This window comes from Sinohyriopsis cumingii, chromosome 16, assembly GCF_028554795.1.
Source record: "Sinohyriopsis cumingii isolate HCF-2022 chromosome 16, ASM2855479v2, whole genome shotgun sequence".
Taxonomy (NCBI): domain Eukaryota; kingdom Metazoa; phylum Mollusca; class Bivalvia; order Unionida; family Unionidae; genus Sinohyriopsis; species Sinohyriopsis cumingii.
Genome location: NC_142976.1, coordinates 59,892,792 through 59,964,880, shown reverse-complemented (window position 1 = coordinate 59,964,880; position 72,089 = coordinate 59,892,792). Strand labels below are relative to the sequence as shown.

Here is a 72,089-nt window from a genome sequence, read left to right as displayed (position 1 = left end):
ATTAGAAGGTCCGAGAAAATTTAAAAGTATAAAAGACTTATTATTAAAATATAGGGATAGGAAAGAACTGTGGGAAATGGATGGAAAATTAACATACCAATGGATTAGGGATGATATAACTGGAAAATTACCTTGTAAAATAGAGAGGGAAAATATGTATGTAAATTGGAAGAGAGCATGGGGACATTGGTCCAAACTAGGCTCCCTCAAAATTCAAAGCCTCTCCTTCAAATACATGCATGATGCATGGTTGACGGGAGAGGCGGCAGCGAGAAGGTATATGGTCAGAGCACCGCCTAAATGCCCACTGCAAAATAGGCCCTTTTTCAAAAAAACATACAATAATACAACGTATAAAAAACAGAGGACAGTAGAAAAGAGTTAATAACAGAAATACAAAAAAACATACATATAAACCACAGAATCTACTGTATTTAGATGGGAACTTTAGTAAACAAACACTTTACAAGATAACAAGCTATATAGTTAATACAATGAAAGAATGTGGCCAAGTCATAATCATAGATAAATAGGAGCCCTCATGAGGAAAGTACGGATAAGGACGTTATGGGGCTATGTCACATGGCACTACGCGAAGTGAACAGGCCCATAAGAGTCTGGAAAAGAAACCCTTATGAGATAGACTAAACAAACAAAATAACCCTTGATTACCCATCTAAAACACTTAATATAATCTGTTTACTACTAACAACAGCGCAGCTCTTTACTGTGCTACAATCCCGAAGGATATATATTGACAAAATATTTCGGTCTTTTCCATAAGTATAAATAGACCTGCTCCATGGGGGAGACATACAAAAAATAAAAAAGTGTGAACCCCTCTTGGAGCACAGTCTCATCATCATAGCTGAGAGGTTGATTTTAATACACACACATAAACCCATAAGGTTTAAAAAACTTAGATTAAAACATCACCGCTCGCCAAAATTCCAAATTCTTAATATATACTCCCGTTGTAATTATAAACACGGGAATTGTTAAGACAACTGGGCTCATGATATAGATTTGACAAAGAATGCTGTCGCTACAAGAACACGAATATAGCAATCATAACATATAGCGCAAACACGGGACATAGGGGACCCTAGCAAGGTCACCAAATTACTGGGGGAGGAAATCCGAGAGGGTAATAGAAATCACTCTCGGAGGAACAACCCTATAGGCACACTAGGGAATGGTACAAATACCCTAATCCTAGTTCTTCTTTTCAAAAGAACTCTAAAATAATACATAGCAACACATCTGGGAGGAAAACAAAAATGCATAAAAAATGTAGGCTTCTACTGGGGGGGGGGGGGATCTGGCTGGTGCCCCCCCCCCCCCAAAAAAAAAGTTTAAATATGGCACTAGGGACCCTATCCTTATTCTGTCATTCTTACGGGAAACAAATGAAAGAAAGAAAAAAGAAAACGCAAAGCAAAGCAAACAAAAGAATGAAAAGATCAATTGAACGTTTAGAAGTTTTACTTTTCTTTGTATGGTACCAAGGGTGGAGGGCGATATGTGCTATTATTTCGTAAACGCAACGCAGTTAAGCGAATATAATAATGAAGGCATTGACGTTACCGGACGATCCAAATCACAAATTTAGCCCGTGAAAATATAAAATAAAAGCCATTTAATAGTATTATATATTATCACACTTAGTAAATTATTGCAATGTGAAAACAACAACCAATAATTCATTTTGTTTACTTTCACAGCGTAGTTCCTACAAGTGCTGTAGCTAGTGCGTGCAGTGGCATCACTAGGATTGTGCGGGAGGTGCAGACCGCACCGGGTGAGACTATCAAAAGAGGCGACACCAAAATGACTGTCCATACAATTTTTGAATTTTGTGCATGAGGGAGGTCCGAAGGGATGACACCATGATGTACCGCACCGGGTGACACCAACCCTAGCGACGCCACTGAGTGCGTGGACATTATAAGCTGTCTAAGTGTTTGTGTGATTTGGATTTTTAGCGTGTCTTTAACAATTGTTAAGTCATGTCGCTACGATGTCTGCAGCGTAGCAGTTTACAGTGATGCCTAGCACTTGGGCATCATGTCGCGGACATGTAGCATGATGTCCCACCCAGTCACATTATCCTGACATCAGGCTGACCAGTCCTAATACTAACCTCTTAATACTGAGCGCCAAGCGAGGCAGCTGTTAGGACCTTTTTTGTAAGTCTTTGGTATGACTTTTATTGAATGTAATGACGTGAGTGTCAGAACGTGTAATACTGCAAAATTTCAGGAACGTCAGTATAGCAGTAATTGTCAATGGTACGGTTGCAAATTAAAGAAGGCACTAAAAGTCATATATTTAAGACCATACCACTTACATACGGAAATATTCCACCGATAGTATACTAGTATAAAAACTTCAAGAGAAATATAATCGTTACCTCGAACTATTTAGGCTACTATACCAAGACAGATTTAGACCAATAATAAGTTAATAAAACACAATTATAAAGATCTGTATATATCTGAGCTAACGTGACTTCGATTAGATCTGTACATAATCTATAATATTTAAGGAAAATATATGATACATTAATGATGACTTTTGTTATACATCACATACAAACTAGTGTGGCTTACTATCGACTACGTAAATTTTCGAGACATCAAAACGACTTGGTTCTTGTTTTTTAAACCGATGTCCCGCTTGAATCAGCCAAGACAGCACCTGTTTTTTTATATACCTGTGTATATAGATATGCTCATGGACCAGTCAACTTCTATGATTTTTCTTTCTCATTTTGCGCCGATTTAATTAAATTGATTACGTCTCACATTTAGATAAACAACTGCAAAGATTATCATACGTCTTCCATCTTTGCAAATTGTGACAATTGCAGGGATAATTCAGTGATCCCATCGCATTACTATGGACGTATTACTTCCTTACCAGTGTCAATTAACTAAATTAATTAATCAATTAATTAAACAATATGATAGAGATAGATGATGTACTTTGTTTAATCAAACATAAACTGAAATAAGACTACATGGGGCAAGGTAGAATTTCCATGCTCATTTTGTCATGTTGTACTCTACGAATGAGCCTAATATAGTATTCATCCCATATGATTCAGTGTGGATAATGACTGTTGCACATATATACAGAAGATAGTAGAATACCTGGGTCCAATCTACTGTGTTTGTCCAAACTGGTTTTAAGGTTCAAGAACTAAATTTGCAACTTTCAATTCCAGCCGGGGTTTATATGTGTAAGAACACGCTTCTTTTCGAATCGCTAAATCAACTGGGGATGTTTTATTTCTATGACAAAGGCGTTTGTTTCGTCAAAAGAATTTATCAGCCTCAAACCATGTTTTTTTTTTTTTTTTTTTTCAGCAAGGTAAGATCAAAGATGGCGATTTCCTGTCCGCCATATTGCTTCTGCCATGACCGAGAAAACGACTGACAAGAGACCAAGGTGAAATGTGTTCCAGGTTCTGATGCCTACACACAGCTCATGCGGCGGAAGTTCAAACACAGTAGGATTTTTAAGCTTACATTTACTTGTATGTATGTATGTATGTGTATATATATATATATATATATATATATATATATATATATATATATATATATATATATATATATATATATATATATATATATCATCTTCCTCTATACTGTAACTCTATTAGCTCGATATCTGAATGCAAAAAACACAAAATTCCACTTTGACGGTATCTAATGTTTTTGGCTGGACCTACATAACATGTCTTACAAGGAAATTCTTACAAGGGAAATATCTTCTGGAAGACAACTATGGAGCACGTTGAGGCTAATCAAAAGAGAGAGAGAGAGATTTACCCGCTCTTCTGCAGTCTGTAGATTTGCAACCATTGTTGTGAAAAAGCTACAATATCATGAAGACTTGAGCTGACATAAAACTGGATTCGAATCTTTATAAACGTCAAGACTGCTGACTGGTCAAATGTATAAGGAACAAGAACCAACATTATATTAAGATACACGCTGATACAGAAAGTAAATAACACTCATTACCATATTTGTACGAAGCTCCAGAACTCTAACCTTGAAAGACAACAAGGTGTGGATACTTGAAATTTCGCTGCTTTAAACTCGGGGAAGATAAGAAGCAAAAATAGATGTATTTTCCATAAAGACTATTATAATTTCAGCCAGGAAAGATAACAATTTAGATATTTGTTTTCTTATAAATAGTTGATAAACTTTGCCAGGACAGAGCTAACAAAACGTTCAAAAGAACGACCACAAATGTGTCTGCTAAATGTTCTCATAGCACATATTTCGTTTAAACAGTTTTCCTTCAGAGGTTATTTCCCTTACAATTATGTCAGTTAGGCGTAAGATCGTAGGATATCGTCAGTTTGAAATTCAAAAGAAAGATCTTAAGTTTTCTAAACAAATCAAAGGTTTCATCTAAAAATACAAACCTAAAGAGCTAGCCCTCTTTTTATGGTATATGACACATGTTTTTGCTACTTTTATCTATAACATATGTATGTGTGTATGTATGTGTGTATGTATGTGTGTATGTGTGTATGTATGTACGTAAGTATGTGTTTATCTATAGCATGCATATGTATGTATGTATGTACGTAGGTAGGTAGGGAGGTCGGTAGGTAAGTAGATCGGTAGGTAGGTAGGTTGTTGATGTTGCGATGGGTTTCAGTGCATGATAGGCTATCCATGGCGGTCAGAATAACTGATGGAGGAAAAACCTGGTAAGATCACCGACCTATGGAAGACTTGAGCCCAAGCAGACCCAAGTGAGATGGCAGTGATTAGAAAGGGCCAACGCCTTAGACGACTTGGTCACCAAGGGCCCCCTTGTAGGTAGGTAGGTAGGTAGGTAGGTGTGCTCTTAAGGTTGCATGTTATCTTGTCTGGAAAGGTTTACCAATTTATCAGGGGAGCAGTTTGCAAGGTTATTCGTGATAGAAACCAGTTAGAAGTCATAATTCTATCATTCAAAAGTGAGATTTGCTCTGTATTTACCGTTATAGATCATGTAATATCAGTAATGATTGTTGCTATGTCTCTGGATTAATGGGTCAAATCATTATAATATTTTGTCAGAATGTATGTGCTGAAAACGTCGTCTGACGTTAATACTTTACAAACATATTAAGGATAAGGTCCGAGTAAATTGAATATCTCCACAGTAGTTCCCTTTCAGGAAACCGCTCTTTAACATTTATTGTAAAATTACTGATATGAAGTCGTGTTTAATGAAATGTTTCTGCCAGTTGGCCTGTAGCCAGTGTTTGTACGATTTAATAGTAATTTAAAACAACATTCCCAATCAGACCTTTATTATATGCATTCCATATTTATAGGTTACCGCACTTGAATAGAAAATATGAACGAGATTTTTTTGGATTAACAGTGCACGACCTTTGAGGGTCGAATATTTATCCGAGAAAACGAGCTCATATTTTGCCATATAAATGCAGTAACCTTTTTATTATATTTTTTTTTCTTTTTCTACCTAAGTCTTAATTATAAACAATACACTACAAGAAACAAAAGTCGCTGAATCTATGCTGTATTAAAAAATAAACACACAACCGTATTCATCTATACACAATAACAAGATTAATGCGCACATAGCACCGCCCAGCGGCCTTTGAACTTCGTCGCGCCCTCGACAGTAGTTTCAATAAGAATTGTAGTTTTGGTCTACTTAAAATTAAAATTGAGAGTCATATTGTGAATGAATGCTCATGGATTTTGTTTCTCTGTTGATTCAACTCAATTTTGCTATTCTGATTATGATGGACTCGATTGTTGGGTCAATTCAGTGCAGGAAGGACGTTAGGCAATACATTCAATAATTTTGGGTAAGTATTTCCAAAATATAGCTTTCATGGTTATATTAAACCTTTTTTTTAAAAAAAACTTTATCGTCAGAATAAGTGGAAAAATACTCCATATTTTCTTACTCCGATGATGCATTAACTGTGCTGTTTTACAAATATTTCCCTTAATAGACCCCAACTTTTCAGGTTTTTGCATTTTATAGATTTCTGTAAATGCATCATATATATCGTGCTTTTTTATAAACTTCACTTTCTTAAACCATGTATATTTGGAAAAAGTAATCGATCATGGTCAAAATGTATTTCTTTCCGTTAATAACCTTCTCATATGATTATATATCAACATATAAAGAAATATTTTCTCGCTTGCTTGTGTAATTTTTAGGCAGATAGTACGATTATACTTTCTATCAGTTAAGCATATTTTATTAACTTTTATTCGTTTTAGAACGTTCAGAACAGTTATTTATACTTGCATAGGTCATGGGACTTTGTGGTCATAGTAGAGACACCTCCAACAATCTTCTTCATCAATCGTTTTTATTGTAAATTATTTTTCACATAATAATAAACTCTTTTTCATTCAATTAATAACGGTTTGAAGAATAAATACATGTACTGACTTTTATCATTATAAAACTATGTCGGTATCAATATGTAATGTTTTGTTTATCTTCAGTTTGTGGGCTGTTATATTCATCTAGGAAAAACAGAACAAAAGCAATAATCTGCCTATCTATTGCACCATGACAGAAGTGTTTCATATTTTACAAGAACACAGTGATGGCATATAATTTTTAATGATGTTACGACACTGTGGTCATAACTAAACTACAGAACAAACGAAACCAGCAAGTTTTGTAATACTTAAATAATTTAATTATCAAAGTTATAAATGATGAAGTGAATCCAAAATAATGCTGAAAAACTTCCATGAAAATCCAAAAGAATGTAAAGTTCCGTATAAATTTTATAACCGGAAATAAACTGGTCCGCCAAGAATCGCGATGTTGTCAAAATTGTGTTGTCCAGAACTAATTTGAATAATTCACAATAGTTCCAAAACAATATTATAGTCCAATAACCACTTACTATTTCAAAAAAAAAACAATAAAAATAAATGTTTTTCCGATCAAATAATATCTAAGAACAAAATAAAATATGTCTGCGGATTTAATGTTACATTAGGAACACAAGAAAAAAGAATGACTCTAAAATATGAATGAATCTGATCGCTCAGTTCTCTCTTTATATGCACCTTCAAAAGTCTCTTACGACAATATGTCGCAATATACCCCATGTGATAGATCTTACTACTCAATCTAATATTTCAAAATACCTATTTATATGACCTAACGCAGCCAATAAGAATTAACTTAATTGTTTTAAGATACCACCTGACCGATCTGCCCAGTGGGAAAAAGGCCGAATCTCGTAAACATATTTACGAATAATTATATTATTAGTAACTGTCACGACGTAAGTAAGCATCTCTTTATAGATTATATGCAATTTTACCTTCTTTAATATCTCCAAACAGACCATACGTACGTACGCCAAATCTAGCTATAGATAATCACTACAATTTATGGTCATGAATAAAAAAATTACGAAAATTAGACAAAATCATGTAACACGAGTCATAAAAACATAGATATACATAACAATGAAAACTTACATGAAAACTAGAAGTTAGTTTATTATAGCCAGAGCGAGGACGGCGGACAACATCGCTGTATATATATGTAGGAGGCTAGAATGACCGCCATAAGGCAAGATAACTATTATTTCGCGAATTTCCATCCAGCCGTTTAGGAGATGAGTTGGCAACATAATGCCACATGGACAATATCTCAACGCTTGATTCTAAAGTGCGTGAATAATAATAATAATAATAACTTACACATTTTAGCTGTGCTGGGAGTATACGCAATGCAAATTAATTTTCTTCTGGAACTATCTTTTCCAGAGCAATGAGATTGTGCCTGAAGTTGTATCTGCAAATTAACGTCTAAATTCCACTCTGCGTCCTTACCATCGTGGGCGTTTAACAAGTTCATCTGTAGGACCGAGGACGAGCTATACTCTTCTGTTCAACATTTGGCCATCTTAAGCTTCCAGCTAGTATGTATTAGCCCATTGCCTATAAAAGAAGGTATTGACGACCACGTACATAATGAAGAACGTGTGAATTAAATTAAGGTTCTCCACTTTTTGCCGTCTATGACTGAGAAGAGTTGGTAATTTGATATAGTATGCCTATATGGAATTATGCTAATTCCACTCTCAATATATGTATGACAGAAAAACTGCACAAGCTTTTTCTAAATCTGCCGATTTCTTTTTCAAGGATACAAAGCCACAAAAGATAATTACAGAAAAGACAACATAACAAAACAATAAAACGCGAGTACTATACAAAGTATACATTGCGTTTTCTGTAGATAAGTACAATTAAATTCAAAATAAAGGCTGAAGGATGTTGAGTGTTGCTAAGTTTTAGTGCTAGCAAGGCAGGAATTAAAACTGACCCCAATCGTCTGCTGTAGTAGGTCATCAATGAAATGTTTGCGGGGTCTACAAATTTTTCCTTCCTGGATATAATATTTCCATTCTGTATATAATATTTTGATACGTTTGCTTATTTAAATAAAGTTATAAATGATGGGATGTTGGGTTGACATTTTTAAATAAAAATGGTAGTTAAGATCGTGTGTTTGAGAAAGCAAATAAATGTCAGGAAAATGTGATTTTGGTAACCTGTATGTTTCTTGTTACCAATGCATTGATACATACCTGGGTTTTGAGTGTACGCAGCAGGCGAATCCAATAAGCTTTAGGATTTCCTATTTTGTATACCCCATTTGGAGTAATGGGCGATCCCAGTCAATATGACATATTTGTAAGTAGACCTTGGAGAAGAGAAATATTCTGCCACTGGGCTCTTTTTCACTTTATTGGTTTGCCAGTCTGATATGTGAAGATTCATTCTAATAATTAATTTCTGTGTTTTTCAGCATATTCGAAACAACGTGCTTTACATGTGGCGAGGTGGATCACATTTTCTATGTTGTTGTTATAGTAAGGTAGTGAATACGAAGCTTTCCACCTGTGACTGGGCTGGACAATGTGTTTGTTTCCTTCATATGTTGGTGCGTCTTGCATCGTTTGTTTCCACAAAGCTTCGATTTCCCATCTATTATTTGATTTATGAGTGGCTTTAAATATGCCCTGACTGGAATGTCTTTTACATTTTCAGGCCTGTGAAATGCACAACTAGTTTGTGTGGAATTGTGGATTTAAGTGGTTTAAATTATTCAATGATTGATCAATGTTTGTGAATGATGCTACCCACTTGTGAGTGCTCTAGGTGGAACGTGAGGAGGAGAGGTGTTCGATCAACGTTTTCTTTTCTCTTGTATTTTAGGTGGCCAGTTCGGTTTGTTTATCAAACATTATGTATGGCTTCCACTATTATATCTTTGATATAGCACCACTTTGTCAGACATTGGGTCAGTTCTCCACACCTCCTATCGAAAGCTGTCTCATCAGAGCAAATGCTCCTAATCCTAAGTGATTGACTATAAGGAATGTTTCGTGTATATATATATATATATATATATAGATAGATAGATAGATAGATAGATAGATAGATAGATAGATAGATAGATAGATAGATAGATAGATAGATAGATAGATAGATAGATAGATTAGATTAGATTAGATTAGATTAGATTAGATTAGATTAGATTAGATTAGATTAGATTAGATTAGATTAGATTAGATTAGATTAGATTAGATTAGATTAGATTAGATTAGATTAGATTAGATTAGATTAGATTAGATTAGATTAGATTAGATTGAGAGAGAGAGAGAGAGAGAGAGAGAGAGAGAGAGAATTATAAATATACACCAGACAGAACGGAATGTGCTATCCCTGGATTATGTAGAAGAATGCTTGATAATAGTAGGCAGAATTAATGTGTGTGTGTGAGCTAGCCCTGGTGCACTGGATTAATGTGATGGGTCAAGTTTGTATTGTTTCATACAAACATTCCAAAGGTCATCAAAAATATAACACAGCATCAGTGTGTTAAATCTTAAGTGATTTAATGCATCTAGTGCACTCATTATTTGAAATCCTTGAATGGCTCAGAAATGAATAAAACTTTCATTTGGATGGTATACGTGTTTCACTGAATCTATAGAACTCGACCTTCTCTCCTTAATGTGTGGGTCTATTTATAAATTTGAAGTAAGTCAAACTGAATTTTTACAGAATAAAATTGAAACGCTTTCCAAATGAGAATTTTCTTCAGGTATGGCTCAGTGGCATTGAAAATTTCTTAGAAATATTGATTGATATCGCCTTAATATGTACGTGTAAGCATAAGCATACCTTTTAAACGAATTTTAATGATTCTGTTCACCATTTGCCGATTCATACGTCTCAGGTATGTGCGAGTCTGTTGTTGTATAACAGAAACATGCACTGGCTTTCCACTCATACTGTTCTACATTTAACTATGATCCAGCTCTGTTATTACTTCCCCTACTACCCTCCTGTGTTTTGGGGGCAAATGGGTGTGACGCGTACAAGATTTTATTTGTTGCATAGTCTGTCATTGTCTGTGTAAAATCGGTATGCATGTAAACGGTACCAGGATTTTTTAACACTGGTTATAAGAATACAATATATTGTAATAATGTAAATTAATTGAATTTTAAACAGAAATTATAAATTTGGGGAGGTGAATATCTTAGGTGTGTATTGGCCAGACATTACGCATGCGTATTTCAACATTGTATTTAACTGAAGAGAGAGAGTTGAATCTTTTCATGTAGAATAATTTTCTTGTACTGATTATTAAAATTTAAATTTCGAAGAGGGGATGGGTGTATAGTTTTAGCTTAGAATCATAATTGTACAAATAGAATAATAACGAAAACACAAACTATGATTGTAAGTACTATTTGTCTGATTTTTTTAATTAAATTGTTATATTATTGTTTTTTGCAGTCGGCAAAATATGTATCTTATTGTACTTTAAATTAAATTTGCCCATGTATATGTCTGTAAGCGTCTTTGCCTATGGAAACCGTCATGAATGTTTTAACTACATTTATTGGTAAACGTAACTTTTTTAACAGAATAGAGACCGATGAATGCATCCTGTTCCCACAATAATCTGCAGCTAGGTAACTCATCAATGAAAAGAGCCAGCACAAAATAAAATACAAAAAAAAACAATAGCACAACAGGACAGCTAATGACATCTGGTATGGTGAAATGATACCACTTAACATTTTCATCATCAATAACAATACAAGTGCATATTTTCGCTCAGACATAGCTGATAACGAAAGGCTTAGAAGAGAAAATTACAAATATTGTCGAAGAAAAAGGATCGGTCGGTTTAGTTTTTAAAATGCGTCCGAACCTTCCAAAATCAATGGAATAATAGTAGTTAAGTGGGCCACCATAGGGACAATGGGACTTAGCATTAAAAACACCCCTGGGCAACTCTAGGGACAATGGAAATTTAACATGGAGAAAAACGCTGGGCCACTTTAGGGACAATGGGAATTTAACATAGAGTTTGGGTCTGTCTAGGGACAAGGGAAATTAACATGGGAATAGAGTTTGGGTTTGTCTAGGGACAAGGGGAATTGAATATGGTATTTTTTTTTTTTTTTTAAAATTTTTTTTTAAATTTAAATTTAAATTTAAATTTAGAAAAGGGGTAGGCAATGGAAAGGCTATCTCTTTTCGAGAAATATGGCTGGCCCTGAAAAGGGCCTTTGGGTTTATGTTAATATTAATATTAACATAGATGGCATCTGTCACATCTTCTTCTTCTTCTTCTTAAACTCCTTCTAACTACAGGTCCATACACAAGTACCCTCTTGAGACATCCTTGTCTTTCTATGTAAACTCTCCTCATCCATTGACTAGTATCTGTCCTATCAACAACAGTCCACTTGGACCTGACATACATGAGCATGTCCGTCCTAAACATCATGGAAGACACAAGGGTGGATGACTCAATGAGCGGGTACAAACACAAACACATAAACACAAACACACAAACACAAATACACAAACACATACGCTAAGAAACAATAAACAAATCCATAATCTACTATCCACACAATCGTACGTGAGCGGGTACAAACACAAACACACAAACACAAACACACAAACACAAACACACAAACACAAATACACAAACACATACGCTAAGAAACAATAAACAAATCCATAATCTACTATCCACACAATCGTACGTGAGCGGGTACAAACACAAACACACAAACACAAACACACAAACACATACTCTAAGAAACAATAAACAAATCCATAATCTACTATCCACACAATTGTACGTGAGCGGGTACAAACACAAACACAAACACAAACACACAAACACAAATACACAAACACATACGCTAAGAAACAATAAACAAATCCATAATCTACTATCCACACAATCTTACGTGAGCGGGTACAAACACAAACACACAAACACAAACACACAAACACATACGCTAAGAAACGATAAACAAATCCATAATCTACTATCCACACAATCGTACGTGAGCGGGTACAAACACAAACATTCAAAACGATTTGTTTTTTGGTTTGAGTGTCGATGCGGGGATCGGCCAGTTGGACCAAAGCGACTTTGTTTCGATCGAAAAAGCGTTTGGTTTGATGAGGAATCTGAATGATTCCTTGGAGTAATTGACGTGCCGTCACCGTGAACCATCGTAAGACTTCTTTGAGACTAGCTTCTAAGACACGAGCTCGTGTTTGTGGATCTTTTTCTCGACTGATGCCATACAAGGCACGAATCAATTTGACGGGAAGATGCGACTGAAGGGACGTCATGTTCGCACTGAGAGTGAGACGGACGAAAAAGGGTCTGAGGTTTTTATAGATTTTTTTATGGGGAGTGAAATGAAGTCGAGGACGGAGACGTGTACAGGACAGGCCCTCCGTCTTGGCAGCAGTGGTGAAACAAGTGGGTACGAAATCGCAAATCCTCAGGAGTCGTAGGTTTCAAATCGACGAGTAAATAGGCGTGTGGCGTTTGAGTGGCATCCTCGTACGCCTGAGTCAGCCAAGGCGTTACTAACTGTTTGGCTAAGACTTGTACTTGCGATTTATCTCGAGGGCTTTTAAACAAGACCACGTAATGCGCATTGAGACTGATGGTGCGATGGGCTTTACTTTGTTGAAACAAATTTTGGGTGATGTAAACGACACTGGCATTACGGTGATGCCCTTTGCGCGTGAACCACAGTTTAATTTCTTCTTCGTCTTCTCCTAACATGTCGTCGAAAATGACCAAATGGGTTAGACGGGAGTCAGAGACGATGCCATCGTCTTCTTTAGGAATGCCTTCCACAAACACGATGGAATCGCCTTGACTTTCTCGCAAGAGGCTGTACGCCGATTGCCACTCTTTGTAACACCACACGATTCGTTGAGGGGGTCGATCGATCAAATGATGTTTATGTTCGATCAAACGTTTGACGAATTCGGTTTTGCCTGAACCGCTAGGTCCAGCAATGAGCATGTTAAAGGGATGGCGAAGATACAAAGCCTCCCAACTGGCACGATGTAAGTGTTCGTCGATGACTTTGACAGTAGAGGAAGAGGGAGCAGAGACAGCAGAGGTAGCCATGGTGTGAGAAATGTCATTGTGACACGAAAAACAAACAAGAGAAGAGTTTATATACTTTTTCAGAACACGTTTATTGAATGTTTCAAACATGAATACGAAAGACAAAAATGCATAAAAGCCAAAGGCTTAAGTACAAGAATAAAAGGCACATGATAACCATGAACGTGGAATAAACACAAGTGTCTGTACAACATGTTTTGGGTAAAGTTCTAACCAGTTCTATAGTAGGGGTAAGGTCACACAATTGTCCTCCCGAAAGTGTCTTTCAGGCCTGTACACGACAGTCCTGTCCTGGGTGACGGGTTCTTCTGGCACCGTCACTAACACAGGTTGAAAAGTAACTTTTTTCCTTGAATAACTCTCGTGCGTACTGGGCCACCTCTTGTGTCCAAGCCTCAAAACCCTGGTCTCGGTGATGTCCAACATTTGACTCCTAACCAATCTGGTTTCTTCTTCGTCAACGACATGGTAAGTTACTTCAATGAACAATGAACTATCGATCTTGCCTAGGGTTCCTTTTCATATACAGACCAATACCGACGTGACCGTACGGTAAGGTGAAGTGATTGGGAAGTCGCACTCGCTTCTGGTATACAATTTGATAGACTTTTTCCAAGGGTCGACTGACGATGTGGTGAGTGGGTAAACGTACAATCTTGTTCGGTTGATAGGTGGTCACTTTAAAGTTTCCATCCTCTCCCGATTGCAAGGCTTCTTTCAATACCCCAAAGTTGACCACTCGACTGGTACGATGATTCAGAGTCAGTCCTTTCACTTTGCACGTCGTGTGCACTTCTTGTCCCGGTATTCGTAGCCGTAATTTTCGGGACCACCACTGACGAAACTTAGAATCTTGTCGTCGGGATGCTCGTCTGTCCAGGTTCCTAAACGGTCTCCTTCGATGTCAGGGTGCTGTTGAATCGGGTGATGGATGTAAATGCAACTGTCCGTGTCAAAGTACAGGACGCGTTCTTCTAACAGTTCTAAAGCTTCGTACAATTTTAAGCGAGCATGAGCTGTCACGTAAGCCGCAATGATGACGTTTCCAAAAGGGTCGTCTTGTACAAAGTCCAGATCTTCTTCGTAATTGACCAAGATCAAATCCTCGCGAACGACGTCCACGTGTTTCATGTATTTGGTTTTGTCGTGAATCATCTGGAAGTAGCGGGAAGGTTCTGTCAAATATTCCGTCTTGGGTAAACACGGTCGTTGTGCCATTTTACCCCACAAGCAATTTAACATCACTTTGGCAAACGATCGCCTGCCTTCGTTTTTTTCGATGTGGTTTAAAGAGATGCCTTCTTGTGCGTAGTATTTCTCTTTGAATTGTATTTGGTCTTCGGGAGTGTGACACCAGGAAGGATAGCCGCTGGCTTCTTGTTTCAGTTTCAAAAAGGCATCCACGTAGTCGGCGAAAATGCCTTTCTGAGTAGGGTCACCCTTGTGGTACTGTTGTGTCTTGGGAAAGTGGCAAATTTCGTACACTTCTAACAGTTGGTATCCCATGTCCAGAGCTTTGAACAATTCCACGCTGACCCAGGTTCCCGTCAAGGCACGTTCTTCCTGGCTGTGATGGCAAGGCTGGTCCTGGTTGCACGTTTCGGCACAAGTACGGCACAAGGGAAACATCAGTTTGCCTTGACAATGGTGAGGTAAGACGGGATGGTATAGGTTCGTGGAAGGCAAAACTTTACACTTGATCAAGCCTTCGTATTGTCGAATGTTTTTCAGGTCGATGTGTTCCGTCAACAATTGCGGGTGCCCTACAGGAAAGCGACAATATTTGCACACGTAGGGATACAGCGAACACACGTCCAAGTATTTGATTTCTTCTCCTTTCTCTTCGTCGGCTTGGTACAGCAAACAGGTGGCATTGGTCCTTCCTCCGTACAAACTATCCCTCGGGTTCAGCGGGTCCATGAACTGGTAACTTTCCACGAGGCGTTTAAACTCGGGATCGGTTTTCATACAGTGATCGTACTCGTGTTCCCACATTTCCACCACTTGGTATCCTTGCTGTTCTAACTTTAGGCGTCGCTGACAAGTGTCCTGGTACAAGTCTTCCATGGTTCGTTGCAAAAACTGATTTTTAGTGCCACGGTCAGGGTAACAGACGGGACATCCGTGAAATAAGCAACCGTTAAACTCGTACACGATCTTGGGGTTTTCTAAGTCCCAGCCATCTACCGAATACGTTCCGATGGTCTTTTCGCCTCCTCCGTTGCGGGCATGCTGAATCCATTTGTCTTCCTTGTCGCACAAGTAATGTAACCAACGTAGGGCTTTGACCGAGTATTGACGCTTGACATAGTGGGTCGTTTGAGGACTGATGACAGCCACAGTGTTTTCAGGCATGAATCGTTGGCGGTACACTAAGGAACACGCTTTGGCAATGGTGCAAGCTTCTTTCAAAGGATCGACCCCTCCGTGTTCCATGAACAGTTCTCGAAATTTTCCACAGCAACGCCGTAAAATGTCCACGTCGGAACGACAATACTTTAACATTTCTTCCTGAAAGTCGAAAGGGTCCGAGGCGTGAGCTTGGTACCAAGCGTAGAAAGCTTCTCGTTGTTCGGTACGCATGTTGTCGGGGTCGTAATAGTGAGCCTCAGGCAAATGGGGTAGAACAGCATGTTGATTGGCTTCCGTATTGAAAAAGTGTGGAAAGTACCCTTTAGCCATTTCTGTCATTCCAAACGTTTTAGGCATTCGGCTCAAAGGCATGGCCAAGTAACTCATCGAATCTTTAAACTGTACTTGTCCCACTTGCATGAAAATAATTTTGGCTCCGTTCAAAATCACTTTAGGACGTTCGGTGCCATGTTCCGTATAGTACCTCAAAAGAAACTGTCCATCGTATCCGGAGAAATTGTGAGCCATCACCGTGGCATGACGATGACAATCTCCGTAACGTTCGATGTCCTCTTGGCTCCACGTCTTGTCGATGGGGTCTAAGACCCATTGGGCAAAATCGGCTAACGTGTTTGGTCCCCGAAAGATTTTTTTCACGTCATCCAGGAATCTTGCTGCAGTGAGGGCAATGACTGAAGATAGGTTCTTGAATGCACTTCTCGCACGCTCGATGAGCCACGCAGAAATTAGGGATGTGAATGCCAGTCTCTTGCATGCATTCGAAATCGAAAAAGATGAAATTGCCTTTCTTCTTGTGACCGTCCTCTTTCTCTGGTGGGGGTTGGTATTTTTGCACGTAACATTCGTGTTCCAAGTCCACGATGTGGTGACAAATGTGACATTTTTTCTTTCCTCGACATACGTGTGCCTTGGCATTGTTGGTACGTATGCCTTGTCTACACGTAGGGCACAATCTCAGGAGTTGACAAGCACATTTCTTCTGTGAACCTTGTGTTTTCAAATGTTGTTGGTAACAGGTAGGGCTGACAAACGTGCGCAGACAAGTCGAACAAGGCACTGGTTCTTCGCTCAGACAGGGTGGAGAGGCCAAACATCCTGAGCATTTCCATCCACAATGCTTGTGTTGCTCTCGATTATTATAACCATAGTCACATTTCTCACAGTAATATCTGTATCCCAGGAATCCGGTGATACTGGTAATGTTATCGAAATGGTCATCGTGATGATAAACATGAATGTATTTTCCGTCCTTAAAGTCTTGGCCTCGAAACAACAGAGACCCGCGCATTTCTTGAGGGTGCACTTTCAAGGTGTAGCGTGGAGCTAGGGCATCTTGCAATTTTTGCATCTCAGGAATGCCACAGGGTGTGTCTTTGGACAGGCCAGCTTGTTGCAACAGGAGTTCTGCTTCGTTTCGTTGTTTGGTTCGGTTCGATTTTCGAATGTTCTCCCAGGTTCTTTTCCATTCTGTCGTGTCGTTCTTGTTGGCATAGGTTCGTCCCACCACGATGGCACGGGCTAAACACATCTGGTCATGAGGATTGTGAATTTGGACAAGACTACGCTTAATGCTGTTAAGCTCGTTCACCAATAACATCTTTTTGCGTCCTGTCCCTTGAGGAAGAGAGACGTGGGCCATTTTCAGTGTGGCTTTACCATCGGTGATGTCAAACTGGTCATTAGATTGTTGTACGTGTTGAATCTTGTCCATGATTTTGGAAGGGGTTAGTTCTGCAGGTCTGCTAAACTCGATCCAAACAGGGGATTTCAAACCGTCGTGATCTATGGATAGTGTCAAGCGATCGTCTTCTTTGCGTTGACATTGTCGCTTGAGTGCGGTGAGCAAAGAATCCCACATCTCGGTGATAAACCCTTCTGCTTTCTCCAAGGGTACGTCGGTTTTGAAATCTTTAAACTTCACCGTGTAGGTGTAAGCCGTGGTTCTAAATTTTCTAGAGGAGCGCTTTTCCGTCTCTCGAATGGAATAGTATTTTTCAGGGTTGACTAAGGGTGGTGAACTTGGTTTAGAGGTTTCAAATTCTGGTTCACTCATGTCCTCTTCAAAATCACTGGCATGAATCTGTGCCAAGATTTCAGCCCTGGTACTTGGCGATAGAACACGTTTCTGCCTCTTACTTTCTTCTTCTTCTTCTTTCTTCTCGAATGAATAGGATCGTTTCATCTTGAGTGCAAAACGTCAAATGACTCAAGTTCAAACACCATAGACTAATTTATAGTCTTGGCAAACCAGCGTATATAAAAAGGGTGTGTGTCTTGTCCTTTCACTATTCATTTCACTCTCAAGCTGAGCACAACGATGGAAGAGACTACCCAGATGGAACGTTTCGTCAGAGCTTTGCGAGGGGTCATTAGAAAATTCTCTTCAGACCAGCCGACGGACTACTCTCCTTCCTTTCGAGATAAGAGTCAAGATACTTGCTGTATCTGTCAGAAGAAAGGGCATTGGTCTTCAGAGTGTCCAGACCGTCAAAAAAGAACAAAAACAGGGGCTAAAAAAGACAAAAGTCAAGATACCTGTTATTATTGTAAAGAAAAAGGACACTGGTCTCCAGATTGCCCAAAAAAGAAACAAGAGGAGTCAAAAGAAAAGAAGGATTCTTCAGAAGAAGAGAGGGATTCTTCGGAAGAAGAGGGTGATTCTTCGAAAGAAGAGAGGGATTCTTCAGAGGAAGAAGAGGAAGAAAGAAGACAATTCTATTTAAAAGAAGCAAAGAAACAGGAGAAGAAAAGAAGAAGGGAAGAAAATGAGGAAAAAACGGTGAAGAAATTCAAAAAACAGAGAGACTAAACAAGGAGAAAGAAGAAGTCAATGAACTTTTAATTAAAGTGTTCTGTGGTGAATTGTGAATTGGATTGTAAAAAATGGAGAAAAGAATACATGAATGATATAAGGTAAGTGTCTTTTGAGTTTTGATTTTAAAATAAGAAGCTACACTCACGCACTCATACACAGACACGTACTATAAGGGTAAAATGGGTGGGGTTCATTTTTGAGTTATTGGCAAATTGAAATTGTATTTCTTTTCGAGAAATGTGGGTGGCCCTGAAAAGGGCCTTTTTATTTTGGTGTAGGGGTGAGTTTAACCAATCAACTTTAACTGCCTTAAGCCTTTGCCACGGCCAAGGCCTACTTCTGATGATTGGGTTGAAATCACTAAGGGTGGTACGACAGGCTTAGTCACAGGGTTGGCGTGTTTAGCTCGGGAAGGTCGTATTCTCTTCGGTCGTGATAAAGAAGTCTGATACATTTGTTTCAGACTTCTTAACTCCGCTAAAATGTCCAACAGTACCGTAGCCGTTTGATTTTCACCCTCTTGTTTCTTTGCTGCTACTTCTTCTTGCTGTTGTTGCTGTTGTTTTTTTCTTACCTCTTCTTGTTGCTCTTGCTGTTGCTGTAGGAGAAAAGCTTGTTCCGCTTCCTTTTGTCGTTGCATAAATTTCTCCAATTCTTCTTTCTGTCTCTGTCTAAAATTCTCCACTTGCGGTAATGAAGAAGGTAACGAAGGTTCCGGAACAAATTCTTGCGAGGTAAGAAAATCCACAAAATCCCATTGTACCTCTTCTGAAAGTAAGTCCAGGTTCCCTTGGGCAGTCTCCCCTGCTGGTGCACCCCAATGGATCGTTTTCTGAGTTTCCGTCATGTTGAATCACTGTCGCATAGATTGACTGCACACAAGCGCTAGCGAATCTATATAGACCAACTGACGTCACAGACTACTCTCTTCGGATTGGATGCGGGCTGACTGAATTTTGTAACGCGTGTTTGGATTGGTGAATGAACTCAATCCGTTTCAATCCTGCCTCTACCTATAAATAAGCGCAGTTCAGTGCATTGATTCACCTGTTCTCGTCGCTTCAAGATGTGGACCGATGTGCAATCTTCTACGCTTGTGTCTTCCATGATGTTCCGGACGGACATACCCATGTATGTCCGATCCAAGTGGGCCGTTGTCCACAGGACAAACACCAGCCTGTGGATACGTAGGATCTACGTAGATAGACAAGGATGCCTGAAAAGAGTGCTGATTTACGGACCAACAGTGAGACGTAGCCTAAGGACAAGAAGAAGACCAATGCGGTACCATTTATATTAATGAATACATTAACATAAACCCAAAGGCCCTTTTCAGGGCCAGCCATATTTCTCGAAAAGAGATAGCCTTTCCATTGCCTACCCCTTTTCTAAATTTAAATTTAAATTTAAATTTAAAAAAACTTTAAAAAAAAAAAAAAAAAAATCCCATATTCAATTCCCCTTGTCCCTAGACAAACCCAAACTCTATTCCCATGTTAATTTCCCTTGTCCCTAGACAGACCCAAACTCTATGTTAAATTCCCATTGTCCCTAAAGTGGCCCAGCGTTTTTCTCCATGTTAAATTTCCATTGTCCCTAGAGTTGCCCAGGGGTGTTTTTAATGCTAAGTCCCATTGTCCCTATGGTGGCCCACTTAACTACTAATAATTAACCGCTTAGGGACTTTTAAATGGTGTGTATGAAGCAATGATTTTAAATTTTAGTGCAGATATCAATGTCACCTTTATATGTAAAATATACTTGTATTAAATAATTTGAGAGTATTAAATGTTGCAAATTTGGAGAAAAGCCCTTAAGAATGCATTAATAATTTTAAACTTAAACTGGTATCCTAATGGAGGATATGACAAATGGGAGAAAACAGAGAAAACAATCCTATGACACAAGGATGAATGAGCAATTATAGAGGTTGAAATAGCAGTATTTAAATTATGCTTAACCTCTTTGCAGAGTTCATACGTTTAACCTAAATTGTATAATTGTATACATAAAAAAGAATATCACTGCTTGTCTTGGTGCTAACAGAATTGTGTATATTAACGCCGAGATAGACGGATTCCAAATTCATTTCCATACAATATAGTATATGTTGTTATGATGGTAGAGATAGTATAGGAAAACAATGAAATTTAATTTTTATGAAATTAGAGACATGTTTCATTACGGGGGGGGGCCGAGTGGCCGAGTGATCTAAAGCGCTCTCCATTACGGATCACTGCCATCTCACCTCTGTCTGCGTGGGTTCGAGTCTCGGATTCGGCTAATGTGGGCATGTCAGAAAGCTTGTCAGTAGCTTCTCATGGGTCGGTGGTTCTTTCCGGGGTTTTCCCGGGTTCTTCCTCCATCATTAATACTGACCGCCATGTATAGCCTATCGTGTGCTGAAAAATGGCGTTAAACCCTACAGCAACAACAACAAAAGTCATTACAGAGTCATAGACAAAACTTCTTTTATCTTCTTTAAAAGTTTTAAAATGGCAGTCTAAGTTCAGTACAGTAGTGGTATCCATTTTCATTACATATGTATTAATCTCAACCGTTTCATCAGAAAATTGTTGGTTATATTCGTTTCATTACACTGTAAAAAAATAATTCATTTTGACAGCTGGTCTTTGTATTTTCACTAACCTCAAACCTTTCTGTCATTATGACACGCTGTTTTGTTAATAGCGTAAACACACATACATATGGACCGCTCCGGTGGCCTAGTGGCTAGAGCGTGCGCCTCGGAAGAGGAAGGTCATGGGTTCGATCCCCGGCCGAGTCATACCAAAGACTTACAAAATTTGCACTAACAGCTGCCTCATTAGGCGCTCAGCATTAAGATGTTAGTCTTAGGACTAGTCGGCCTGGTGTCAGGATAATGTGACTGAGTGGGACATAATGCTACATGTCTGCGGCATGATGCTCCAGAGCTAAACATCACTATGAACTTCCACACTGCAGACAATTGTTAAAGCTACGTTACAAATCATAATCACACACACACACACACACACACACACACACACACACACACACATATGGCTATGTTTTGACGCTAAGGAGTCTCGTCTAGGACATTGTAATCAAGCAACTATTCCAACCTCAAAGAAAGTTCATCTCTTTTTTCCTTTGAAATTTGTAATTTCATAACGACAGGTACTGCATTGTTTTCCACAAATAAAATTTCCGAAAACTTCCCATCTTAAGAGTAATATACTGCTTTAAATTGTAACATCCGTCATAGCTGATAATGTATTTCTATTCAGTTACCAATGCATATTCCGTAATATCTACCGTTAAACGCTAACTCTGTTGGGTTGGTTGCCTTCTGTTTTTATCTTCTAAGTTTGCACAGTCGTGTATCAGAAATTAAGCATTAGTTCTTGGATAAACACCAAAAAGTAATTCCACACATTCGTCGAATTTGTAATTCGATCCATACCAATTTGTATTGTTGTCCCAAATTCTTGCTATAAATCTCGTTGCACTTAATGTGTTGAACAGACGATGACTACAAAGTTCTTCTTTGCGGGTTCAATAAAATCAATTGCAAACTGTCTCTCCGTAGTTTGTAACTGCGGATAATCACACCATGCGTATCTTTTAAATACTGTTTAAATGTCTGATGAAAGCTGTATATGAATACAACAAACTGTTTGTTTATCCAGCAGTCTTAGGCTTGCTGTTAGTCTCAATTCAACTTAAAAATTCGTCATATATTATTTGGTCCTGATTTTCGTATGACAGATCTTTGTGTTTGATGATTTTATGTATGTCCATAGTCATAACATATTTGGTCCACAGTTTATTTTTTGTATCTGATTTGTACAAATTAGCAGCTAAACTAAATATTTCAAGAACCAGACATATATTCTCTTTAGTTATTTCATTTCCGTATGCAGTTTTCACAATCTAATATGTCAATTTGTTGTCCTATTTGTTAAAGTTTTCTTTTAAAGTTTTCGAAAACCGTTGTAGCAATTCTGAGTGTCATGAAAATTATGTAGTAATACAACTTGTTATTAGCATGACTATGACAGTATTCGTCCCACGGTGTTTGCAACTTGTTATTAGCATGACTATGCCAGTATTCGTCCCACAGTGTTTGCAACTGGGTTATTAGCATCTCATTTAACCATTAGCGATATAAAAACTTATCCATGTACAATGGTGGTATTAGATTCCATCCTATGTATAACTACTAGTAACTCTTGTTCCGGTATCCTTGGAGTGTGTAATACAATGATGTGTTGGATTAAAAGGTTTAATCTGCGGTGGTGTTTTCCCGTGTTTATGAAGAGTAATGTATTTTCCTTAAGTTCGCATTCACGTGTGCTATTTAATTCATTCGTAAACTAACGATGCTTTAAAGATTCCTTATAACTGACATAAGCAGAATGATATAACACTGGCAACATCCAAACTGCAATAAATCCTTAAGCAATGAAACAGATAGAACCAAAACTCCGAAATTGCAAGTAGTGTTGCATAGTAATTCAGCTGATCTAGATAAAAACTTTAGAGACAATAGTTCTAACAAAATTAACGTAGATTCAACGTTAAAGACTAGTTAGCATTATGTGAAACGTTAAAATACTATTCAAACAGAAAATGTTAAAATATGCACTAGTAATACAGTTTAGCTCCTATGGCACCACCTCTTACTCTGTGCATAGCAACATTTTGCAAAAGGTAGTGGCGGAGGAAAAGGTACTGGTAGTAGGTGTTGTGGTCGTCATGGACTAAGTCAAACAAGGTATGAAAAATATTTGCAAACTTTTTGTTCGGGTTATCCAAGAAAAGATATTAGCATTATTACCTGGTATCACTGCCGGTGTAATATGCTGGATTTTGAAACCAGCTGGAAATGTTTCTTTCTTGGCTGATTATGTTGTTCTATGTATTCTGCCATTAGTTGATTTGTTGTTTGCAGTTTTAATCTCAGGGGTTGAAGCTAAAAACAAATGATCACAGGTAAGAAAAGGGTACACAGTTATTACTACTTGAAAGAGTAAATTACAGCAGCTCATAACAGTAGTATATAGTGATACCCTAGCGACAATGGGAATTAGCATTACAGACCCCCCCGGGACAATCTGGCGACAATGGAAAATTAACATGGAGAAAAATCGTGGGACAATCTGGCGACAAGGGAAATTAACATGGAGAAAAATCGTGGGACTGTTGAGCGACAGGGGAAATTAACATGGAGAAAAATAGTGGGACTATTGAGCGACAAGGGAAATTAACATGGAGAAAAATCGTGGGACAATCTGGCGACAATGGGAAATTAACATGGAGAAAAATCGTGGGACTGTTGAGCGTCAAGGGGAATTGAACATGGGGATAGAGTGTGGGTCTGTCTAGGGACTAGGGGAATTTAACATATGGAAATTGAACATGGTGGGTCTGTATAGCGTCAAGGGGAATTGAACATGATGGGATTGTCTAGGGACAATGATGGTAGAGGGTCAAACACAACAGAGACAGAAACATACATACACTAGTACAAGCGTGAGATTTGTATATAAAGCGTTACCAAGACCTGAAATCTTGCTGGGGTGTTCAAAAATTTGCATAATTGTAATGATGCTATAAATAGCTATAATCAAGAAAATGCTCAACGACAAAATAGATGTGACTAAAAGTAACGCTAAAATGACGAAATTGTCCCAGAATGTAAAGGAAAATAAACATATCCCCGAAAATTAAGTTACAATGGTTTAGACTAAAATGGATAAAATTAGTAACTACTTACAATATCAACTTGTGTGATGATCGTGGATAAATACCTATGTATCTATAATCAGCTGAAATTCCTATGAAATCCCACTATCTATTTATAGCTCCAACTTGTGGGTTATTCCTTTGGAAAATCCCACTATCTTTTTATAGCCCCAGCTTGAGTGACGTTCCTGTTTATGAACTCTAGTATATATGTATAGCTACAAAATGTGGAAATCCCCAAGTCGATATTTATAGTCTCAAAATTTCCAGCGTCAGTGACGTCACTGTACTGAACACTAGGGGATAAATGGCAACAGTGTTGCAAGTGGCTGACCTGAATACGCGCTACTGTAGGTAGGTAGGTAGAGTGTATCTGATAGTGATAAAGTGAGTTTTATAGGGACAAACAGAGATCAATACACACACACACACACAAACATACGCGCGCAGACACACGCACACACACACACAGAGGGAAGAGGAAAAAAACAAACCCCAAAAATACTATCAACACAGAAGGGAGATAATACAAACCCCAAATATACTATCAACACAGAAGGGAGATAATACAAACCCCAAATATACTATCAACACAGAGGGGAGATAATACAAACCCCAAATAAACTATCCACACAAACGTACGCGAACGCATACAAACCCTAAATATGCTATCCATACAAACGTACGCGAACGCATACAAACCCCAAATATACTATCCATACAAACGTACGCGAACGCATACAAACCCCAAATATACTATCCACACAAACGTACGCAAACGCATAAAAACCCCAAATATACTATCCACACAACGTCGCTAACGCATACAAACCCCAAATATACTATCCACACTCGGGAGAAGAAGAAAAAAACAACCGAATATACCATCTACACAACGTACGCGAACACACACACACACCACACGCACACCACAGAGGGAAGAAGAAAACCATTATACACTATCCACACGGAGTGAAGAAATAACCCTTTATATATACTATCAACAGAGAGTGAAGAAAATAACCCATTATATTCCATCAACACAGAGTGAAGAAGAAAAAGTTTTTTGAAAGCACCTAAGCCCTCACCTGCAATGACCAACTCTGCCAAACACCTACACCCCACCCCCCACTCCCAACACTACAAAACCCATTTAACCCGTTATTTTATGGCATCAGTGTGTGATTTAGGAAACATCAAGACACAAAATGATGGATGAATAGACTGACTATTGTTTACGGACTTGCATGCCTAAAGAGCGTGCGTGAAGGAAAACGTCCTTCCATTTCAATTCTAACTAAAACATGATCCAGAGGGATAGAGAGAGGTGAAAGAGCACAATTTCATAAAGTGTGAGTAAAAACAAAACACGCCATCCTTATTATACAATGTCAAGACCAAGAGACACTTACGTTTTCTTTCTGGTCTATTCTCTTTTAGAAGGTAGTATGAAATTTCACATCAGGGCCAACGCATCGGCTCACATTGTCAATTTTTCCATTTCCATGTCTTTACTGGCACAAGTTCTTCATCATCTTCAATTTCTTCTTCTTCTTCTGAATCCCTCTTCTCTGTTTCGTCTTGTTTCTGTTTCTTCTCTATTCTCGTAGGGCACTCTGAATTCCAGTGTCCTTTCTCCTGACAACGATATTAGGTATCTTGACTTTTGTCTCTCTTTCTTAGACGAAGCAGGTATTCTGGAGACAAATACCCATTTACCTTTGCAGATATAGCAAACTTCATTAGCACACACTTTCGTATGACTCTCATCAAATCAACGACCAAAAGAGTAAGTTTTGTTGCCACTTTCGCCTGTGAATTATGCTTTCGTATGACTTTTAGCAAATATTTGACAAGCAGGTCGATCTGTGCTGACTCTTCCATCTTCTTGATCGTTTGAGAGTGGAATGAATACTCTGACAATAAGACACTCTCCTTATATACAGGGACCTGCTGCGTATGAAACCTAGTCAAATGTAATTTTGCAATAAGATGAAACGATTTCATTGAGGAAGTAAAAGGCAATGATGTACCGTATCGCCTCACACAAAACCTGAAGTGTTAGCTCAGATCCGTGTCAGCGATTTCGAAGACGACATAACTGAGCTTCATCAATGCTCTCCATTTATGCCACAAAACGACGAGTCCTGATTCACGCCAAAAGAAATTTCGTTCGGTCCATAAAAAATAGTATCACATCTGAGAAACGCAAAAACGAACTTCCAGAAAACTGAGAACGACGGCTTACACCTACAACGTGAAATGTATGAGTTCAAGTAGTGCGTAAAACTTAGTCAAATTAAATATTTATAGTCAAGACGAAACGATCTCTTTTCGAAGAAGAAAGCAGACACCAAGCGACAATGGCGATCCGTGTCACACAACACTTTTGAAAATGTATATGATCAGAGGTTTGTTCTAGCGATCTGCACGGTTAAATTAAATGTTGATGTATTTTGCAATAAGACGGATACAATTTCCATGGGATCGCCCATGGTACGATTGTTCGTGCATTAGTTTAATTTTTAAAAATATTTTTTTATATAAATCGCCTATAGGATAGACCCAGTAAAGCATGGCCATTCTCGTCACTGTGTGAATAGCTACTCAAGTCAATTCGAAGTGAACGCGGTAAGAAAATAAGTATAGCCAATGAAATGGCTTACAACGGGTGATGCATTGTTTTGTTCTAGGACTGTGTGGCATAATAATCCCTATGTTCTTGCGTTGTTACCATTACAGTGCAGACAGACTGAAATGTGAACTTACAAGCCCTCTTTGTGTGTGTTGTACCATTTCTTCTTACCACATCAAAATACTGAGCGTCACAGTATTGGTTCGCGTTTTCAAGCTGACCATTTTTTTATATCTCACTTAAACATTTTAACATAAACACTCACACTCACATCGGTAGTCAGAACAGACGTGTTACAGTATTGAGGGGCATGTTATCTTTTTTTTTTTCAAACTAATAAATTTGGGGTTTGTATGAAGTAAAGAACCGAAAGTACAGTGAAACTCAAGGATGATGACCCAATCTGTCTGTCTATTGATGCGTGTATTTACTTAAGAAGAAATATGACCTCTAAAACACAAAGAGATACGGCAAGCATGATTAGAATGAACATAACGATGTTTTCCTTCACGCCCGTGTAATTTAGAGTTTCAATCCTCTTTGAAGACAAACTTGGTCTCCTTTTGTAGGGCTTGAAATAATAAAAAACCTGAAAAAATCTTAAGCACTTTCCTATAGATAATTTCATCAACAGACTAAACAACATAAATACCGTTACAACACTAGAAAGCCTTAAATCTTCTATCAAAAAGAAATGCATCAAAAAATTAAAGATTAACGATAACTAACCAATGAAACCGAATTTAACAAAGGCAGTGACATGTGAAGAAATGTCTCTCACTTTGGAAAGGTAGGCGAATGTACTCTGTCATGCACCATCAACTTGAAAAAAAAATTATAAACAGAGAGAAACCTGAATTCAAAATTCAGTTGTTTTTTTCTTCAAAATTGTTTCGTTTCTTTTTTCTTTTTTTGGAAAAAATCTAAGCACTAATATAGAGTGGAAAAGGGAAAATGCACATACAAGCTTTGATATTTCTGAAAAAATGAGGGGATATTCCTGACGTTCATAACCACCTATGGACTTGGACTTGTCTGTGACTTATCCACAAAACAAGATGTACATATTTCTGGTCAAGCTGCAAGTGTGTGCGTGTTTTTGAAAATGGTAAAAATTGGATATACAATTTTCTCGTGACACTTATAAAGTGAAGAGTCTGCAAGTGTCAAAAGCCAAAGTCATATAAGTTTTGTATTTTGTACGGCTTGTAAAGATTTCCACTTTAGAAAATGTGAAGTATCACAAGTTATTATCACAAACAGAAGTGGAACATAGGAGCTTGCAAGAAAGAAAATAACCCAGACAGTTGGTGTCATCAAGAGTGCTAGAGACGGTACCCGAACTTGCTTGCTTGCTTACTTGAATTAAAGTGATTTTCGCTCTAATGGAGCATATATGGCTGGTTTAATAACGCACCGCGTGATTTTTAATTACTCCTGGGGAAGGAAAGAGAGCCTCATCTCCCAGGCTTTTATGTACTCACAGACTACTTTTAAATTTAGCCACTCAGGTGTAGGACTAACTAGTCCTTAACAACCTGACTGAAAGGCTTTAAACATGAGTGGGAATAGTCTCACCACACACTCATTTTTCTGTCCGAGCGTGGTAAAGGAGGAAAAAGGTGCTCAAAAAGACAGCCATGGGTGTTAAGTACTCAACAAAACGCTAGCCCGTACTTATTTCAAATCAAGTCCCGTTCTTTGCTAATGGACAGTAAAAGGTACCAATAATGTGTTAACCACTTGTGCAATTAGTTCAAGTTTGTTTCGAGAATAGTTTAGTCAAGGATGGATACCAAGCCAAATATGGTTCCCTAGTTAATAGAAAGCAATCTTTTGGAGCCCTAAAAAAGGCTGTTTTTTTCTGTTAGAAGGTAACACGTCTCTCTTTTGCTTTCACGTTCTTTCCCGCACTCCTAGTCTCATGATTCTTGATATCAGGAAATGCGTAGCCATGATGGGCGGCAATGTAAGCAGCGGCTTCTACCAGTTGACTGAGGGGGTATCCAGTGTAGGTTTGTCTGTAGAATTGGGGAAGAACTCTGACCCTAATCCCCATTGAGAAGGTCTTGGTTTAAAGGTGTCTAGAGATTTGTAGGCAACGTATTGTATGGCTCTAATAAACTACCCTGCTTTGTTGACGTCATACAATGCTTGATCTAGTCCCATTTCGGTGTACTTCTCAACGAGGGTCAGCGTCCCCCTCCTCCTCCTCCTCAACCGCCTCAGTTTCCTCTTCTGGTTCTGATACTAATTCTTTAGTTGAGGTAGATAGTTTCAAATCCGCTGCTATGGTGTCTGTCGCTGTTATTGTTGTTGTGGTTGTTCTTTTAGCTGAGATTGCCTGTAGTATCGGAGTGAGAAAAGAACGTTGTTGTTGTTGTAGGTTTTAACGCCATTTTTCAGCACGCGATAGGCTATACATGGCGGCCAGTATTAATGGTGGAGGAAGAACCCGGGAAAAACCAGGAAAGAACCACCGACCCACGAGAAGCTACTGGCAAGCTTTCTCACATACCCACATTAGCCGAATCCGAGACTCGAACCCACGCAGACAAAGGTGAGATGACAGTGATCCGTAACGGAGAGCGCTTTAGACCACTCGGCCACTCGGGGCCCCAGAGAAGAACGTAGTGCCTCCGATAATTACATTTGAGTTTGCCATACCGTTTGTCTAACATAATTGGCCCTTTGTTTTGCCTCCACTCTTTCCGGGGCAGGTTGTTTGTTAGGTATAGTTGGCTGTTGACTAGATGTTATTTGTGTTCTCAAGGTGGGTGGAGTGCTAACTGGCTAGGTCTGCATTTCTTGCTCCTGCTACTGTTGCGTATATTTCTTCCCTCCACACCGAGTTCTGGGCCTAATTCTTTTAATTTCGTTGTACCCGAACTTACATTATCCATATTATCACCAACAAAAAAAAAAACGCACAAACGTAAAAGAAACACTCACTCACTTTTTTACAGAACATTACTATTTTAAAAATTTTGATAAGCGACGGAAACGAAGGACTTAGAGTCGCACTTTCTAACCAAGATAAAGAAATCATGTGCTGATAGACTCACTTCTGTATTTTTTCTTCTAACTGACTAACATATCATAGGCAATGGAATGTTATTTCTTTTCGAGAGTATGGGGTAGCCCTGAAATTTTTTTTTTTTGGAACTTGAAGCTATGGCGATCGCTTAGGTTATAAGATGGCGGCCTCCTCTGACGACAGGCTTTCTCACAGGATAAGGTCTGCTTCTTCGGAAAAGAGAAGAAGAACTCTTTGGTGTCGATACAACTGTTGACAAAGCCTCTGTCAGGTTCATGCTGCTGATGTTGCTGCTCTCTCTGCTGATTATGAAGTCTGTACTTCTCCATCCATTCTTCTTTCTCCTTCTTGAATTCCTTCTTGAAGAGCTCTTCTTTCAGGTCTTCAGTGACTTTCAACATTATGATATTGTCTATCTCTTCAGGTCTCGGTATCAGACTTGTCATGACCTTATGCAAATTCACATAGGCTTCGTTCAACTTGGCTAATCTTGAGCACATCTTCGTAGGAAGATGAGTTAACAATGGATGGGCAGACTGGAGATTGCCCCGTTTTTATGGTCAAAGCGCGGACGTGAAAGAAAACATTTCTACACGGTTTTCGAGCCGGAACGTTCAAATAGTGTTATGGGAGGGATAGAGAGAAGTCAAAGAGCATGAATCAAGATTCCTATAGCCAAACAAACCACAAAGGCATTTTTTTCTTCAAAACGCAACATTTTTTTATTCATACTAACAAACAACTCTAACATTTTTTTTAACAATAATCCAACACTATAACATCAAACATTTTTTCAAATACCAAACATATTTTTCAATTCACACTCTACTTTAAACAGGGCTGACAACGTTGTGAATGAAAATGTGATTTCCACTGTTGGAAGTCATTAGGCCATTGATGGACACTACGTTTCCTAGTTAGAGACAAAAGATAAGCATACTGGTCACAAAACCATCGATGTACTTTCACATCGTTTCTAGAAGAATGACGAGGATCAAAATGAATCACTAAATGTTCTAAAGAATAGCCCAGGCTGCAATGATGCCGAAAATACACACAGTACTGTCCACACACCAAGGAATATGTGCCTTGTTATTTCACATTATTGAATCGTGTGGTCTGAGCATTTCTTCTCATAAAGTCAATGATATCGTCTTCCAAAGGGGGCAGTCCATAGGAATCAAAATATTCCACACATCCTTCTTGAAGAAAGTAGACGGCTACCCAGTGGGTTCCTGGGAGATGACTGTCGTCCGTGTTGATCACATAAGCTTGATGGTTTTGAGGTGTGCAATGAGGGAGTTCATCTTTAGCACAGACGACAGGATTCCAAGAAGCAGTGTACAAACTGTGGTTCAAAAGGTAATAACGTTCTCAGGTATCCATTTTTTGTTTTTTTCTTCTGCACAGGTAATGATAAGTGGTCAATTCGATCCTGACTTTTTGCTTGAAAATGTCTGACAAGTAACCGTTTCTTCGCCTTGTCTCCCAACTCTGATCCAACAGAGCTTCGATGCGATGGATCTCTTGAGTTGTTAATGGAGGACAATAATGTTCACGCAAGCCTTTATACCACTGTTGTAACACGTCTTCTTCCGAGATGAGACTCCAAGCTTCGTCCAGATATTCGTCCAATTTTTCTTCTTGACTCAGCATCAGGCATTTATCGTGTTGAATTTGACTGGGATGATCGTTTTGACATCCATAGCAATCTTTCTTGATCAATTCCTTAATTTTTTCTGTCAAGGCAATAGCATAACAGGAAACTAAATGTGATTCTTGTTCTGGCCATCTAGACTTCATCATGATGACTTCTTCGTCTTTGTCTTGGGGTTCTCCTTCCTCAGGATCTTCACATTTCATGTCCAAAGAATCCCTACCATACAAACATTGATAAAAGTCTTCCATGACTTCTAATAGTCTGGAATGACTTCTCTCAAACTGTTGGTTTATATCGTATTGTCCAAATTCAGCATACAGGATGACGTTCACCGTATTATCTGCGCGTAGATTTTCTGCAAACTGAAATTCCTCACGCATCTGGCCGGATTTTATAGGGTGAAAATATCCCTCCTCGCTGTCTTGACTTACAATTCGTTAGAGAACCGTTTTCGAAAATGGAGTTTCACTGTAACTTTCCCTTTGGAGAATGGAATATTTTGTCCCAGATCTCCTTTTATAGCAATGTTGACAGTGTCTAAATACGACTTACTGACGGGCAAATAGTGGGATGTACATATTCACGGTGTACGTGATAGGTGTTTGCACCTTCCTGGTCATTGTTTGTGGTACTATCCACTTTGAAAGGAATGACACGCAGTAACGGAACAGAGGTGTGTCCCACCACGTTGTACTCCACCACATCGAAATACACAAAGATCAAATTAAGTCCTTGGTTCAGTTCTACCGGGTTTCCAAAAGCTCTGTAAAAATCCATATTACTTTTGATCTTGGGGCTCATATTGTTTGCGACCATTTCTGCATGTCCACCCAAAATTTCAAACAAACTACCATTGAACCTGAGGGACAATGTGTCCGTATCTTGAAATTTGATCACGAGACGATGAGCCACTTTATGGTACTCAATCTTCACACTTTTTTTTGGTCTGTTCAGTGCTTTGCCAAAGGCTAAGTTGAACCTTTCCGCAATCGTGTCCACCAAATGTTCACCACTAAAATAATAACCTGAAGGAATTTTCAAGGTGTAGATAATGAAGGCTGGATTGCTGGCTGGTCTTGTGTCCCCTAAAAACCCGATTTTGTTGATTTCTTCCTCCAATTGGGCATTCAGGATTTCCACCTCGAAAGTGTTTTGCTTTTCGGTGATGTTTTTGATTTGTGTTGGGTGAATGATTTCCACTAAAGCCACTTCCCAATGGGCTTCGTGATCTAACTGGATGGTCTGAGGTAATTTGACCGTGTAACAGCACACCGTGTTGTTGGGAAACACCTCCATGGAACTGTCACTGGTTAAGGCTAAGTAAAATTGGTTGTTATTGCTCATAATTCCAGAGTTTTGTGGCTCTCCGAGGTGTTACTGGAAGCCAGAGGAGTGTCTCCGCCCAAAATGGGGTTGTTGTTGGAGTGGTGACTGGCACTGACACTGGACACAAGGTTCCCGTTGTTCCCGTTCGAGGAGAATTTCAGGGAGGGATTAGGAAGCAGGTAACTGATGTAACTGCTCAATACAATGGTCCACAAGTGTTTGTCTCCTTGTTGCAAACTCAAATTGGCAATGGCTGCACCGATGACACAATACACCACGAAGGTTTGGCAGAAAAAGACGATTTGCGTTTTAGGCACACATTTTCCATACCACACCCACATGGGTTGTGTTTGTAAATCTTGCAGAAAAGAATTGGGTGAAGGAGTGATCGCAGTAGCTGAATCTGTGTGAAAGGGCATGATGGTCACTTCTTTTTATAGTGCGAAGCGTCGATGCAAGAATCAAAACTGGGTGGATATCCTTTCCAACGTACTTTGACTTCTTTGACACGTCGTTTGCCCACTTTACGATTTCTGCGTTTGACAATGCCTTTGATGTCGTACACGTCGTCCTTTTTGGTGACACGACTTGATTTAAAATAAGTACGGGCTAGCGTTTTGTTGAGTACTTAACACCCATGGCTGTCTTTTTGAGCACCTTTTTCCTCCTTTACCACGCTCGGACAGAAAAATGAGTGTGTGGTGAGACTATTCCCACTCATGTTTAAAGCCTTTCAGTCAGGTTGTTAAGGACTAGTTAGTCCTACACCTGAGTGGCTAAATTTAAAAGTAGTCTGTGAGTACATAAAAGCCTGGGAGATGAGGCTCTCTTTCCTTCCCCAGGAGTAATTAAAAATCACGCGGTGCGTTATTAAACCAGCCATATATGCTCCATTAGAGCGAAAATCACTTTAATTCAAGTAAGCAAGCAAGCAAGTTCGGGTACCGTCTCTAGCACTCTTGATGACACCAACTGTCTGGGTTATTTTCTTTCTTGCAAGCTCCTATGTTCCACTTCTGTTTGTGATAATAACTTGTGATACTTCACATTTTCTAAAGTGGAAATCTTTACAAGCCGTACAAAATACAAAACTTATATGACTTTGGCTTTTGACACTTGCAGACTCTTCACTTTATAAGTGTCACGAGAAAATTGTATATCCAATTTTTACCATTTTCAAAAACACGCACACACTTGCAGCTTGACCAGAAATATGTACATCTTGTTTTGTGGATAAGTCACAGACAAGTCCAAGTCCATAGGTGGTTATGAACGTCAGGAATATCCCCTCATTTTTTCAGAAATATCAAAGCTTGTATGTGCATTTTCCCTTTTCCACTCTATATTAGTGCTTAGATTTTTTCCAAAAAAAGAAAAAAGAAACGAAACAATTTTGAAGAAAAAAACAACTGAATTTTGAATTCAGGTTTCTCTCTGTTTATAATTTTTTTTTCAAGTTGATGGTGCATGACAGAGTACATTCGCCTACCTTTCCAAAGTGAGAGACATTTCTTCACATGTCACTGCCTTTGTTAAATTCGGTTTCATTGGTTAGTTATCGTTAATCTTTAATTTTTTGATGCATTTCTTTTTGATAGAAGATTTAAGGCTTTCTAGTGTTGTAACGGTATTTATGTTGTGTAGTCTGTTGATGAAATTATCTATAGGAAAGTGCTTAAGATTTTTTCAGGTTTTTTATTATTTCAAGCCCTACAAAAGGAGACCAAGTTTGTCTTCAAAGAGGATTGAAACTCTAAATTACACGGGCGTGAAGGAAAACATCGTTATGTTCATTCTAATCATGCTTGCCGTATCTCTTTGTGTTTTAGAGGTCATATTTCTTCTTAAGTAAATACACGCATCAATAGACAGACAGATTGGGTCATCATCCTTGAGTTTCACTGTACTTTCGGTTCTTTACTTCATACAAACCCCAAATTTATTAGTTTGAAAAAAAAAAAAGATAACATGCCCCTCAATACTGTAACACGTCTGTTCTGACTACCGATGTGAGTGTGAGTGTTTATGTTAAAATGTTTAAGTGAGATATAAAAAAATGGTCAGCTTGAAAACGCGAACCAATACTGTGACGCTCAGTATTTTGATGTGGTAAGAAGAAATGGTACAACACACACAAAGAGGGCTTGTAAGTTCACATTTCAGTCTGTCTGCACTGTAATGGTAACAACGCAAGAACATAGGGATTATTATGCCACACAGTCCTAGAACAAAACAATGCATCACCCGTTGTAAGCCATTTCATTGGCTATACTTATTTTCTTACCGCGTTCACTTCGAATTGACTTGAGTAGCTATTCACACAGTGACGAGAATGGCCATGCTTTACTGGGTCTATCCTATAGGCGATTTATATAAAAAAATATTTTTAAAAATTAAACTAATGCACGAACAATCGTACCATGGGCGATCCCATGGAAATTGTATCCGTCTTATTGCAAAATACATCAACATTTAATTTAACCGTGCAGATCGCTAGAACAAACCTCTGATCATATACATTTTCAAAAGTGTTGTGTGACACGGATCGCCATTGTCGCTTGGTGTCTGCTTTCTTCTTCGAAAAGAGATCGTTTCGTCTTGACTATAAATATTTAATTTGACTAAGTTTTACGCACTACTTGAACTCATACATTTCACGTTGTAGGTGTAAGCCGTCGTTCTCAGTTTTCTGGAAGTTCGTTTTTGCGTTTCTCAGATGTGATACTATTTTTTATGGACCGAACGAAATTTCTTTTGGCGTGAATCAGGACTCGTCGTTTTGTGGCATAAATGGAGAGCATTGATGAAAGCTCAGTTATGTCGTCTTCGAAATCGCTGACACGGATCTGAGCTAACACTTCAGGTTTTGTGTGAGGCGATACGGTACATCATTGCCTTTTACTTCCTCAATGAAATCGTTTCATCTTATTGCAAAATTACATTTGACTAGGTTTCATACGCAGCAGGTCCCTGTATATAAGGAGAGTGTCTTATTGTCAGAGTATTCATTCCACTCTCAAACGATCAAGAAGATGGAAGAGTCAGCACAGATCGACCTGCTTGTCAAATATTTGCTAAAAGTCATACGAAAGCATAATTCACAGGCGAAAGTGGCAACAAAACTTACTCTTTTGGTCGTTGATTTGATGAGAGTCATACGAAAGTGTGTGCTAATGAAGTTTGCTATATCTGCAAAGGTAAATGGGTATTTGTCTCCAGAATACCTGCTTCGTCTAAGAAAGAGAGACAAAAGTCAAGATACCTAATATCGTTGTCAGGAGAAAGGACACTGGAATTCAGAGTGCCCTACGAGAATAGAGAAGAAACAGAAACAAGACGAAACAGAGAAGAGGGATTCAGAAGAAGAAGAAGAAATTGAAGATGATGAAGAACTTGTGCCAGTAAAGACATGGAAATGGAAAAATTGACAATGTGAGCCGATGCGTTGGCCCTGATGTGAAATTTCATACTACCTTCTAAAAGAGAATAGACCAGAAAGAAAACGTAAGTGTCTCTTGGTCTTGACATTGTATAATAAGGATGGCGTGTTTTGTTTTTACTCACACTTTATGAAATTGTGCTCTTTCACCTCTCTCTATCCCTCTGGATCATGTTTTAGTTAGAATTGAAATGGAAGGACGTTTTCCTTCACGCACGCTCTTTAGGCATGCAAGTCCGTAAACAATAGTCAGTCTATTCATCCATCATTTTGTGTCTTGATGTTTCCTAAATCACACACTGATGCCATAAAATAACGGGTTAAATGGGTTTTGTAGTGTTGGGAGTGGGGGGTGGGGTGTAGGTGTTTGGCAGAGTTGGTCATTGCAGGTGAGGGCTTAGGTGCTTTCAAAAAACTTTTTCTTCTTCACTCTGTGTTGATGGAATATAATGGGTTATTTTCTTCACTCTCTGTTGATAGTATATATAAAGGGTTATTTCTTCACTCCGTGTGGATAGTGTATAATGGTTTTCTTCTTCCCTCTGTGGTGTGCGTGTGGTGTGTGTGTGTGTTCGCGTACGTTGTGTAGATGGTATATTTGGTTGTTTTTTTCTTCTTCTCCCGAGTGTGGATAGTATATTTGGGGTTTGTATGCGTTAGCGACGTTGTGTGGATAGTATATTTGGGGTTTTTATGCGTTTGCATACGTTTGTGTGGATAGTATATTTGGGGTTTGTATGCGTTCGCGTACGTTTGTATGGATAGTATATTTGGGGTTTGTATGCGTTCGCGTACGTTTGTGTGGATAGTTTATTTGGGGTTTGTATTATCTCCCCTCTGTGTTGATAGTATATTTGGAGTTTGTATTATCTCCCTTCTGTGTTGATAGTATATTTGGGGTTTGTATTATCTCCCTTCTGTGTTGATAGTGTATTTGGGGTTTGTTTTTTCCTCTTCCCTCTGTGTGTGTGTGTGCGTGTGTGTGTGTGCATGTGTCTGCGCGCGTATGTTGTGTGTGTGTGTGTGTGTGTGTGTGTGTGTGTGTGTGTGTGTGTATTGGTCTCTGTTTGTCCCTATAAAACTCACTTTATCACTATCAGATACACTCTACCTACCTACCTACAGTAGCGCGTATTCAGGTCAGCCACTTGCAACACTGTTGCCATTTATCCCCTAGTGTTCAGTACAGTGACGTCACTGACGCTGGAAATTTTGAAACTATTAATATGGACTTGGGGATTTCTACATTTTGTAGCTATACATATATACTAGAGTTCATAAACAGGAACGCCACTCAAGCTGAGGCTATAAAAAGATAGTGGGATTTTCCAAAGGAATAACCCACAAGTTGGAGCTATAAATAGATAGTGGGATTTCATAGGAATTTCAACTGATTATAGATACATAGGTATTTATCCACGATCGTCACACAAGTTGATATTGTAAGTAGTTACTAATTTTATCCATTTTAGTCTAAACCATTGTAACTTAATTTTCGGGGATATGTTTATTTTCCTTTAAAGTCTGGGACAATTTCGTCATTTTAGCGTTACTTTTAGTCACATCCATTTTGTCGTTGAGCATTTCCTTGATTATAGATATTTATAGCATCATTACAATTATGCAAATTTTTGAACACCCCAGCAAGATTTCAGGTCTTGATAACGCTTTATATATAAATCTCACGCTTGTACTAGTGTATGTATGTTTCTGTCTCTGTTGTGTTTAACCCTCTACCATCATTGTCCCTAGACAATCCCACCATGTTCAATTCCCCTTGACGCTATACAGACCCACCATGTTCAATTTCCATATGTTAAATTCCCCTAGTCCCTAGACAGACCCACACTCTATCCCCATGTTCAATTCCCCTTGACGCTCAACAGTCCCACGATTTTTCTCCATGTTAATTTCCCATTGTCGCCAGATTGTCCCACTATTTTTCTCCATGTTAATTTCCCTTGTCGCTCAACAGTCCCACGATTTTTCTCCATGTTAATTTCCCTTGTCGCCAGATTGTCCCACGATTTTTCTCCATGTTAATTTTCCATTGTCGCCGGATTGTCCCAGGGGGGGTCTGTAATGCTAATTCCCATTGTCGCTAGGGTATCCCTATATACTACTCATAACTATAAATGCACAATTTTCTTTATGTCATTACAGTGGACTTTAAATCATTTGCTGTCGTAACAACGAAACTGTTACGAGGTTGCCATTCTTGTCTACATAATTCCTTCCTATGATAACTTCTTTTATTTCACTGTATGTCTTTTGTGAAATTGTTACAGGTTGTTTTCTCAGTTGCTGTTATCATACATTTTACCGCGTAAGTATCTATAGCAAGGTTTATTCCTAATTTTGAGTTATATGATGACGCTTACAGGTGGTATGTGAGAAAGCATGCCAGTAGCTTCTCGTGGGTCGGTGGTTCTTTCTGGGGTTTTCCCGGGTTCTTCCTCCACCATTAATACTGGCCGCCATATATAGCCTATCGTGTGCTGAAAAATGGCGTTAAACCCCACAACAACAACAACAACAACGCTTACAGGTTGTTGTTCAAACCAACATACCATCCCCAAACAACATAGATTGTAAATTCTGAGTCTGAACTCTATTACGAAATCTTATCGTGATTTTTTCATTCGAGTCATGACGTGTTCGCCCAAAATCAAGCACCTTTTCAACATTATCTTTAAGACGGGAAACATACTTGCCATCATTAAATTAATTTCATCGGCTGACATTTTTTTCCAATATTCAACCTTTCCAGCCCGATAGTTAAAAGCATGGTTGTAAAAATTTGACCCTGATGTACTGTTTTATATTCTTCGTGTCGTCTATCAATCAAGCATTTGTCTCAGTGATGCATCTTCAGTTATGATTTTGTGGAAAATTAAAATATCTTTTTAGATAGTCAATGTTATTGGTTGTATAAGTGTAACGGTATTGAGAGATAAGACAGTTGTATCTTAAACTAAACATGAAATCTATATGTCGATATTGCTAGTTACACATTCACCTGTAAATAGCCGTGGAAATATCTCGCATTTGGTAGTTGTCATTAATAAAACGTAATTAATTTGATTTTTCCAGAATTTCATATCACGTTGATTTGTGTCTGTTCCTTGAATCATTGTTAAGAAATCTTAAAGTTCTGTGTTTGTATTATATCTCTTTTAATGCGTGTTCATTTTATCTGTTGATTAAATCATCAAAAACTGAGCTGTAGGGTAACAACAATGTGTCCATTTTTATAAATTTTCATAGATTCAACTAAATCATAAATATTTATTTTCTCCACGAACATGCGGTCTTTACTCGTGAACTTCTTCACTTTGCTCATTAACTGGTTCCCTTTGAAGTTGGTTGTTGTCTTGTTGTATCTTATGAGGTTAGGGTAACAGTAGCCGGGTAATGTTTATTAAAAACAATGTTATGGGAGATAGGGTGTTGTTTGTAAACAAAAGGTTGGTTGGGTCTGGCGTATTGTCTGTGATTCGGTTAAGGGTGGTGGATAGGAGATTGTCTGTAAGAATTACTTTTAGGTACATGTATTTACCAATACTGAGTTACTGACTTGATTTTAATCATTTCAAGGTCATGGGTTTTAAATAAATCAACCGCATTATTGTTGGTTCAAAATTTCTCAAATAGTGATTGATTTTTTACTGAGTTAAAACCTCTTCTCGCTTGTTCTATTAGGTCGGTTACGTTAAGCTACAGTTTATTGTTTGTTAACATTATCTTCACATAATTCTCTAAGAATCGGGATAAAATGAGAAATGCAGCTAACTTTACATAAAATGCAGTAATTGTTTTCTTTTTATATATTTGTGTTATGCTTGAGATGGAATTATACTTTAATAATTATAAATGCGAATAATAAAATGTTCTCTTAAGATTAAATCCGAGATAAAGCGAATTTGTAGTTGAAATTTTAAGGTGAAGGAGACATATCTTTCAGTATTAGTTCCACTCTACTCATATGTCAAATCGACAAGATCTCCAAGTATACATATGTCCCTTTCACATGAATATTTTATATTTTCTTGGGAAAATATCGATGGGTTACAAAAGATATGTATTTTTAAAATGTTGCACTTCCCATTTCACTAGATGATCTGCATCGACTGAGTGATTAAAAGATATCTCGCAACTGAAAGTGTTACCAGTGATGAACTGATGATTGAAATGCCATATATTTTATAACTGAATTGATTTTCTGTGCTATTTCAAACTCTTTATCAATTGCCTATAAAACGCGGATTATCTCCCTTAACTGTGTTAAACAAATGAAATTGTTACAAACTGTGTTGTCGCGCTGATGCCAATTTGGTTTCTTTTGTTACAATACAATCATTCCCATTGTTTTATTATTTAATAAGATTTATTATTTTATAAGATCTTCTTCTAAAACCTAATCTTCCCATAATGTTGCTAGCTCTGGACACTAGATCGAAGCAAACTGAGGACTGGAAAGGAACCGAAAATATAATTCAAATAATTTAGTATTACTTTACGTGCATGTTGCTACAGCATTTTTATAAATATCCAAAGTTAATATTGTTCCCTGCAGAGCGCGCTTCTCTGCAATGCACTTCTGTACAAAGCGTGGAGTTCTAAGCAGAGGGGGGAGGAAGCAGTGAATCTCCTTTGCAAATTGATAACTTACATCTTTTATTTTATGCACTTCTAATTTTATTCATATTGATTAAATAAACATAAGACACTCTAATGGTTTAAACATGAAATATGGTTTAAATGAAGAAACAGAGTACTACAAACACAGCATAGATAATAACTTGAACATTGAATGCGCAGCGTATTTAAACACGTAGGAAATATAAACTAAGCAAAATGAGGAACCAGTGAGAGATAATTCAAACTTTTAGATCTATTACAGTTGACCTTAGTCATTATTATGATTTAATTAACATTACTATTGAACATACAATTGTTTCTATTCCTCCATTTTTATATATCCCCTTTCCATTGGTTCGTGTGATTATATGTTGCCATCATTCATAGGTCTATAGATAACATCGCATGACACAGGCGAATATCCGCCATGCTCATTTTTTTTCACGAATTTCACTGGTATCTTTCTACGATGGTCCAGAGAGAGAGAGAGAGAGAGAGAGAGAGAGAGATGTGGTGGTGGGGTTGTGGAGACGTAATATGAAGGCACGTATTCATTACTTATTCTATGTTTTCTGAATGGGCGATTAGTCTGCTGTCTCACATCACTCAATGAGAGAGTAAGGCTGGAGGGGTGGGGGTAGAGCGGCCTTCTGATATTTTTATATTAAATAATCTGTTTTCAGACTCTTATTAATAGTTTTAATAAAATACGAATAAAGAAATAAAAACAATCATTGCATTAAATAGATCACAGTATGTCTTCTTCTTAATCGATAAATGTACCTATAATCTTGACAGGCTACTGCAACTTTGTATCATTAGTATTCCGAAAACTGTATTAAAATCTCATGGAACGTGAAAACATAACCGTTTTGAAGACCCAGGTTTTTGTGCAAGTTCAGTTTTCTTTTTCTCTCTCTCATTCCACAGACTTCCTAGTGTTCTATCCCTAATGCATGAAAGAGAGAGAGAGAGAGACAGACAGACAGACAGAGAGACAGACAGACAGAAATCAAAAGGAATGCGCAAAGAATTTCGTTGAAATTGTGTCCCATGTTTTTTCATCACAGATTTGGAGAATCTAGAAGCGATGGCCTACTGTTGAAACATGACCTCATTTTCAAACAACATTTATATATGCGTTTGAATGCGCCATGGGCGGATCACAACTTGATATACCATTAGTATTTGTGTATCAAATTGCTTTATGCCAACACTTTAAAATCTAAGTTAATATTAACAGATATATATATATATATATATATATATAGAGAGAGAGAGAGAGAGAGAGAGAGAGAGAGAGAGCGAAACGCAGGTTAAAATCAAAACAGACATTGAAATGCTAAGTATCTTAGGAGCATTTAATTTGCATCAAACAAAGAATATGATTATTGTCTCATTGACCCGGCCTGATTTCACGTAAAAATCAAACCAAGGTTTCGAATGAACCTATATGATATTTCAAATGTATAGCTCACTGTTTGTTTTAGCCAGTCATGTTGATGTATCTGGACTTACATCAGGTATCAAGTTCTTCTGGTAAAATCCAGCACTGATTGTGTCAGTGATCAACCATTCGGCTGTAATTAATTAACTTATAATCCATCTCAGAATGATAATAATAATAATAATAATAATAATAATAATAATAAAGTTTGATGCGTTACGGATCTTGGTTAGTACACGAATATTTTGACTGCAAACTTCAAACGGATTGCGAATAACCCCACTTTTACCCAGAAAGGGTGGTAAATGAATAATTACAGAAGCGAAAGTAAATGTCCCAATCCTTTATCGGTTTCTCTTCTCTGAACGATCCTCGTGGTGACTAGTTGTCGTCATCATCATCGCTATCTGTCCCGCATTCTCTCGATTCGTACCATTCGGTACATGTGGGCCCATTGTTTTCATTGTTATTGTTGCCGTTGTGGTTTTCGTTATTTTTCTCATTTCGCACTTTAAAGTTGGTATACACCTTCCTGTCATTCATAGGAAATGGTGGTCGGACATTGCCATGAACGGAGATTTCAGTATTTTCCCACTTCAACTTTAAAAGTTCTTCAAACTGAAAGGAAAACGTCCGCGTTTAACGTACCATTTCTATTTAAGAGATTACCTTCTGTGCTGACGTTTAGAAATATCTTAAATCTAACTTTTGTTTTAGCCAACATGTACGTAAATTAATTCGTTTAATTATTTCTGTAATTTAATAAATTAGAGTGTTTTATTTATGTATGCATACCCACATGGAGAAGGTGGATCTCTGCTTATGCAGCCAAACATATACAGATTGCATCTGAGTACTTTTTCTTTCCTGCTTTATTTTACTTGAAGTTTCTGACAACATCATAGTAGAAAACCTATCAAGATTTACAGTGCAACGACATGGCGTAATGTAAATTATATCCGCTAATGAAATAAATACTTTATCAAAACTAACAGAATGTAGATAGGAAATTTATGGCAAATGTTAAATAAAACTGTTTGCTACTATCTGCTCGTATCTATAGAGAATTATGTTATTTAAGTGTATTGTGAGTGTAACTAAGGATTAATTTGAAAATCCCTTTTACGCACATGAGTTCTTGAGACAGTCACAGGTGTATGTCTAACGAGCCAAGTGACAGTCTCATTACAGGTAGGGGTGGTCAATGATCCCTCATAGCTGTAAAGGTTTCCCAGGGTTGTCAGGAACTCTAAAGGTCCTACTGTGAATGTCTTACCCTTTCCTGAAACTACAAATTCCTCGATATTAGGCTTATTCCTCTTGTAACAGTAAGCATCACACATTGTAATATTTAGCGACTAGGTCATAAAATATAACGCCGTAATAGTCATAGAATTCTTTTTCTTTATTATGTAATATACCTCATAATAAGACGGTCTAGTTTATAACGCGGTACACGTGCATGGCTGCAACGAACAGTATAAGAGTGAAGGATCACAATATTTATATTGAAGAAATCAATATGATAGATATAATATGATTGTAGTATAATATGAATGTCAAAGGTTGGACATCTCTCGAATTCATCGAATACTGATCAAAAGTAACACTTTCTTATATAACTGCAGAACTATTTTGTCCAATTCACGAACCAGAACTCTTAATAAGATTGAAATTTAAAAAAACACACTGAGGTTAATTAGCGTACAAGTCTGAGTTTTATTCAGTGGGACATAATTCAAAACCAATTTTTCAAATAAGACAGAGGTTTAACTACTACTACTACTACCTCTACTACTATCATTATTATTATTATTATTATTATTATTATCAATAACAATCATTGTCATCATCGTCGTCGATATCATTATCATCATCATAATCATCATCATCATCATGAGTAGGCCTCTGCCGTTCGATAATTAATGACTATTTAATTTACTCAAGCAGTTACATATTTAAAGAGTCCACCATTATATATTCTTGTTTACATAAGGACAGATAGATAATTACATTCATTCCTGCATCCAAGAGGACTACTAATCACTATGTGCCGATAAAGCCAATTCCTCCAAAACCTTTTTAAGAAACAAACAGTTTAAGGAATATGGCATTATATTCTAAAAGTAATATCCCTTTGCACATATGTGGTCATACATGCCATTCTTGTACTAAAGTAGCTATTTCGATACAATGTAGTACGAGATTCTGTCTGTGGTCTCAAGATAATGCCAAGGGTGTAGATTATGTCATGCCCTGGGGACGGGAACTGGGGGATGTAACCTATGGGACATATCTTTGTCAATTTTGAGGTACACACCCTATACCTATATATTCATTGATTAACGTGAACAATATTTGCTACAGGAAAACATGCATAGCTAACATTAGCCTCTGAGAGTTGTTTTCCGATCGTCTTGGAAACTGGCCTCTGTGTCATCTCATCCAAGCCATTAAGATACCCGCCCTAGAACTGTAAATACATTGTGGGGAATGAATAGGTCAATAAACTGGCTTGCTAAACAATGGTTACACTCTGGGGTTTCTCGGCCACCCCTAAAAGTGGGAAAAGCCCAGTGCAAAGTTGTTTGCTCTACAAATCTAGCAATGTAGAGAAAGTTAACAGAGATTTACTCATCTTAGCTCTGCTTGGATTGTGAAAAGGTTAACCACCGTTTGGAACAACCGTGATTTGACTGAGCTAATGAAAATCACTCCTTCTATGTGCTGTGGAAAAGTACTTGAAACAGCATAAATTACACTACCTTTGTCTGTCCCTGAAATAAATAAATAAACGAATATTCAGTGTAGTCATCATTATTGTCGGAAAGTGCACTTATAAAATTTTAAAATATATTTTTAACACAGGATCGGCTAATTTGATTCTATAATTTACATCTAAATTTCAGAAGTCAAATAATATATTTTGGGGATGTTTCACTAACTTAAGATGTCATCACTTGGTTGGTAACTGTAGAAATCGCCAGATGAATTTACAGCTGCAGGGCATGATATTCATGTGTATAATAGTTTCCTCAAGAAGTACATGCATAACCAATATTTGTCAGTGGGAAGTTTAACCCATCCTCCTGAATTTGACCGCTGTGTCTTGTCTTTTAAGCTGTTAACATCCCCACCTTATAAACAAATATGCATTTCCAATGTAAGATAAAAGGTGATGAGGTATTTACCTACCCATGAAAACAAGCATGGCTGGCAAATCGGAAAGTATTGATTTTCTCACTATATAATGTACTTGGACACGAAAGGAAGAAATCCAATGTGCTACAAATATTTTCCTTTGGGGATGGCGTTCCCTTAATCCAGGGACTTTTAGCCTCTGGGCCAAATAATGAGAGCATTACTCTACAACAATATATATATATATATATATATATATATATATATATATATATATATATATATATATATATATATATATATATATATATATATATATATATTGTTGTAGAGTAATATATTGAAAAAAATATAAATACATATACCACAGACATTGGCCGTTAGGTTATTCCTTGAAATCAGAGACTTAACCAAAAGAGTGAATTTGAGAATTAGCATCAAAACAGGGATGCGTAAAAAGTATTTCACAAACAGAGAAGTTTCGTTAACTACTGGTGTATATTTGTATACTGTACATAGGGAAAGTAAAACATATCTTAATCTTTATATGAATGTCAACATATGCAACAGTTTATATATATATATATATATATATATATATATATATATATATATATATATATATATATATATATATATATATATATATATATATAGGGGTTTGGACCGAGACAAGGAAGTCCCAGTCAAGGGGTTATATTATTTGTCTCCACGCGAGGCTTGCCTGAGTGGTGGGGAGACATATAATGTAACCCCGCGACTGGGATTTTCTTTTCTCGCTCCTAACCCCAACGTAGATTATTTTTCTCATCAAATATTTTTCCTTTAAAATAAAAAGAATTCTTCACTAGTGTTCTTGTCCAATGTTTACATGCGGTGCATGAATATAAATATGTTAATGAGGGCTGTGCTGTGACCGTTACGTCCGAAGTACACAGTTTATACATGTGAGCAAAGAAAAGAAAAAAACATAAAACGTGGCATACTAATGAGGTATCATAACATTTAATATATGGATGTTATATGAAATTGACAATAAATAATTAATATTTATTACAAGAAACTGTTTTATTTTCATTAGCTCCAATTTTCAAAAGTTATATTGTAAATAATTAAACGATATTGGCTACTGAGTTCTACTGTGGTTATACTTAGTACAAGCTGTAACGAAGAGTAGCATCTTGCTTTATTATTCATGGGTAATTAGAGATCTATGTCACTATCGTATATAACTATTGTTTTCTTTGAAGGAGGTGAAAATGTTTGTGACATACTTGTGTTGTCCTTAATACTGATTGTAATATTACCCCCGTGTATAATAGACCCTCCAAAAACGGACTTTAGCGGATAACCATGTCCTAAACATTCAAGTTCACAGATTCTTTGAAGATTTATTTTTCTGTCCTGGAAATATGGCAAATGCTACAGTGAACTTTGCTTATAGATTAATGTGCTGACGGATAAATGATTCCTTTTGGCTAGTAAGTGCATTTTTTGTCATTAAATATTGTATATATATTTTTGATTCAGCCGGGGCACAATGGAGATGCTTAACAAAATTAGAATAAAGAATGTTTTTGTATAACACTTTTCTGGCTGTTACTACGTTTTCCGTAGTTGTTAAGAGAGATAGGAGGCTATGAAGTGTATAGGTCTATAGTCTCTGTTCATGGATCAGTGTTTTTTGTCACAGTTCATTTCACACAGCATTGAGAATTTTATCCTATCTGTAGCAGTCATTTTTCCGGTCAGCGTCATTAAATGTAGCTAACAGTATATAATTTGTTTCACACGAAGTATTTAAAACTAGTTAGGTAGCTCTAGCTAAATTAATGACGCTGACCTGAAAATGTACTGAGCTAGGCCTGTATATAGGATAAAATTGACCATGCTGTGTGGAACGAACTAGCATAATACCAAAAAGCTCGACATCGTATGTGTTTGTGTCTTTCTCTCTCTCGAAATGTTTTTGCATGGTGTGTTCTCAAAGATGGATTTACCTTAAGTTACTATGTTTTTGTTATATATTTGTTGCTGTTGTTGTTTGATTTTAGTACAACTCCGTCTGGCACATCAGAAGACAACAAGGGCTTCTTTTTTTAAAATTAGTTCTGAGCGCGTGGACACCTTGACTACGACGACTGGTCTGAGATGACTAGACTGAGATATGAAAAGTAAAGTTAGCAAGACAGCTAGACTTCTCTATCGCACGGGTATATATATTTACGACAAGAAGAATGTTGTCTCTGGTGAAATCAGCACGCAGAAATTTTTCCCTTTAGTTTATTTAACCTGCTCTGTGAAATTTAGCGTTAAATGTACTCACCGCATATTACAGCATTTGTTAAGTTGCCAAAGAAAGGGCCAAGACCCGGGTACGTCTTGTTTTCTTTTTCATCTATCTGGAACACAAACACATGCATGTATATATATATATATATATATATATATATATATATATATATATATATATATATATATATATATATTGACCATCGTTCTTTCTCAAATCGTTTCTGCCACATGCGCTATGGCCTAGCATAACACTTAGGCGAAATATCAAATCGGACCCATGTGCAAAAGTGTGACATTAGCAGGAACAAGTAGCAACTGTTCATTTTTCAATATTGCGTTAACCCAGGAAAATATTTTCCTATTAAAGCAAAGGGAATGCTTTAAATGGTGAATGCTATTTTGTGTTAGCCCTTAGTACAAGTGGCAAAGCGACTTCGGGAGGGATGATGGTCACTTGGAGAAAAAGAAGACGTCGAAGGTGAAGAGAAGTCACTGACAAGAATAAAATTGCGCTTGTTGAAGACAGAAAGAAAACGACCCCCTGAATATGGAGCAAGTCTAAAGATTAGTGATTGAGGAGATCAATTATGTAGAGTTGGAAGAATGACATAAGAAACGTTTGCAGCTTCAAACCACGACGTCATATTGTGCGACATACACCAATGCTCAGACTCTGTTTAAGAAACCATAAGAAATTAGATTAAGTTCATAAACCGGACATAATTCTTTTATAACGTTTTGCTCGTTAATTCAGAAATCTCTCGATCGATGGATCAAAAACGCATTCAGCCTGTGATTGAATAAATGATTTGATGAGATAATATGCCTATTTCTACATGTGAAAATTCTTTGCCCTTCTTGTTGGTTTTTTGTGGCATTTTTTTATTATTTTTTTTATACTTTTTTTTTACTTCTTTTTTGTTCCAGAAAACGTCAACAGTTAATTGTTCAGATAATATGAACTCAAAGTTATTTAACAAGCTTCGTTAATCTCATTTAAAATAAGCATTTGTACACAAGATTACTTTTATCACATCATGAAAAATATATTTTAAAAAATTGTTGATGAAACGAAATAATACTATAGTACAATGGTTTAAAATAGTATTATCTCCTTCTCGGAGACATACAGAGACTTAATACGAACCTTCAGCCATATTGATTTTTGCAAGGAATTTTGTAATAAATCTATTGAAGCAAGATTTTACTCCCTTTTGGTAATATTCTTACGAAAGATGAAGCAACTTTCTTACTTAAATACAGACTGCTGTCAAAACATTTGCTTTATTGCTGTAATTGTTTTCACCTCAGTTGATTGAACTTCGAATATGGTTATTTAATTTATTTCCTTTAACATTATTGTAACGTACACCATTGTTGAAATGTCGCTCTCAGTGCTCATGGTAGAAATCTCATTATGTTGTTTTGGATCAAACTGTTCACTACATGATATAAATTGAACTTACTTAGATGTCCAGTTTGTGTGCAGAATTTTATGACTTAACAGGAACAAATTGTTTGCTTAATAGTATCAATAAAAGATTTGAAAACGTATACAACATATGATATTTGATATGTCATGGTATAGATAACAAGGCGTACTATATTGTCTTCGAGATATATACGCTAATCATAAATGTAGCTTTCCGAAGCAGCATATGCAAAACGTACCGTCACAAAAATAGCCAAGACAACTTTATTTGCATTTCGGGTCCCTGCATTATTGTTTGAAGTCCTTGCATCATTCATTGACGAGATTTCTTCGTGCACAAAGTGCAGCTGAAATTTTAAGAAGCAAATTATCTATTATTGTCTCTTTGTTTCTATTCCTCACATCCATCCATACATACCTCCGTCATGCAAATACACTAAACTTCTACCTACCAACCTAGCTACTTACTAGCATCTACGTACATGAACCAACGTTAGTTTAATGAATCACGCGTATTTCTATACTAATATATATTGATGCAGTGTGCCTTCGATGAATGATTCTGGTATCCGAACATAGTAATATTGCATCAGATAAGTTTCTTGCAGTTTCATTGGTTAAAAGTTGTTACATGAGACCTGACCATTTCGTCATAAAACTGAACTATTTTGACCTACTAAAAGCTTGCATGTGTTTCTTTGGAGTAAGCTTCTATTTCTGGTGTTTCCTGCCATGTGTTGAGATACTGAGTTACGTTTTATGTGAGAGGAGCTCACTGTTCTAGGTCTTTCATCCGCATGAAAATAATATGAAACGAACGTGAACATTTGTCGATAAAACCGTGGGTTCCGTAATGTTGCTGCATGCTTTGGTTGAGACTGGGGGCGGAAAATAACCAATCAGTAGTTAGCTTTACATATATTCGATGCAAGCAACTCTCTTATTAAGTTACCTGTCGACTCTATCATTTACGCAGGGCAACTAACAAACCATGTACAGTCTGTTTGATGCACTTTGACTGGCAACAAACCATGTACAGTCTGTTTGATGCACCTTGACTGGCAACGAAGCATGTACAGTATGTTTGATGCACCTTGACTGGCAACAAACCATGTACAGTCTGTTTGATGCACCTTGACCGGCAACAAACCATGTACAGTATGTTTGATGTACCTTGACTGGCAACAAACCATGTACAGTCTGTTTGATGCACCTTGACTGGCAACAAACCATGTACAGTCTGTTTGATGCACCTTGACTGGCAACAAACCATGTACAGTCTGTTTGATGCACATTGACCGGCAACAAACCATGTACAGTATGTTTGATGCAACTTTACTGGCAGCAAAGCTGAAATAATGTGGAATTTAGAAGAGAAATCTTAAACTTTCAAAGCCTGTTCGAGTTTTATCATGTTTCGTTTGCTATTTTAAGATTTCAGGTTTGACAATTTTCCTTTGGTATCATTATTTATTTCTGTATCTAGCACAACTTGTTGTACAAGCGGAAGTAACAACCAACAGCAGGTATTATTTGATTCAGTCTAACAAGAGTAACATTTTGCTTTTTGTGTGTGAATTGCTACTTTGGCTTGAGTCTGCACCCCAATCAATGCACAAAATGACCGCTTAACATTATTCGGAACATCCTAATCTCTTTCCGATGTGAGATTATTCGACATTGAAAGAGACTTGGAGGTAATTGTAGTGATAGTTTCCAAAATTATGAGTTTTCTGCGCACCGACATCCGGCTAGCTGCAATAATAACAGAGTCGATGAGGTTTCAACAATCAATGAAATAATTTTTAATGTTATTTCTCCAACTTGAAAAGAAAATAACCGAAGAAATCGTTCGTTTTATAAGTCTGCAATTTATGCATCCGTTACAATTAGTAATGACACGTGATCAGTTGATTGGGACGTTATAGGGGCATTACGACGTAACAACAACCACGGGTTTGAAGGCAGTTTAAAATGGTTATTATTTATCTCAGATGTTTTTCTTCCAGCAAGCGATGGAAAAGGCCGAAACGTTCCGATTAAGCTTAAGTAATCAATTGCAGTCGATGGGAAATCTACAGGGTTGATACTTTGTGCCAGTTACTGAAAGATACCCTTTTATCCACCAATAGTGTGGCATTATATATATATATATATATATATATATATATATATATATATATATATATATATATATATATATATATATATATATATATATATATAACACAGGGCTTAAAAAAAATTAATGAGTTCCACTTCATAATTTATATTAATCAAACAACTGAATGTCCAGTCCAACAATTGCAAACACGTCATAAGTAATAACTACCTCTCCATCATGTCCTTCGCAGTCGACCCTGTGTTCGGATCCCTTGACGTTGACTTTATGGAAGTGCATGTGAAACTGCATCAATTTGAACCTTTTATCCAAGTGAAAAGGAACGCCAGACAAGATAAATGAACTCTCTGTCTCATCAATCATAAACTTGGGGGCGCGTTCTGCAGATTGGAAAACAGTCGACATTAAAAAGACACGTTATATGTAAGAAATTTATCGCATACGGTATTTAAACACAAACTGTTTTGAATGTTACAGTATTTCACCCAAATAAAATAAATTGCTATACTATATTGGACGAAATGAAAGAGATTATGAACCCTTAGGCTGTAATAACTTAAGTACGCTTACATAATGGAAACAAACCATCATAACGTAACCCTCTATAACCCGTTATAAGTTAAAGTATGATGGCAGCTGCACTTGCAAATCAGCAGAGTGTTTTAGGACTGTACGGTGTAACACTAGCTGGATAGCATAGTAATGGCTATCCGTTCCAATGTTGATCGTTGACTGTCGGCATTGCATTTATTAGGACTTACTACTACTACTACTACTACTAATAATAATAATAATAATAATAATAATAAAGAAAATGGCGATAATTATACAAATGTAAATGACGATGATGAAGATGATGATAAAAATTACGATGATGATGTCTAAAATGGTATCAAAATATAAGTAACCGAATTTTGTATATTCGAATGGTATTTAGAATGATCTCCTTGAGCTTTTTAAAGCAGAGGGCTAAGATTTTCTTCAGGTAAGTTTTTGTATTGAATTTGGCAAGAAAGTAAGCTGAGAAATTATCACTGGTTTCAAGTTGTCCTTTCACGCAAAGGTAAAAATCTAACAACTTTATGCAAAAAAAAGTCCGTTTTACTATTTTTATTCAACGTTAAAACTTGTGAAGAAAAATTAGAGTCATTACAGAAAAAGGAAGTTTCAAAGAGTTTATATTAAGTAACAGTAAGATACAAAGTACAGGCTATTCATCCTAGGCTAGAAAATTTTTCTAATTATATATATATATATATATATATATATATATATATATATATATATATATATATATATATATATATATATATATATATATATATATATATATATATATATTAAAATACAAATACGTTGGTAAAAATGGAGAAGGGCAGAAACTATACATGCTATAGATTGGAATCTATTGAAAGGGCGAGTATCTAGATCACGTTATCGTTACAATAAATATAAATACTTAATCACTAGAACAAGGAATTTTTTGTTGAATTGTCCCCCCTTAACATACAGTTGTAAAATCGAAGTTATTCGTCCATAACATCAATAACCAGTATGGTTTGTGGTTTGAAGACACATGTGCATGTGCTCTCATATACATTTATCGGGGTTGTGTTAATGTTTTCAAATGTTTTCGAACTTGTCATTTGCTGGTTATTTTTCTTTATAAACTACCAAAAATAAACGTCTTGTTTAAGTAGCAGCTGATTCAATATTTTACCTATTTGTAATTACAATACTATATAATACTTTAATCTATGTACTCTTATCAGTTAATATTCATTGAATTGTAAAAATTTGTGCTGTGCTCATTGGAAGTTATATAGCCAAAATAAACAACGTAATGACCAGGAATGGCACTCAAACTTTAACATTACAAAAGAAGTAAGATTACTTCAAGCAAACCAGCAGCATACTTTGTTATTATCCGCAGAAAGATGACCAACAGGTAGGTTTTCTACCGAGGTCAATATTCTACATTAGACCTACATTAACAAACAAATGTATTTTCTTATAATTTCGCTAATAATTCTTCAGATAACAGTGTTCCTTGCTATTGTTTATTAGCATTAAGAATGCACGAATGGGAATTGTACCTCATGTTAAGACGTAAAAATACTTTAAAGAGTTCACTCTGTATGATTTTATTTTGTTTCTGAATGCGCGGAATGTTTGCATAAACACCTCCAAGAAAAAGCAAATATGAAACTGTTTCCGGCATTATTTAGTCACACGAAATAGCTCATATCGCGTGACAGATCTAAATCAGGATAGAAACAACTGCCTTGTTGCTACCGTCAAAAGTTTTCATTTACGTATTTTGCGCATTTCATACTTCTAACATAAACAGTGGACTCGCAACTCCCTAAACTATTACCATTGTTGGTCAAGAGTTAAATATACATGAAAAATTAGTCTAAGTTTATTCTTCTTTTGGGATAATATTAAATGCAATGCACTGCATTCAACAATCGATATCGTGTGTCTGAGATAAACTGACAATGTACAGTACAAAACTATTTTTTTATTTCCCTAAGCGCATTCAATTCTTAGCGAATCTTTCTAGAAGGTAATTACAAAACAGAACCAAACAACGCAAACATTACATACACGAGGAAGTGCTTACCTTGCAGAACTTTACAGGCCTAATGAAAATAGTTATAAAACTGTAGATATCGCTCCTTTTGGGCTTTAATTTTGATGATAACATGGCAACCTAGTTTTTATCACATAGGGGCCCCAAAATTAAGTTTTGCTGGAGGAGGAGCAAAGATTCTTGCTACGCCACTGCGTTGCTTTTTCCTCTAATTGATTTTTTAAAATTAACATCAACGATAATAACACCAATAATAATAATAATACCAAGAAGATTCAAAAAGTAGCAATTATTCCCATAATTATTATTACCGACCCAAACACTACTATCGACAGTTTTCTTATCATCGTTATTATTACTAATATTGCCACAATTACTTTAATTCTCTTTGCCATTGTTACTAGTCGTATCACTAGTATTATTATATTATTGTTATTATTATTGAACAGGTAAGTAAATGTAGATAAGCAGTATATATGTATGTAACAAAAACATAACTCGTCAGATAAACAGATCGCTTCTTGAGAAAAGATGGATCACAATGAAATATACGCGATGTTTAGCTAAAGATTGCGTTCTGTTTTTGATGCACACAAAAAAAATAGTAAAAAAGAAATCTGATGAATTAAAAAGTTAAAAACGACGATTGTTCTGACCCGGCCATCGTCTCAAAAAATTATGATTTTCTTCCTGTGGTGAGATTGAAACCATCATGAATGTCTTCATGTTCTGTCCGAAGTACAATAGAGAAATTTACGTTCAGTTATTTATGTAACTATTAACTTAGATTTACTGCTTTGGGGAAATATATAACCGATACAGGACAATTTCAGTAACTTACTTAACTCGTGTCTGCCCACCCCACATCTCTCTCTCTCTCTCTCTCTCTCTCTCTCTCTCTCTCTCTCTCTCTCTCTCTCTCTCTCTCTCATCAGTTTCATTATTATTATTATACTGTCATGATGAATACGTTGCAATAGTTATATTATGTAGAGAGAGAGGGCCAATTTGAAGCTGCCCAATCCCATTGTATCCTATTATTACAATAAAATATGTTTAAACTAAACTAAAGGGATTGATTATAATTATGACCAATATATATATATATATATATATATATATATATATATATATATATATATATATATATATATATATATATATATATATATATATATATATATATATATATATATATATATATATATATTTTCCTTGCATGTACAATACTTGTGATGCAACTTAAAATGCAAACAATATTATCATGAGCATAAATACAGTACGCTGTTTGTAGGAACATTTACCAGCCATTTTAATGTGTCCAGTTAAAGTACTAGTGTTTCTAGTGTTTCTCTGGTATGTTGGACCAAAGGACCTGAAGGTTACTTTTTTTGTTTCAATGTTGATTGGTGACTGCCTCTCGCCATCACACGTTGGCGCAAACATGTCCCAACAGAAGGATCCTGAATAATAATAATAATAATAATAATATCAACTGTTCCTCTTTCTTCACACAGAAATAAATTGCAATTTGGTCCATAAAGTAGTGTTGATTCGGAAGATCCTTTCCCCTTCTGCTCGTCTCTTGTTCCGTTCTTCTATATATATATATATATATATATATATATATATATATATATATATATATATATATATATATATATATATATATATATATGCATGCATGCATGCATGCATGCATGCATGTATGTATGTATGTATGTATGTATGTATGTATGTATGCATAACAAAGACAATTATATAGACAATGGAGCTGCAGGAACCGATTTCTAATCGAAATTCATGTTACCTAGTGGCAGTAGGGAGAGAAGGAAAAGTAGAAATAGGAGGCTGAGGAAAACAAATATATTAAGTGTTTAAAGGCATGTGAGCACAATACTGACTATATGACCCTAACAGAGGAAAAATAGAAGAAGCAGAAGTAATACCAGGAGGAGGAGGAGAAAGAGGAGTGACTAGTTTCCTCATTAAACATAACCACAGTGGACACCAGTTTATGGGACTATCAATGACGAAAATATGCCAAGTCAATCATGTAATCAATATCTGAACACGTGTAGGATTATTGAATCATCTATGCATTTTAATGTCTATAAGGATTCGTTTACCTTAAAATCCATATCAACAAGTAAACTAAATAAACAAGCAAATAGCAACGTGAATAATATTAATGATAATAATAATAATAATAATGTTTGTTTGTTTGTAATATATACCACTAGCCCATGATACATATCCATACATCAAGAGGTACAAAAAGTGTTTGAGTATCTAACAGAAAAACCCAAAAGCATTGGAAATGTTATTATGCAAGTAATCATGATTGTCTATTGTTTCTATCTGGGTGAAATACAAATGTCTATTACACAGTAATCACACACTATAGATTAAAGAGAACCGGAACACCTGCATGGAGCAAACAGACGTTTTGTGATATTGATCTTTTTCTAATCTTTAGCCTTTTATAGTAAACATTGCAAAAATTAGTCATCAGAATGTTTCCAGTCTCATTTTGCACAAAAGTCCTAAATTCTTCAAAAGTTGGATATTTATATGTGTGATGTGATTTGGATTTTTAACGTAGCTTTAACAATTGTCCAGTCATATCGCTACGATGTCTGCAATGTGGCAGTTTATAGTGATGTTTAGCACTGGGGCATCATGCCGCAGACATGTAGCATGATGTCCCACCCAGTCACATTATCCTGACACCGGGCCGACCAGTCCTAACACTAACCTCTTAATACTGAGCGCCAAGCGAAGCAGCTGTTAGTACCATTGTTGTAAGTCTTTGGTATGACTCGGCCGGGGATCGAACCCACGACCTCCCGCATGGATATTTTATATACAAAGGTGTGTAAATATTGTCTTCGTAATACCCCATATAGCGGACAAGCAGTAATAAAATGGAATTCACTTTCAATATTACTATAAATTTGACACAATCTTTCTACATAACAAATATTTTCATATATTCTTGTGTTACCTCTGATTAAGAACTTCCCCACTCTAAGCACTATGATTATATAACAAAAATCGCTATCTCTTAACAATTCTAGGTATCTCTGACAAGTGAATTCTACTTCCAATGACCCATAGGAAAGAAATCTTTCCAGTGACTTAATCTCATTCTGCAGCTTTTGCACACAAAAAAACCCCATCTTTTTCTTCTCTGGCTAAACAACGTAAAATATGTATTTTCATCAGTTACGCCTTACGTACACCAAATATTGTCAAATCAATAGGTAAAAAAAAAAAAACACTTTTTAACATTGCTAGCCCAGCAATCACAGTTCCCCTATCCCATCCCAGCTATAAAATGTGTCATTGTTTAGGACATCTGTCTTCTAGCATGTTTAGAATTCTAAGCCAAAATTTCAAAATACGTTTATATTTTATACTCTACATACAAGTTCTTCCTGATTTATTATATATGAATGGAGTAGATTTAGACTTACCAAGAATATATTTACGAAATGACAACTGAACGTTTTCAATATCAGTGGCATCATAAAAGTCCCCAAACCAAAGCCCAATAGTTAAGGATGGGAGCTATCTTCGAGTCAAACACATGAAGCAGTCAAGTTACAGGTAATATGCCAAATGTTACAAGACTTTGTCTGAAAATATGCATAGCCTTTATTGCTTGCAAAGTTAAAGTTTTCTGGCACACATGCCGAATTTTTTTATTTTTATTTTTTTGTTGAAGAAAATATGCATTCTAGATACTTCTAATATGATCCAATATTTACCTCTAAAAAGGCCATAGTACCCCTTTTTGTAACTTCCGAAACAGCCACCTCTGCGAAATGTTATTGTTGTAGGGTTTAAAGCCATTTTTCAGCACAGGATAGGCTATACATGGCTTCCAGTATTAATGGTGGAGGAAGAACCTGGGAAAACCCCGAAAAGAACTACCGACTCACGAGAAGCTACTGGCAAGCTTTCTCACATACCCACATAGGCCGAACCCGAGACTCGAACCCACACAGGCAGCGGTGAGACGGAAGTGATCCGTAAGGGTGACCGCTTTAGACCACTCGGCCACTCGGGGCCCCCCTCTGCGAATTACAACCGCTCTTGTTTTTGTTTTTTTATTTGTTGGGGGGGGGGAGGGAGTGGGGTTTGTTTCCATATTTACTCTTAAGTTCCACTTTAGGCAATATGTATGAAGCCTGTTGGGCATATTTTGCAACTGGTGAGCAGTGTAAGCTAATGCAAATCTTCTGAATACAACAGTAAAAACATTTCTAAGGTTTCTACGGAAACTTTCCTGTTTCCTCCAGCTAAAATGGGTTTCTGATTGTTACAAAATAAGGAAAGGAATAAAGACGATAAACACAAGCTTGGCGTACGCCCTTAGGACAATTAAACACATCGGTAATAAAAAAATTGTATTTAACTCAGGCTTTTTATTCATTATAAATGAAATAATTAAATAATTCTGAAAAATATTAATACCAAGTTGTAGATGTAATACTGCTTCTAATACGGTCCAGCCTATTACAAGGTACACGTGCATGGCTCCAAAGTGCAGCATAATAGTGACTGGTCATAACATTTATATTGATGAAATGAATATGATAGATATAATATGACTATAGTATAATATGAATGTCAAAGGTTGGACAAGGTAAAAGGTAAAAGGTCGAGTCCATCGAATACTCAAGAATGATAACTCTTATATAACTGCTGAACTATTTTGTCTGATTCATGAAACAGAACTCTCAATAAGACTGAACTAAAAAAAAGACACCACTGAGGTTAATTAGCGTACATCTTTGAATTTTATTTAATGGAACCAATTTTAAAACCAGTTTTTCAGTACCGTCAATAAGACCCGGATTAAATATAAAAACAACAACAACAACAACGACAACAACTATTACTACTACTACAACTACTACAACTATTACTACTACTACTACTACTAATAATAATAATAATAATAGTAATAATAATAATACGAAGAATATGAAAATACTTATTATTATTATTATTATTATTATTACTACAGCTATTGATCATTATTGTGAGATAGTTACCAAGGGGTCATTGTGCAAAATTCTTCAAGCATATGATCCGTCTATCGTTTTGATTGCATATATAAAAGTTTGGTCAGGAAGTAACTGAAATACCACTTTGATTGAAACTTGAGTACATGTAAGTTTTGAACACGTCAATGGGACCTCAGGAGTGGAACCTACGACTTACCACTTCATGTACCATGTTCAGCCAAGGCAACACAACTACAACGTTTTGTATATTTCTACCCAGCGATTTAGTAGATGTGGTATGATAGGCAAATGGACAAACATACTGAGGTATGACACAGATACTGATGATAATATAATATTGTTATTATTGTCATTATTATTATTATTATTATTATTAGTAGTAGTAGTAGTAGTAGTAGCAGTAGTAGTATTAGTAATAGAAGTAGTATCTTATATTACTAATGCGATTATGTTTAACTTGCAAAGACGCAATTTGTTCAAGCAGACAGACGGAGAAATGGGAGAACAGACGGAGGTTATAACAGTATTCCCTGTTAAACCGTGGATTAATAATAATAATAATAATAATAATAATAATAATAATATTATTATTATTATTATTATTATTATTATTATTGTTGTTGTTGTTGTTGTTGTTATTATATTATTATTATTATTATTATTATTATTATTATTATTAACAATACGAATTTGTGTAATTAGCAGCAGTAAAAAACATTTTTGCGAAAGAAGAACTACATAACTACGCAGTGTTACGTAAATTAAGTGTATAAGTAGGTCTTAAATGGTTAGTAACATTATACAGAGAGAGAGAGAGAGAGAGAGAGAGAGAGATCTATAAGATAATATAGTTTAATATTAACAACAACAAAAATAAATGCCCAAGAACAGTCTGAGGACTTGAAGCAACTTTGAAATGCTTCCATTTCTTTTCTATCTTGCTTCATTTATTTTGGTTAAGAAGTGTGTTGTTTGCTTGTTTTTTTTTTTTTGTCGTATCAATCATATTATAAAATTTAACGGAAACGTTCAATAGAAGAACGCTTTTTAGTAAATTTTGTATGCATAAATATACTTGTTTGCTAAACCTATTATGAAATCAACTAGTTTATTGTAATTTCTTTGCGATTTCTTTAGGATTAGGGATGCTACGCCAAGAGTCTGTAAAATGGGCAGTCTTCACTTTTTTGAAAACTTACGTTTAAGGCATCTATAAAATGACTACTCAAGTCGTAAAAACGTATTTTGTCAAACTCACAAGCAATGCCACCAGAACCCGGACTTTTATTTTTATGTATACTTTTCAAAGTTATAGTGAATTCTTGGAGTGGAAAGAGATTTTGGCACGATTCTTTTCAACGTCATAGTGCATTCTTGGAGTGAGAAGAGATTTTGGCACGATTCTTTTCAACCTCGGTGAGATCATATTGGAAAGAAATCCTGGTTTGTAGGAAAAACTGTTTATTGTGGCGTATATATTGGTAGTAACCTTTTTCTTTTTTTCAAATTATTTTTAATCATATATTTATATTTCTTAAACCTTCAGCACTTTTATGACTTTAAATTCAACATCAGTTTTCTGAGCTAGCGATTTATTGTTGTTTTCTCTCCCTTCTATCCATTTTGCTTTCGATATAAGAATAACGCTTTAAATTTGCTCGTTATATATTTTTTTTAAGGTTCCTTAGTTATCGTATCTAGCTTCTTTTAAAATGCGTGTGTCGCTTGGGCTGTTTTCATACTCTAATACTCTACATTTTAAAATGTAGGTATCGCTTGGGCTGTTTTAACACTCTAATACTCTACATTTTAAAATGTTGGTGTCGCTTGGGCTGTTTTCATACTCTAATATTACTCTACATTTTAAAACGTGTTTGTCGCTTGGGCTGTTTTCATACTCTAATACTCTACACTTAAACATGTATGTGCCGCTTGGGCTGTTTTCATACTCTAATATTACTCTACATTTTAAAATGACGGTGTCGCTTGGGCTGTTTTCGTACTCTAATATTACTCTACATTTTAAAACGTGTGTGTCGCTTGGGCTGCTTTCATACTCTAATACTCTACATTTTAAAATGTGTGTGTCGCTTGGGCTGTTTTCATACTCTAATACTCTACACTTAAAAATGTATGTGTCGCTTGGGCTATTTTCATACTCCAATATTACTCTACATTTTTAAATTTGCGTGTAGCTTGGGCTGTTTTCGTACTCTAATACTCTACATTTTAAAATGTGTGTGTCGTTTGGGCTGTTTTCATACTCTAATACTCTACATTTTAAAACGTATGTGTCGCTTGGGCTGTTTTCGTACTCTAATACTCTACATTTTAAAATGTGTGTGTCGTTTGGGCTGTTCTCATACTCTAATACTCTACACTTAAAAATGTATGTGTCGCTTGGGTTATTTTCATACTCTAATATTACTCTACATTTTAAAATGTGCGTGTAGCTTGGGCTTTTTTCGTACTCTAATACTCTACATTTTAAAATGTGTGTGTCGTTTGGGCTGTTTTCATACTCTAATACTCTACATTTTAAAACGTGTGTGTCGCTTGGGCTGTTTTCGTACTCTAATACTCTACATTTTAAAATGTGTGTATCGTTTGGGCTGTTTTCATACTCTAATACTCTACATTTTAAAACGTATGTGTCGCTTGGGCTGTTTTCGTACTCTAATGCTCTACATTTTAAAATGTGTGTGTCGTTTGGGCTGTTCTCATACTCTAATACTCTACACTTAAAAATGTATGTGTCGCTTGGGCTATTTTCATACTCTAATATTACTCTACATTTTAAAATGTGCGTGTAGCTTGGGCTGTTTTCGTACTCTAATACTCTACATTTTAAAATGTGTGTGTCGTTTGGGCTGTTTTCATACTCTAATACTCTACATTTTAAAACGTGTGTGTCGCTTGGGCTGTTTTCGTACTCTAATACTCTACATTTTAAAATGTGTGTGTCGTTTGGGCTGTTCTCATACTCTAATGCTCTACACTTAAAAATGTATGTGTCGCTTGGGCTGTTTTCATAGTCTAATATTACTCTACATTTTAAAATGTGTGTGTCGTTTGGGCTGTTTTCGTACTCTAATACTCTACATTTTAAAATGTATGTGTCGCTTGGGCTGTTTCATACTCTAATACTCTACATTTTAAAATGTATGTGTCGCTTGGGCTGTTTTCATACTCTAATATTACTCTTCTCCCTCCATTTCGTTTTCCTTTCCGATCCTAGTTTTCTTTGTTCTATATGCAAATTTAATAGTTTCGTTAAGGATAACATTTTTAATGAATTCCTATTTTTCAACTAGTTTAATGTCATTCCTAGGACTGGAATTTAAAATAAAAATATTTCAAATAAGTTAAGAAAAATTGGAATGAGCCAGTTTATAAGTTTGAAGAACAAAAAGAAACAAAAGCATTTCGAAAAATTCGGATGCCGCCGCGACACAGACAAATGTGGGTGTTTATACATAAGATGGATCAGATGCTGTTCATATACATAACATTTTCACATTCTATCGAATCGCTCTTTTTCTTGTACTCCTCATGAAATACAAGACTATTACTGTAGTATCATTTATTTTCGTTGGGCTCAATTTTCGTGGTTTTGGCATTATCGTAGATGCTTACATTCGTGGTTTTGCCTGTCACCGTGTTTTCGACCAAGTGAATAACATCAGTCGAAGCCGAAGCAGCCAACAACACTAAAACAATACTTCGATCTCGATGAGCACAAACAAATTAAGATATACCAAACCACAAATCAAAAAGTAGGGCAGGGAGGGAGGAGATGGGGGAGAGGGACTTAGGGGGTAGCCCGCGTAGGGGCGTGCTCCGCGAAATGCGTGCTTGAGCCCCGCTTTCATCTCCCACCTCAGGAGACAATCTCCTATTTACAAGTTTTAATTTATATGAAGGATCCTCCGGTGCCTCAAAGTAAAACTTCAGTTCTATTGAAAAATATTGACAGAACAATAACAAAAATAAGTAGTTATGCTTGGAGAGATTGAACGAGGGAATGGGAGGGGGGATCGGAGGCGGAGCTTCGGCTTGCTACCCATTAGGGGTGTGACACGGACAGGAGCCCCCACCTCATCCCGGACCTAAATGAAACTTCCCTAAGCAATGAAAAACAAATTTTATCAATAGTAAAACAAGAAACAAAGGGATGGGACAGGGAATCTATGTGGGGGAAAGTACGAGGCAAAGACGTCATGGGGATATGTCACATATCGCTACGCGAAGTGGTCAGGCCCATGAAATAGTCTTGGAAAAACACCCCATGTAGAACACTTGCAGACAATACACAAGCACAGGGAAATAGGATATTAGGAATCTAGCACCTTTCTATATCACTTTAATTAACTATACAGTTCTCTTACTGTATAGTCCCTTCCTTCTCTATTTTTTTTTCGTTACTACGAAAGTTTCTATAAACCCTTTTCGAAACTTGTTAGTTATTAGTTTAAATAATAAAGAAGAAGCCGACTCGAGTCGGGAGAAACACAAATAAAGAAAGTGTGGACCCTCACTCGAGTACAGCCTGCCTCATTCTCGAATCTAATTAATGCGAGGAACGTCACCTATAGCCACGCATATAAAACATTTTTTTTTTTCATTTTTTTTATAACCCACATATACTACACCGTTCACTCGCCAAAATTCAAAATGATATAATTAAATTTAAATATCTAAATCATATCAAAATTATTAAATGAATTTGTGATATCCAAATAGAAATATATACTAAGACAACTGGGATATTTGAAAAAGTCTTGCTGTCCCTTCACAAAAGCTATATAACACACCCAATATAGCATATATAACACATAGCAAACACGGGACTCAGGAGACCTCTGACATAGGTCACAAAAAAAAACTAAGGGAAGGAAATTCGAGTAAGGTGAAAGAAACCTGCTCGGATGAACAGCCCTATATATAACTCTATGGACATTTAATAAATACCTCATCAAAAATGTAACTTAAAATAAATTTTTGATCAAAATTCTTCTATTAAAATGAACAAACAACACATCTTAGGGGAAACACTTACACATAAACACCTTTCTTTTTTTCGACAAGTGGGGCATCTGTCTGGTGCCCAGCCCCCCCCCCCCCCCCGAAAAATGAATAAGTATTAAATTTAATTTTCATATGCTGTTATTTTGTATTATTTTTCTTTCATTTTCATGCTTTTCTCTATTTTCTCTCTGTCATTACTTACCGCACATATCGATTTAAGGCAGTGAGTGTAAAATTACAGCTATCGGATACCTTATCGAACATTTGCATTGAAACAATATAAAATGTATAATTCTTGTTCCAAAAGGCTAAAATAAAAAAATTTAAAAAAAACACATGTAAAGGCTAATATTTAATGCCAGATTACAGTAATGACCTTGATTTATCAAATACTAGTAGCTGTGTTAAACTCTAGAAATGAAATACGGTAAGAAAACGGGGGGGGGGGGGGCGCTTAATTTTTCATTGGGGATTTAAATTCGTGGTTCGGGGCAACAACTAAACCATGAGGTGGTGGGTTCCAACCCCGGCGGAGTCATACCAAAGACTTACAAAAATGGTACAAACAGCTGCCTCGCTAGGCGCTCTGCATTAAGAGGTTAGTGTTAGGACTGGTGGGCCTGGTGTCAAGATACTGTGACTAGGTGAGACATCATACTACATGTCTGCAGCATGATGCCCAAGGGCTACACATCACTATAAACTGCCACACTGCAGACATCGTAGCGATATGACTGTAAAAATTGTTAAAGCTACGTTAAAAATCCCAATTACATACACACACACACACAATTTCAAAAAAAAAAGAAGAAAACAAGTAACCATTATACACTATTATATTTAATTTAAAATGAGTAAATGCGCATAAATGACCCGTGGCATTTTTACTATAATTATTTAAATACACTGTAACTTACCATGAGTTTTATTTGTTCTATCATAGGTCCAGTTGACATGGCAAGTTTCCACAGGGTTACCGCTATCCGAATAAATATCCGGACCTAGAAATAACCAGAACGAAAGTGGCGAGAAAAACAAAACAGTTAACATAAATCGAAATATTATAGATAATATCGATATTGTCTGCCTGTCATGTCTTAAAGATTAACTCAAACGATCTAGAATGTTCAAGCCAGCAGGGGTCTGCTGGTCCGCAAAACAAGCACACACACATACGTGTGTTCATTCTTTCACGTGCATGCGAGTGCTTGTATATATTCAAAAAAAATTTTAGACGTGTAACTTCTATTTCGGCATATCCAAATATAAATAGCTAAAATAACACAAAAACAATTAAGTGTAATTTCTTAAAACGTAAAGGTTTATAGAATAAATTTGGAAGTAATTTCTATATTTTATCAGACAAGATCTCGTTGAAAGCTTTAATTTTTTCTTATGGCATGCAAAGGAAAGAGATGCAAATCTTAATATAACACACCTGGAGTAAAATGCCTGCTACTATTAGTTCATCTCAAGACTGAGGGAAAACAAAATCTAAAACTCTGTGGGTAAGTTTGACTTGAAGTAGATGTTTCCCTTACTTCCAAGGACATCGATGCAGCATTTGTTGTGAACTGACAGGTTTTAAACTTGGCAAAAGTCACAACCATTTTTTTCTCAAGCTAAAACTAAGATCATGCATTCACTAGACTCTACTTTCACACTTGTATGATTTGTATTGTTTCACATTCACATGAATGTTCACTACACAATTTTAGCCTAATATCAGTATTTCATTCCATATTCAGTTAAATAGGGCCCAAACACACAATACACACAATTATTCCCTTTATTAAATTACTAAACAATTAAATATCAGAATATCTCAAGAATTTCTCATATTAAAACATTTGACTAGGGCTATTTAAATAAATTAATTCGTGCTACTATAAAGTCTTAAAATAAAAAACAGAGCAGAACAGAATCAATAAATCTCTGTTCCGTTCTGTTCTCAAGATTTATTTCGCCTGTAATAATTGGCTTATTACTCGACTTGACAAATATAACTGATTCTTTCCAATGAAATAAATTAAAGCAAAAATTAAAAACATCTATAAACGGAGAGGTAAATAAAGTACCACATACCCTGGTTATTTTACATTTTGTACGTATAGAGTGTAACGGCACATGAACACAATCCTGGGTAAATAGTGCCATGCAAAAGATAAATTGCATAAATAGTATGTGCAAAAACCATGCCAAAATTCCCAAGAAGACACCACCCTGCCAGAGGAGACAAAGTATAAAAGGCAGAGATGTTGCAACAAATACCCCCAAAAGGCATCCCAAAAAATAAAGGCAAAATACGTAAAATGCTTCAAATGCAAGCTTAAAATTATTCTACAAAAGTAGGACTCTTGTCAAGACCTCCTCAGAACAAATAAACTGCCTCTCTTGGTCGTCTCCTCGGACATGTAAGAGGATGTATCGGGTTTAGTCTTCAAACCCAAGGAATAGGGTGGGTCAGAGTGGTGTGGGGGTGGGTCTATTCTCTAACGAATCCTAGACTGAAATTTAAAAACTGAGGAAAAAATTAAAATCGAAAAAATGAGACATTATTTTTAGGACCCAATAGATTTTAGTCTCAAAGTGTTTGTTTCCATGCTAAAAGGACATTATACCGTATACTGAAATTCTCGTTCTTTGGTTTAAGAAATTTTCCTCCTAAGCTATGGAATTAAGAAAATATAGGTTACTCTCTGCATCGTCCCGAAATTGTTTGGTTTTAAATTAAAGCTAACTGTTTCTAAGAAAATCTAATACTATCTTGAATGCCTCTATTACGAAACAAATACTGAAAGAAATTACTATATGGAACATACCAATATATACTAGTATATATAAATATTGCATATAAATTCATGATACAAGTAGCTTTCGCAACGAATTAAACATGAGCTGTATTACATACCCACGCAGTTGGAGACAGCTGCACATGCAAGCAGTAATATGACTGTGGCAACAACCATGGTCTCAGATGTAATGTGACTTCTCTTCTGCTTCAGAATTGGTCGTGTTTTCTTTGACTGTGTAGCCACGCCGCCTACCCCTTTATATACGTAAGCCGTATGTATCCAAGAGAAGAGAAAATACAACAGGTTATAACTCTCGTACAGAATCACGTACATAATTCCGTGTTACTTTGCTTATATATCATGCCACCCTGGTTATGAAATCATTTTATCAATATACAGATTAATTTAATCAATCATTCTCAAAATAACTGCATGAAGGCCGATTTTTTTTTTGTCTATGATTATCAAGGAACGGTGATGTTGAAGTTGCTTTAAAAGTACATTCCTTATTAAAATGCAAAACTGGTCTTCTTAAAAACGCAAAGTAGGACATTTTAAATTACGACACATAAAATGTTTCATTGTTTTACACTCTCATTTGTGCTGTATCGACTCTTTCGTTATAAAGCGAATCTGTCATTTGTGAAGAAGTATTATTTAAGACTATGTAAAGGTAAAACAAGACAAGATATCTATATAAAAAAAGCCCTGACTGATTTTTACAAATCTGTAGCATTCATTTGACTTGATGGAGTTATGTGCATATAACAGACTGCAAAAAACTTCTTCACACAGACTGGATGCAAGTTTTTGAGTTCAAATATAAACTAGTTCTGCAATTTAGCGAAGAATATTATAGCACGAGAACACGCCTTGATAAATCTTCCAAAGTGGGTATGACCACGAGTTCATTTATAAAACTAAAAATCGATGATAATTCAGATGAAAGATGCAATTACTACATATTATAGTCATTATGACAGAGAATGAAAATTCATAATAATTAACGTTGCCGTTATAGTTATATCAACACCTTATTTGTGTTACGGTAATGACGAAAATGACGATTTTCATGACTACTATAAAGATCATCGTTATAAACATTGTCACTATTTGTATCATTATCATCTTCAATATTTTAAAACTAATGTATGCATAAAACGTTCTTGTCAGCCGAGAAAGACATACTAATTTCTAGGAAAGGAAACATATGTGAGATAAATGTAAAGTAAGTTGACATTTTCTGAGCCAGAAAATCTGTTTCTCATTCAGTACATTAATTATTCTCTGCGACCTTAGCAAAATAAATCTAAGGAGATTCCATCATAAACCCATAATTAGTATATTCATGTCAAGTTGCACAGCAGTCTGATAAAGTTGTCATCACAAATAATATGTAAAGCACGTATTTCTCCCAGAAATAAATTAAAAACTGTTGATTGCAGCTAATATTTTTACTTGCAAAGTCAGAAACGTACTTCAAGCTCATTTCCTGGGCAATGCGCTTTACAACGCTTTAAAAACGCCCAAGGGATCGACTGAAAACCTGCAACATTCAACCGACTTTTATCATCGCCTGCGGCTATTCAGTTACTCTCTCTCTCTCTCTCTCTCTCTCTCTCTCTCTCTCTCTCTCTCTCTCTCTCGTAATCTTAAAATTGTTATTTCTGAATGAGGGACAGGAATAAGATGAAGCTGTGAAGGTGAAGTGGTAAGCTGGAGAGAATGTTTGCATAACACTAAGTTATGTTATTGAAGCCTGACTGAAATTCCTGTAAATGTGGTGGTAGAGAAACAATAAGTTGTCCAACGCAGACGGATGATCGAAATGGATGCTTCCATATGATCGAAAAATGAACTTGCAAGTACACGAATTTCAACAGATGTTACAATAGTGAAAATCAGGTGGGTTTTTGTTTCTTCAGAGTAGACAATACTAACTTCTGAAGGCGAGGAATTATAAAATATACAAATTAAATACATTATCAACTAATTTTTAGGTTTCCTATTTGTATTTGAGGTTCAGGAAGTGAAAAGAACCAAGTGGAGTCAACACTGTTCTAAAGTAAACCAAATTGTATTATCACCGACCAAAAATTACTCCCATTCATCATATATTCAAATAAAGGGAATTAAAAGCGTTTTTATCGATATCCTTCAAGGATTACAATCGAAAAATCTAGGAACTTTTTTCTTTCAAAACGAAATCATATGGAAAGCGCGAAACTGTACAACATAACTTTAAAACAGTTGTACAAATCAGTGCAATTGCTTTTATCTCTGTCATTTCATTAGTATGATTTTCTCAATAACACGGTATAACAGTATAGATAATATATATGAAATGAAATAAGTTGATTGTGCTTATATATCTGATCTGCTTATATGTGGTATGTATATTTGATTTAATTTAATTGTTTGTAAGTTTTAAAATATTTTATTTTTAACTTCATTACATGTCAAATTAAGGTACGTTTGTTCATTAAGAATTTGATATTTTCCAGAAATTACTTTGACCTGACTGTTCAGTTGAAAACACCTAAGAATAGAAACACTGTTTCTTTTCTTGGCTTAGTTCTCGACCTTGATTCAAAATTCACCGAGACAAGTAAACAACTTTCCATTTTTATTTTATTATCGGAGTAAAATGATTGGTTTTTATCAAGGTCATACTGGCAGTACGTGATTTTAGATGTAAACAGCATCTATTTCGTAATTCTGGGTTTTCAAAAATTGCGCAATAGTTAGATTTAATATTGATGTTTAGAGAGATATTTCTCAGCTGGGCTTTTACTTTGGATACTGGAAAGTGTTTCGTTGTGACCAGTTTGGAGTAACATTTGAATTTTTATTCAAATTATTTGGATCCTTAAAGATTAATTCTTATTCCTGGAAATATTTGAGTGCTCATACAGAATTCACGGACAAAGACATTTCTTTCAATTTTATTCGGAATTCAAATACCGGAATATTATTTTCTGTGCTTTACAAAGAACTGTATACACATCAGCTCCATATATTGACTACAGCATACGTCATCGACTTCCATTTTGGAATTTTTGTCGGGACTCGAACCTGAATTCATTAGATTATTTCATTAAAAGAAAATGTAATTCGTGGATTATTTTTGGATTTGATCCCTAAAACCGTAAGTTCTTAGGTTTGCATTGTTCTTTTTTTACGGAAATAAATTGTCAAATTTTTCAAAGCTTGTTGCTTCACTCTTTCATTTGTTACTGTTTTTTAGAACCTAAACACGTAACGTAAGAATATGTATGTGCTTTTATGTCTGATTGTGCTATGTGTTTGATTGTGTTTATATGTCTGACTGTGCTTATATGTCCGATTCTGCTTATATGTTTGATTGTGCTTATATGTCTGTACTTATATGACTGATTGTGCTTTATGTCTGATTGTGCTTTATGTCTGATTGTGCTTATGTATGTGCTTATATGTCTGTGATTATATGTCTGATTATGCTTACATGTCTGTGCTTATATTTGTGATTGTTCACATATATCTGTCTTATTTATTTCCCTGGAAAAATATGTAAAAATTAAACAAGTAAGAACTTAAGGTTTTAAGAATCAAATCCAAAAATAATCCAAGAATAATCCACAAATTAAATTTTAGAAGTCCTAGTAATGAAATGATCTAATGAATTCAAGTTCGAGTCACGAAGAAAAATGCAAGATAAAAGACAATGACGTATATTGTATCCTTTGTGGTGTTGTAAGGTCTACAGTTCTGTGTTATTCACAAGCAACAGTCCGGTGTTTGTATTACCGAAATGCCTTTGTCCAAGAATTCTGTATCAACACTCAAATGTTTCCCGGAAGAAGAATTATCCTTTAGAATCCAAATAATCTGAATGAGAATTAAAATGTAATTCCCAAAGTAGTCACAAACAAACGAACACTTTGACAACAAATGTTTTAAGCCCAAACTGAGAAAAATCAAATATAAACAAAGATTATACAGTAACTCGAGACGCAAAATAGATTCCCGGATGAGAGTCACGTGATCACATTCTAGACAGATTTATAAAATGTCTACAAGTCTAATCGCACGTAGCACCGTACAGCCTCGACTTCACCACCACCATTCACACACCAAAAATGAATTAAAAAAGAAGTTGTTTACTTGACCCAAATCAAGGCCAGGAACTAAGTCAAAAACAGAAAAACTGTATCTATTATTAAGTATTTATGAAAATATTCAGGTCAAACTGAATTTTCTTGAAAATGTCAAATTCCTAGTAAACAAAATTACATTACACTGACGTGTAAAGAATTCAGAAAAAGCTTACAAACAATTAAATTAAAACAAATATAAATTAAATCCAATATACGTAACAGTCTGACTGTGCTTGTATCTCCGATTTTGCTTTTATGTCTGACTGTGCTAATATGCCCGATTGTGCTTTTATGTCTGACTGTGCTTATATGTATGACTGCTGATATGTCTGATTGTGCTTATACGTCTGATTGTGCTTATAAGTCCGATTGTGCTTACATGTCTGTGTTTATATGTCTGTGCTTATATGTCTGATTGTGCTTTTATGTCTGACTGTGCTTATATGTCTGATTGAGCTTATATGTCTGATTGTGCTTATAAGTCTGATTGCGCTTATATGTATGTGCTTATATGTCTTATTGTGCTTATATGTCTGTGCTTATATGTCTGATTTTGCTTATAAGTCCGATTGTACTTATATGTCTGATTGTGCTTATACGTTTGTGCTTTTATGTCTGTGCTTATGTCAGATTGTACTTATATGTCTGATTGTGCTTATATGTCTGTGCTTATATGTCTGACTGTGCTTATATGTCTTACTGTACTTATATGTATGATTGTGCTTATAAGTCCTATTGTGCTTATATGTCTGATACTGCTTATATGTCTCTGCCTTAGAGGACAGGCCTTTTTGCAAATTATCTTTGAAATGTTCTTAATTATGGGCAAGTTCAAAGTTTTCAGACATTAAAGCAAAATCAACGTAAATTGT

The 72,089-nt window shown here is 36.3% G+C and overlaps 1 protein-coding gene and 1 long non-coding RNA gene across 2 annotated transcripts; one reads left to right on the top strand and one right to left on the bottom strand.

Moving 5' to 3' along the window:
• The first annotated feature begins 1,728 nt into the window (after positions 1–1,728).
• LOC149780511 (uncharacterized) lies at positions 1,729–9,350 on the top strand. The gene is made up of 3 exons (XR_016414899.1): positions 1,729–2,189; positions 3,372–3,514; positions 7,806–9,350. It is a non-coding gene; the product is annotated as an uncharacterized LOC149780511 (long non-coding RNA).
• Positions 9,351–42,533: 33,183 nt separating this feature from the next.
• On the bottom strand, positions 42,534–67,348 carry LOC149780510 (carbonic anhydrase 13-like). Its single transcript, XM_089937506.1, has 9 exons — positions 67,198–67,348; positions 65,204–65,287; positions 55,524–55,682; positions 51,834–52,003; positions 49,741–49,848; positions 48,101–48,176; positions 45,399–45,410; positions 43,764–43,921; positions 42,534–43,251 (listed from the first exon to the last, which is right to left on the bottom strand). Exons 1-9 carry the CDS (start codon positions 67,253–67,255, stop codon positions 43,015–43,017), a joined length of 1,062 nt encoding a protein of 353 aa, XP_089793632.1. The 5' UTR covers positions 67,256–67,348; the 3' UTR covers positions 42,534–43,014.
• Between the last annotated feature and the right edge of the window lie 4,741 nt (positions 67,349–72,089).

What these genes read in the sequence shown, in the direction of transcription:
- LOC149780510 (XM_089937506.1), bottom strand. Translation starts at nt 67,255, where the DNA reads ATGGTTGTTGCCACAGTCATATTACTGCTTGCATGTGCAGCTGTCTCC. An exon ending in AGCTGTCTCCAACTGCGTGG is followed by an intron (nt 65,288 to 67,197) that starts GTATGTAATACA and finishes GGTTATTTCTAG; the next exon opens with GTCCGGATATTTATTCGGAT. An exon ending in TGACTGTCTCAAGAACTCAT is followed by an intron (nt 43,252 to 43,763) that starts GTGCGTAAAAGG and finishes TTTTCCTTTCAG; the next exon opens with TTTGAAGAACTTTTAAAGTT.